Raw genomic sequence first — 72,089 nt, forward strand, 5'->3', positions numbered from 1 at the left:
ATAAACCTTTAATACTTTTCACTCATTGTCACAATCTTAACTTTAAGACTTGTTATTGGAACGAAGTATGATAGACTTCTTGTTTTAACCATTTCTTCAATCCTTGATTCCTCTTCTTAAACATATAATTGTACTAAGACTCACTTAGAGGATTAATTGAGATATGGTTCTTAATCATTAAGATCTATCAGAAAGCATAAAAGCTACTCTCCCGTCTTCTTAGAATGGAGAAACTCTTATCTTTCTGCCTACTTGATTCTTCTTATTCGTTCTACTATTGATCTAAACCCTTTAATCAATTCAGAATTACACTTAATCTTGTTAGTATAATCATATTTGCCAAACCTTTAGTAAATCATGACGAATATCTTTGTTACTCTTATGGTGGACTTGATCAACACACAACTTTGTGTACTCGATCTCCTAGTCCTTTACTTGACACTTTGTCAACGAATTTGTCTAATTTCCAAATATGAAATTTCTCATTCATCATGCAACCAAGTTGCGTGATTCCAAATTTCAGTCCAATTGAAATTTGGGCGATGAGAAACTCTCCCTATTTGGTAAATTCTCGACATTTCCATAAATAACATAACTAAGAATCATAGCCATTCGTTGTAGAAATATGCAAACATCAATTTTCATAACGATTTCATTGCAAGGAAGTAAACAAATAAATAAATAAGTCAAAATTTATTTTATTTATAAAAGAAGCGGAAAAACATTTGTCCTTACAATGCAAAATCTATTGAAAACTATGTAAAAGAAAATTTTCTAACAACTCTATCATAACTATCTAAGCTCAAAATCCAATCTTCAAGTGCATGCGATCAAGATCCATCTCTTGTGATTAGATTCATCTTGCTCTCTTATCAAGCTCCCTTTCTTTTCACCGATCCTTCAAAACATTCAAATGCAATCTTATCACATCATGTATTAAGAATCAATGAATATGAACTTAACGGAGTTAGATAGTGGATTTTACTTGAAGCGTAGTCATACTTTTGACTCTCCCATCTCTTAGATCTCATAGGTAAATAGGGAAACTTCGTCTCCAGTGCCCCTTCTCTTGGCAATAAAAGCAAATTGACTCTTTTGGAACAACACATGGAACTACTTTAGACATCGCCTTTCTCTTGTGATCAAACTTTTCGATCATTGCATGTCTTTCATTGCCATTGTCTATATCCATAGAGGTCTTGAAGGCAGATTTACCAATCAACTTTGCTTTTCTATTGCGCCAAACCATTGCTGATTCAGCAGCAATAAGCATATAGGTGAGATCAATAAGGGTCACGTCGTAGTTCATCATATAGTACTCTCTTACGAACTCACTATACGAGTTAGGAAGTGACTGAAGAACCCAATCAAGAGCCATCTCTTCACCGACAACGGATCCCATCATTCTTAACCTATCAATGTGTGACTTCATCCCTAAGACGTGTGCACACACCGACTTTCCTTCTTTATGTTTACTTGCCAAAAGGGCTTGAGTGATATTGAACCTTTCAATTTTACAATCTTGTGGGTTAGGGAGAATAATTGGAGGAGGAGGAGGAGGAAGTGAAGTATGATTTCTTGTTCCTCGATCGAATCGTGGAATATCATCTTTATGTGGAATGCTTGTTCCACGGGATTTGGGAAGACCATAGTTGTCAAAGTTTGACATCTACAAAATGGGAGAAAACGAAATTCAAGTTAGTTGATCGATTGAGTCCTTAGTAAATCACCCAAGTGAGATACTAAGCCTAGGACCCAACACAATACGCTACAACCTTGAAAAGGGATGTCGTAATCTAGTTGTAGAATATTTGAAGGTAAGTGAATGACGATTCACTAATTTCCACCATGAAAAATGAAAAAGAAATTTAAGTTTTAAATCAATGAAAACTCCTAAATCCTTTGAGATTCATTGAACATTTCAATGGCATGTTTAAATCTCGATATGCCCCTCTTGTTTGTGACTGGGATGCCGAGGATCACAAAGCGGGTGTGAATAACCATGCAAACTTACATGGTGCTCTCACATGTTACAGTCACCTATTTGATGTGCCGGTAAACCACACACGCTCCACCGAACTATGACAAACATTGAGTCACCCTTTGCTACCTTTGCTTAGAACCATTTAGTGTGCCGGTAAACCACACATGCTCTACTAACGTCTTCGCAAGGGCACAAAGTGTAATTTCATGGAATTGCATCAATTCACTTTTGCCTAAGTAACTAAGATTGGGAATTAGAAAAACATTTAGTTACTTTGTATTTCATTATACTTATAATGGAAGGTTTCGTCCTATCCTACCCGTTCGGCTAACGAACCTCCACTAGTCAAGAGTGCGGTGGGTAAGAGTGGATACCCATTCAATCGCCATTTTATAGGCAATTTCCTTAAACATCCCTTATAGACCAGCTTCGTGAATGAGGCCTACTAACGGTAAGACTGACTTTTACTCATACATATATATAATGTTAGACTTCTAATGTTATATATAGTATAGGGTGTATTTTACACCTTTTAAAATACTAGGTGGTCAAATTTAACAATTATACTTTCAATTCAATTAAATTGTAAACCTAAACTTTTATGGATTTATTAAACCTCTTTTAATTATACACCTTAATTAATTAATAAAACCATAAGGGTGTATTTGAACTTTTCAAAACATTAGGGTTTTAACTATTTAAATTTCAAAACTTCAAAAACTTTGAGTTCAAATTTAAACTATAAAACCTAAAGGGGAAAATATGAAACTTTTCATAACAACAAGGATCAAATAACAAATAATTTTAAATTAACAGTTAATCGCATAATTATCCATATTTGATTTATTTAATCATTTCTTGCAAATCAATTTGTCAATTTACTCAAAATAATTAATCAATTATCTTATAAGGAAACAATTATCTTATTAATTGATAAATATCTTCATTTAGATCAAAAATATAGTTAAATATATCATATAATTGGATTAATATTGATCTAACATGATAAGGTAACTATCCATATGCAAAAACAGCAAGAAATCCCGAGATAAGCACTATCTGACGAGTTGACTCGTCAAGTCAAGCCTGGACTCGTCGAGTCACCCTGGACTCGGCGAGTACAGCTATGGACTTGGCGAGTCCAACCTCTAGAACACCAAAAAACTAATTTTTCAGATATACAATGCATCAATACAATTGAAACCATCCTAGGCTCTGATACCACTGATGGGTTTTGGTCATAAGACATCCTATGTGCTCATACAAACCCTAAGACTTGGATCTAGGTTTCTCTATTGTACATGTTTTGAATCCAAGACTATAAACCCTAATTCTAGCATATGGAATCGATATTAACATATGAATGGGTTTAAGAACATACCTTGATTGTTATAGAGTAATAACAATCCTAATTCCTCCTTGAATTGACTTTGGAATGCTTAGAGTCACAAGTGTCACTCCTCTAATGGCTTACAAACACCAAGAGCAAATGGAGAAGGTATAAAGAGAGAGGAGAGAGGTTAGAATTCTTCCTTAGGACTTCTTGGGAAGGGATACACGAATTCATGAGCCAATGGGTGTTTATATAGGTGTAGAGATAGGGTTTCAGTCATTATCCTTATCTAGTTGCTTATCCACAAAGCAACCCATAAGATAATCCTTTGAATCCTTATCATAGTCGAATTCTAAGGCCTTATCACCTCAAAATTCGTTCACCATATATTTAAGATAATCCTTACCTTATTTTGTAACTATCACATAATTACAAATCAGCCCCTCTAGTTTAATTAATTACACTTGATCATAAAATTAATTCCTAATTAATTATTGACCAATATTAACTAAACAAATATGATTTCTCCTTTAATATATTATTCTTATAACATATTAATAAATCATAATAACCTCTCTCTCTTTATTTATTTCTCCAATCAAGTTGCTTTGGTGAAGGCAACCCAAAAGGACCATGCACCATCGGGTCAAGTACATACCAAAATAGTGATGGACTTAGACACTAATCCAACAAAAAGCTACCACCTTGAGCATTTCTTTTGATAGATCTCCTTCTAGGGGTTTTAGGGACTTTTTCCCCTTATCTTGTGGTTTTTGAGTTGCTGGAGCTTGTCATGGAATTGAGACTCTAGTTCTGGACATATTGAGGTTCCATGAGCCCAAAGTTCCAAGCTTTATCAACCTTGGGGCAAGTCTCCATGCATGAGGCCCTTTATGGAGCTTGTTTTGGCATTTTGAGCCCTATATGCCATGCATGAACATAAAGCTAGCAACTTTACATGATAAGTGAGCCTTAGAAGGTTAGATCCAGAGTATAAGACATCATTTCTGCCTAAAATCTTCTAAATGAGAATGGACTGAAGGGACTCGACGAGTCGATGAGCTGAATCGATTACTCGGTTAGGGTTTTCCCCGATGAGTCTGACATGTGGTAACTCAGTGAGTTGATGAGTCAAATCGACGAGTTAAGCTGGCCTTCATGATATTTCTGAGAAAACGTAGGAACTCGACGAGTCGCATAGATGCACTCGATGAGTTGAGTCAACATGGACTGTTGACTTGAGTGTTGACTTCTGTTGACTTTTAGGGTTGGTCAAGACATGGATTATGGAGACCATGGAATGGTAAAATGGTCTTTTACCCTTTCCCAAGAGTTAGAGAAAGGGTAGCATAAATTATTTGAGTTGAGGGTATAAGCTTTAATTAGAGATGATTATGATGTGTAGGCGAGGATTAGATCGTTCGAGGGGTACGAGGTTTTACTTGCTTACTTACAAGGTGAGTCTTCTCACCATACTTACCATGAGTGGTAACTTTGTGTGGCCGGAGGGTCTTGTATGCTATTATTGAGTATTGTGATATCCTGCAATACGTCTTTGTGATTTATGCTTTGTATTATGCTGAGCTTTGTTGATTTAGGATCGGAGGGTCCAAACCGAGTTGTGGGACCGGAGGGTCTCCACTGAGACACATTGACCGGAGGCTCTTTATCGAGATATAGCCATGAGAGGCTAATGAGATGTGTGTGGTATTTTGGGGAACTCACTAAGCTTCGTGCTTACCGTGTTATGTGATATGTGTTTCAGATACTTCTCAGGATCGCGGGAAGGCGCCGGCTTGATTGTACACACGAGATGGAGTGATGATTTTAAGGATCTTGGATTTTTTTTTTCAAAAAATTATGGATTTGTGTTTTTGATAATTTGACACTTTGGGGTGTTTTTGTGAAACGTGCTAATGAGAATTATGTGATTTTAAAATGAAAAATTTGTTTGAAAATTTACGGTGTTACAAGTTGGTATCAGAGCTTTGGTTTGAGGGATTTGGATGCACCTTCGGGTGTGTATGAACTCAAACCGAGGATTTGAGAAAAAAATTTCAAAGAGAAATGATTTTTTTAAAACGAGTAAGAGTTTTTTAAATAGAAAAAGGAGAAGGATCAGTGTATACAATCAGCCAGAGCCCGAACGGTGATTTCCCAAAATACCCTTATTTGTTTACATTATGAAATATTTATGAGATACTAGGGATGCATGCTAGAGGGTAGGTTAGGTATTTCATATTTTAAGGCTAGAGTTGCCTGATTTGTGATGCCTTAGCCTAGGATACGTTGCTAATTGTTATTTTCCCTGAGTATATGTTGAGTAGGAGTATCTTGCAGGAATCTCTTGGAAAGAGTTTGAGACGAGGGATAATCTAAGAGAGATAGCATGTGAGGAGCCTATGAGAGAGTAGTGTAATGACCTTATTTTCACGTCCAAAAATTTCGTTTTTAAAACATTACTTTAGAAAACGTTAATAATTAAAAATATTGTTTGTTCAAACTACAGCACAACATAAACCATGTTCAAAAGCCAAACCATACAACCAATCGAAATATCAGAGTATAAATCCCAGAGAAATCTAATAGATGCGGAAACCAGTGAGTATGCATGATGTGCCGCTACCGTGCCAGCTCCTTCTCCTTCGATGAAGAGGTACCTGAAACCAAAACTGTAAACTGTAAGCACAAAGCTTAGTGAGTTCCCCCATCGTACCACATACCATACAATACATAACATACATACTACCAGACTATTCTAGGGTGCCTGACTACCCGGTACGGCCATTCTAGGGTGCCGAGTACCCGTGTAGTCATTCTGGGGTGCCGTCCTACCCGTGTCAAGCCATTCTGGGGCGCTGACCTACCCATGTCGAGCTATTCTGGGGTGCTGACTACCCTTCGGTCCTAACAACCAAACCTTGGGGACTATTTAAACCCCCTAGTACTACCATCACATATATCATAACACAAACATAATATCAGACATATATGGGGTGTTTGACTACCCTCCGGTCCTGACAATCGAACTCTACCGCAATCACATACAACATATCATGCTAGCATATAACATATCAAGTAGTAGCAAACCTAGATGATATCACAAACACAATCATCCATCATACATATCCTACTGGTGGGCCGGCATTGTGGCCTTAGACCCACCGCTACTGGAAGGCAACTCACCTCGGAGTAGCTGCTGATCTATGTGGGAATAGTCTGTCTGCTGCTGCTGCTGCTCCGGAAATCCTCCGGCTGTAATTCCCACCAAACACTTAGTCAAATACTGCTAACTGTCCTTGGGTAAAATGACCATTTTACCCCTGATCATGCTCTAAGTCAAAGTCAGAGTCAACTTCCAGTCGACCCGACTCGCCGAGTTGGCTCGCCAACTCGTCGAGTCCATGTCCAAACGACTGACCTGGATTCTGTTTCTACTCGTCGAGTTAGGTGTTGACTCGACGAGTTCTCCTTCCAAACTGATGTTCAAGTCCTTCATCCTACTTGTCGATTTGTATGAACAACTCATCGAGTTCATCTTCATCCGATGAACAATTTATACTGTGACTCGCCGAGTCGTATGAACAACTCGCCGAGTTTGTTCTTGATCTAAGGAGATTGCCTTGAACTCGCCGAGTCTGGGCATCGACTCATCGAGTTCCGTTATGGGTGAGTTTTGGCTTCCAACTCACCGAGTCCATCCTGGACTCACTACACAACTCGACACAGCTAAAAGGGGACAATCTCGGAGACTCGCGACTAGACTCGCCGAGTTAGATGAGCGACTCGCTGGGTCTCTTTCATGCAAGAGCCATATACGCGATTTTGCTCAAATCTAGTCCATTCCATTCATAGATCTGGGTTCCTAGAGCATGAGTAACACGTAAAGTTTCCAAATTTACGTGTAGATATTCATCCATGAGGGTTTTGGGGTTTAAAATGCACCAAAAGAGTAGATCTAAGGTCTTCATGCAATATGGATCCATAAAGGTAGTAGATCTGAGCTCCTGGAGCTCAACCAAGCCTGGATCTAGAGGCCAATCAACTTATTATGAAATATGATGCACCTACAAGCTTGGGGAAGGGCTCAAGGAAGACTTTAATGGAGTTATAAGCATATAGACAGGGGGAAAATGAGTTTTACCTCAAGGAAATCACTGAGAGGACACTAAGATGCTTGGCTTCCTTCCCTTCCTCTTGATCTACTCCACTTCCTTCTCAAAATCTTCAAGAACACACACTAAAATGCCTCAAACTCACAAGAACAAGAGCTAGAACGTATGGAGAGCTTCTGGGGGGTGAATGGGGCGGAGTTGGGGCGCAAATGGGTGTTTAAATAGGGTGTAAACCCTTGGAAATTAGGGTTTGATGAAACAGCGCAGACTCGCTGATTCCATAATATGGACTCGTCGAGTCGCCATCTCATCCGCGCCCCAAAGTCTCATCTCTACTCGGTGAGTCGGGCCTCTAACTCGCCGAGTCCACGGCCAAAAACACAAGTACTTAGGCAAAACTCATGTACCAGGAACCAGGTGCTACAAATCTTCCCCACTTATTTTAGACTTCGTCCTCGAAGTCTACTGCTTGATCCTGAAACAGCTCGGGGTAATGCTCCATCATATCTTCTACCGGCTCCCAAGTCTACTATGAACCCTTGCGGTGCTGCCAATGCACCTTCACTAGTTCCACCCTCTTGTTCCTCAAATCCTTTGACTTCCGGTTGAGGATTGCGACTGGGCGCTCAATGTAATTCAGGGTGTCATCAACCTGAATATCCTCCAACGGCACCACTGCTGAATCATCCACTAAGCACTTCTGCAGCTAAGAGACATGGAAAGTGCTGTGGATCTGGCTGAGCTCGACCAACGGATCCAATCTATACGCCACCTTGCCCACCCGGGCTACAACACGGAACGGTCTGATAAATCTTGAGCCCAACTTGCCCCGCTTCCAGAATCGAATGACGCCCTTCCAAGGCGACACCTTCAGGAGAACCATATCCCAGACTTGGAAGTCCAAGTCGGATCGACGCTTGTCGGCGTAACTTTTCTGTCGACTCTGAGCAGTCTGCAGCCTGCTCCGAACCGCTGGATCCTCTCGGTCATCTCGAGCACCACCTCGGTGCTCCCCATGACCCTTTGGCCAACTTCACCCCAGCATATCGGGGTCCTGCACCTCCGTCCATACAACAACTCGAATGGGGGACGGTCAATACTCGCGTGGTAGCTGTTGTTGTATGAGAACTCAACCAAGGAAAGATAGGTATCCCAGCTACCACCGAAATCTAACACACATGCCTGCAACATATCCTCCAAAGTCTGGATGGTTCGCTCGCTCTGACCATCCTTCTGCGGGTGAAAGGCGGTGCTAAAATGCAAATGAGTGCCCAACTCGTCATGAAACTTCTTCCAAAATCTGGAAGTGAATCGTACATCTCGGTCTGATATCAATGACACTGGCACCCCGTGTCGCGCTACTATCTCCTTGATGTAGATATCGGCCAACTTTTCGGCCGAGATGCTCTCCTAGATCGAAATAAAATGGGCGCTCTTGGTCAATCGATCCACGATGACCCAAATCGAATCTACTCCGCGCGCAGTCCTGGGAAGCTTTGTGATAAAATCCATCGTGATGTCTTCCCATTTCCACAACGGGATGTCCAACGGCTGCATCTTCCCATGCGGTCTCTGACGTTCAGCCTCGGCTATCATAATCGAAGGAGGAAACCTGACCCACCACACGCTCGCTCTTCCGATGTTCCTCCATGATAGCCTCTTGTTGAGCCTCTCGAATCTGCTCCAACAGGGGAGTCACCACAGTCATCCTCAAGAAAATATCCCTGATCGGCGCCGCCTTGCGGCTAAGCACATCGGCCACCACGTTGGCCTTTCCCGGGTGGTAAAGGATCTCATAATCATAATCCTTCACCACGTCTAACCGCCGACGCTGCCTCATGTTCAGATTCGGCTGATCCATGAGGTACCTCAAAATCTTGTGGTCCGTGTAAACGGTACACCGAAACCCGTAGAGGTAATGCCGCCAAATCTTGAGAGCGAAAACCACCGCCCCCAACTCCAAATCATGCGTCGGGTAGTTCACCTCGTGAGGCGTGAGCTGCCTCGAAGCGTAGGCAATGACATGCCCCCTCTGCATCAGTACCACGCCCAACCCTGAAATAGACGCGTCACAATAAATCACAAAATCCTCTACGCCCTCTGGCAGGGCTAAGATCGGCGCCTCGCACAATCTCTGTCTCAGTGTCTCAAACGCTGCCTGCTGCTCGGGTCCCCACCGAAAGACTACGGCTTTCTTCGTCATCCGTGTTAGGGGTACGACTATCTTGGAGAAATCCTGAATGAACCTCCGATAATAGCCTGCCAATCCTAGGAAACTCCGAATCTCAGATGGAGACTTCGGAACCTCCCATCTCATCACGGCCTCGACCTTGGCCGGATCGACCAGAATCCCGTTCTAGTTGACAAGGTGTCCGAGAAATTGCACCTCGCGCAACCAAAACTCACACTTGGAGAACTTGGCATACAAGCTCTCCTTCCTCAGGGTCTCCAAAACCTCTCTCAGATGCTCCTCATGCTCCTCCTGCGTCTTGGAATAAACCAAGATGTCATCGATAAAGACTATCACAAATTGATCCAGCATCGGTCTGCATACGCGGTTCATGAGGTCCATGAACGCGGCAGGAGCATTGGTGAGCCCAAACAGCATCACCACAAACTCATAGTGGCCATAGCGCATCCAAAACGCGGTCTTCTGTGTATCCTCCTCCCTGACCCTCATCTGATGATAACCCGAGTGCAAATAAATCTTGGAGAACCAAGATGCTCCCTGAAGATGGTCAAAGAGATCATCAATACTCGGGAGTGGGTAACGGTTCTTCACCGTTACCTTGTTCAACTCTCGGTAATCTATACACATCTGGTGCGACCCGTCCTTCTTCTTCACAAACAGAATCGGGGCTCCCCAGGGTGAACTGCTTGGTCTAATGAATCCCTTGTCTAGTAGCTCCTGCAGTTGCGTAGACAACTCCTGTATCTCAGGAGGATCCAGCTGATATGGTGCATTGGCTATCGGAGCCACACCAGGAACGAGGTCAATCCTGAACTCCACCTGTCGCTCCGGAGGTATCCCAGGAAGCTCCTCTGGCAAAACATCTGTGAAATCTTGCACCACTAAAACCTCGCTCATTGTCGCCTTACCCGCCTCCCGGGTATCCATCACGTATGCAACATAACCTGCGCATCCCTGCTGAAGGTATCATCTAGCCCTCGTTGCTGAATACATTGAGGGTCCACACTGTGGCCTCTTGCCATGAATCACTAACTCTCCCCCACCTGAGGTCCGGACTCGCACTAGTTGCTGTGCGCAATCTATCACTGCCCCATTAGGGCTCAACCAATCCATGCCTATAATCACCTTGTTCCCACGCAACGGAATGGGAACCAAATCTACCAAGTAGCGCTCCTCGAATAAACACAAGACGCAATCCCGAAACACCATCGATGCTCGCACCGATCGATCATCAGCAATTTCTACCTCCAAAGGGCAATCCAACATGCCCAAAGACTCAGGAACTTCTTGCTAAGCGCAAAGGACACAAACGATCGGGATGCACCCGAGTCGAACAACACCTGAACTGGGATACCGTTCACATGGAACGATCCTAACACATATACATATACTGAGCACATATCAATATCATAACATCATATAAATAAACGAGAGGGAAAAAAAATCATACCCATCACCGCATCGGGTGCTGCGCGTGCCTCCTCGGTGGTCAGCTGAAATGCCCGACTCCTCACCACTGGAGCCTCTGCCTTGCCCTGCCGGCCATCTATGATCCGCAGGGTCACTGGAGCTGGCGCCTTCACCGGCGCTGAAGCTGTCAACTGGGGACAATTGGCCTTCTTGTGGCCTCTCTGGTTGCAATGGAAACACAACAAGTCTGATTTCTGAATAACTGCTGCCGGAGCAGTGCAATCCCTTCTATAGTGCCCAGTCTTGCCGCACTTGTAGCAGCCTGATGATCCCATTCTGCACGCCCCCTCGTGCGGCCTGCCGCATTTCCTGCAGCAGCTCGGTCCTAACTGGCCTTTCGGCCTACCATCTGATCCCTTAGGCTTCTTCCCCGAAGCCCCTCCTGTCTGTCCCTCCTCTGACTTCCGTTTCTGGATATGCTCCAAATCTATCTCCCTCTCCCTCGCCCTGGCAATCATGGAGTCCAGGGTGGGGCAGGCTGAAAAACTAACGTGCTCCCGGATATTATCCCGGAGCATGTCATGGTAGTGGGTCCTCCTCATGTCCTCATCGCCCGCATACTGGGGCACCAACAGTGCCCTCTCCCGGAACTTAGCGGTGATCTCCGCCACGGTCTCTGTCGTCTGTCTCATGTCCAAAAACTCCGTGGCCAGCTGCTGAAGCTCGACAGCCGGCGCAAACTCTGCCCTGAACCGGTCACAAAGTCCGACCAGGTCATAGCCTCGATAGTTGAGGCTCCCAAAGAGTCACCCTGTGACTCCCACCAATCTCGAGCTCGATCTCGTAAACACTCTGCTGCATACCTCACCTTCGACCCCTCGGGGCAGAAGCTAGTCAACTATGCAGACTCGATGTCTACAATTCATCACCTGGCAACAATGGGGTCCTTCACCCCGTGGAAATCCGGTACACCACTACCCCTGAAGTCCTTAAAGGACAGCGTGCGAGATCCCGACTGACCAGATGCCATGTCGCTCCTGAACACCCTGAGGCGATCCTCCATCAACTAGATGATCCCTTCCTTAATCGACCCGAAGATAATGGGGTTCGGCTCAAGGATGCCTCTGGTAAACTCAGACGTGATGAACTCACGTAGCCCCTCGTCTACTGGCTCGGAACCCGATCCCGAACCTGAACTACCCACTACTGGTCTCGATCGTAGTACCACCATTCTGCAATATAGAAATAATAACTGTTAGTGATACTACTACTTTGTGAGGGATCACATCTACCACAAGTTCCCCGGTCTCATCTTGGCCTCCCTTGGTTCGGGTACGGAGCCTTTGCTTCCAGTAGTACGGGCCCATACTACCTTCCACATCTATCCGTACCTTCTTCAAGGACTGCCTCGACTCCACCAGATCCCTTCTACTATGGTTGAACACTGCTATACTCATCCTAGGCTTTCCCTAGGGAAATCTCCGACTATACTCTATCTGGTCCTCAGCTGCTGCAGGCCTCTCGGTGATACCAATTAACTGTTACCTGTATACAATCACATGTGATGAGGCTCGGATAATCCTTCGAGTAAGGGACTCATCTCTACCATGGTTAGGACTCAATCAAGAGCTACGCAATAGAGTCAAATCTGACCCTCTAAGATTATTCAACCCTGATCACATGTGACTTTAACGTATTCACCTAACAGGTAACTTCCATCACTTCAAAGCCCACATAGCACAAAGCAAAAAACATTTGGACATAAGGCAAACAATCTCAAGCAACTCTATCCTCGAAGAGAGAACTGAACTATCTTACAATGCTAAACCCGTACTATTAGGAATAACCTAAACAGGCTACCCTACTGTTGTCCACTCAATTCTAGCATGCAACTCTTTCATATACTGAAGCACATAAAGCACGCACATAAGGCATCACTCCTATATCCTTAGTCCTATTCTAGCATGCTGTACTACAGAAACTGATAATCATAAATAAACTTGTACGGGTACATTGGGGAATACTTACTTGAGCTCGACCGGTCGCGCACATCACACACTTTGTTCTTTCTTAAAACCCCTTTACTTAGCCTTTTAGAAAACATTTTATCTTTCCAAAATATTTTAATCCCCTCGATGAAGAGGTACCTGAAACCAAAACTGTAAACTGTAAGAACAAAGCTTAGTGAGTTCCCCCATCGTACCACATACCATACAATACATAACATACACACTGCCAGGCTATTCTGGGGTACCTGACTACCCGGTACGGCCATTCTGGGGTGCCGACTACCCGTGCGGACATTCTGGGGTGCCGTCCTACCCGTGTCAAGCCATTCTGGGGCGCTGACCTACCCATGTCGAGCTATTTTGGGGTGCTGACTACCCTTCGGTCCTAACAACCGAACCTCGGGGACTATTTCACCCCCTACTACTACCATGACATATACCATAACACAAGCATAATATCAGACATATCTGGGGTGTCTGACTACCCTCCGGTCCTGACAACCGAACTCTACTACTATCACATACAACATATCATGCTAGCATATAACATATCAAGTAGTATCAAACCTAGATGATATCACAAAGACAATCATCTATCATACATATCCTACTGGTGGGCCGGCATTGTGGCCTTAGACCCACCGCTACTGGAAGGCAACTCACCTTAGAGTAGCTGTTGATCTGTGTGGGAATAGTCTGTCTGCTGTTGCTGCTACTCCGGAAATCTTCCGGCTGTAATTCCCATCAAACACTTAGTCAAAAACTGCTAACTATCCTTTGGGTAAAATGACCATTTTACCCCTGATCATGCCCTAAGTCAAAGTCAGAGTCAACTTCCAATTGACCCGACTCGACTAGTTGGCTCACCAAATCGCCGAGTCCATGTCCAAACGACTGACCTGGATTCTGTTTCTACTCGTCAAGTTAGGCGTTGACTCGACGAGTTCTCCTTCCAAACTTATGTTCAAGTTCTTCATCCTACTCGCCGAGTTGTATGAACAACTCGCCAAGTTCATCTTCATTCGATGAACAATTTATACTGTGACTCGCCGAGTCGTATGAACAACTTGCCGAGTCTGTTCTTGATCTAAGGAGATTGCCTTGAACTCGCCGAGTCTGGGATCAACTCGTCGAGTTCCGTTATGGGTGAGTTTTGGCTTCCAACTCACCGAGTCCACCCTGGATTCACTACACAACTCGACACAGCTAAAAGGGGACAATCTCGGAGACTCGCGACTAGACTCGCCGAGTCAGATGAGCGACTCGTCGGGTCTGTTTCATGCAAGAGCCATATAAGTGATTTTGCTCAAATCTAGTCCATTCCATTCATAGATCTGGGTTCCTAGAGCATGAATAACACGTAAAGTTTCCAACTTTACGTGTAGATATTCATCCATGAGGGTTTTAGGGTTCAAAATGCACCAAAAGAGTAGATCTAAGGTCTTCATGCAATATGGGTCCATAAAGGTAGTAGATCTGAGCTCCTGGAGCTCAACCAAGCCTAGATGTAGAGTCCAATCAACTTATTACGAAATATGATGCACCTACAAGCTTGGGGAAGGGCTCAAGGAAGACTGTAATGGAGTTATAAGCATATAGACAGGGGGGAAACGAGTTTTACCTCAAGGAAATCACTGAGAGGACACTAAGATGCTTGGCTTCCTTCCCTTCCTCTTGATCTACTCCACTTCCTTCTCAAAATCTTCAATAACACACACTAAAATGCCTCAAACTCACAAGAACAAGAGCTAGAACGTATGGAGAGCTTCTGGGGGGTGAATGGGGCGGAGTTGGGGCGCAAATGGGTGTTTAAATAGGGTGTAAACCCTTGGAAATTAGGTTTTGATGAAACAGCGCAGACTCGCTGAGTCCATAATATGGACTCGTCGAGTCGCCATCTCATCCGCACCCCAAAGTCTCATCTCTACTCGGCGAGTCGGGCCTCCAACTCGCCGAGTCCACGGCCAAAAACACAAGTACTTAGGCAAAACTCACGTACCAGGAACCAGGTGCTACAAGTAGTTTGATATTCGCGAGAGATAGAGTACTTGTGAATTAGGATCCTAGGAGGAGGACTTGGGGTGATTACAGGTTGGTGTGGAAGGTAGTATTGCGCCCGTACTACTGAAAGCATCGGATCTGTATGCAACCCAAGTAAGACTCCTTAGGATACTAAGGATCATATAGGGATGGGAAATCGAGTGTGAGTATGCTCGATTGAAAGACCCTCACTTTCGTATTCCCTATGGTTTACATCCATATATTACTACAAGTAGTTTTGGGCCCGTACTAAGGATCATATAGGGATGGGAAATTGAGTGTGAGTATGCTCGATTGAAAGACCCTCACGTACCAGGAACCAGGTGCTACAAGTAGTTTGATATTCGAGAGAGATAGAGTACTTGTGAATTAGGATCCTAGGAGGAGGGCTTGGGGTGATTACAGGTTGGTGTGGAAGGTAGTATTGGGCCCGTACTACTGAAAGCATCGGATCTGTATGCAACCCAAGTAAGACTCCTTAGGATACTAAGGATCATATAGGGATGGGAAATCGAGTGTGAGTATGCTCGATTGAAAGACCCTCACTTTCGTATTCCCTATGGTTTGCATCCATATATTACTATGAATCCAGTTCATATATTGAACTTCCAACAATTTAAGTCTAAATACCAATCTGTGGTATTTAGTTCACTTAAACCACTGCTCTGATACCATGATTGAAAGACCCTCACTTTCGTATTTCTGAAAGACCCAAACTTTCATACTTGACAATATAGTTACTTCAAACATGCTACTTGCATATTCATAAAAACAATATTTTACATTGATAAAGAGATTAAAAATGACTGGATACAAACTGATTATTACAAAGTGTTATATGTTACACAACTACCCAGGATACTATACATTTATATATACATGGTCCTTAAATTCAAAACTAATACTACAACTATTCTAAACCTTCCGACAGTATATGACTATACTGGTTATTTATCTCCTGCAAATTTGTTAAAAATTGAGAGGGTAAGCGATGACACTTAGTGAGTTCAATAATAGATACAATATAACGTTATTCCATATATATACTTCAATATGGAAGAAGCAAAGAGGAACAAGGAACAACAAGGGCATATGTGAATCACGTGTCAAACTTTTCATATCAATCATTGATTTGATTCAAAGATATACAATCAATGAGACATAATGATTTCCATACTTGATATACATCAACAAAGCTTCGGCCCAAATGGCACAGAAGACAAACAACTTTGGATTCACATTTTGGTAGATTTAAGGCTTTCAGCCCTGTCTAACCTTCTGCCAATACCATAGAATAGAAACCATTCTCTTACGGAGACATGTTCTACATGGTCAGAGGCTACATACCAGTACCAACTTGAATCTAAGTCTTTTCACTGATCACATGGTCAAAGGTATTTCTTTGCTATTAAAAATAGCGAATAAAAAATAACACGGGAAAATAACCCGGAATAATAACACTGAAAAGCACATAGCACATATAACACATAACATATAATTGTTCCTATATATTAAACTCACCTTGAAATAACCGGGGGTTAAAATAGTAATTTCAGCAACATTTCGGCTCCAAATATGACTTTATTCGTTGAAAACCTGTAACATCCTGAATTCCAGAAGTGTGATTAAGGGTTTAAGGTGTAATTTCGAAGAAGGGCTCGACGAGTAGGTACGCTTACTCGCCGAGTCGGAGTGGGTTTGGGTCGCGAATTAAGTGACCAACTCACCGTGTCGGAAGCTGGACTCGACGAGTTGGTGCTGGAATGAGAAAAACCCTAATCTTCGGGGTTTTCCCCCTATTTAAAGGACCTTATGTCCTTCAATCAGACCCCTAATTCCCCAGAGAGTTCCAGGAACCCTAATATCCGTGAGTGTGAGCTTGGAGAGTGTTTGGAGCTTTGGGAAGTGAACTTTGTGAAGGAGACTTATAGATTAAGAGGCTAGCATCAAGGATTTCGTGTGGATCTAGAATCCACTTCAGCTTGGGCACATTTTAGGAGGTAATAAGCTGTTACCTTAACCTTTTTCTTCTAGAAGCATTCATATGTGGAGGCTAGGGCTTTCCTTGGTTAAGGGATTTTGTTATGGAAGCTAGATCTGAAGCTGAAACTTGATATCTGAACCTCTTTTGAGTCCTAAGTCCATAAAGTCTCCAACTCTTTCAAGGATTAGACTCTCCTAAGGTGTAAAGCTCCATTAGAAACATAGATTGGTCATTTAGAGCCCTTAGAGCCTTGGATGCACGTAAAGTTTTCAACTTTACGCGATAAGCATGCCCTAGAAGCTTGCATCTACAATATGGAGCTGCTGCATGGCTTAGAAAGCCACTGTATGTATTAAGAACTGAAGCAACTTGGCGAGTCACATGGGTGGACTCGGCGAGTTGTATGAAGATAGGCAGGAACTCGACGAGTTGGAAGAACAACTCGGCGAGTCTGTTGAAGATTGCCTTACACTCGACGAGTCTGTTGAAGATTGCCTTACACTCGACGAGTCTGTTCTTGGACTTGGCGAGTCAGATCGTAGACTCCCAACCTCTTTTGGTTAAAGCCTTGGATTAGTGAGTAGGTTGGAAACTCAATGAGTTGCGCAAGATGGGACTCAGAGATCGTTGGACTCGGCGAGTCATGCGGCGAGTCGGCGAGTTAAATGTGTTATGAGAGTTTTCTAGGTAAGGAAACTCAGTGAGTCAATGGGGTAACTCGGCGAGTAGAGTCAACCAGGAAGGTTGACTTTGACTTTGACTTAGACCAAGAGTTGACCAGTTTGACTTCCAAGGGTACTTTGGTAATATTGGTATTTATGGAGTTGGTTCTTTGGTAGTGTTCTGTGGTGAAGATCGTGTCAGTGGACGGAGCAGCTTGGTCTTATCCTTTTCAGTCGACAGTTGTGAGGTGAGTTATCCTCACTATATCGACAAGGTCTACGGCACCAAGGCTGGCCCTTTATCGGATGAGAATCCGGGTATTGTTTGTTATGTTATCAATTTGCTAGATCTGCATCCTGGTATTTAGGATGGTATTATGTTAGTGGCTTGGCTAAGGTCGGTATCCCAGTATATAGGGTAATGTTATGCTAGTGACCGATTAGGTCGGAATCCTGGTTAGGATGTTCATATGCTATGTGATCTGTTAGACTGTCTATTTGGTTAAGGATTGTTATGTGATTAATTGTTTTATGTGCACATAGTTGTTGACTGGGATTGGGTTGAGGCGGGTCCTGCTTTGTGTTGTAGGCCAACATACCCAGGGGGACTGGATATCTCGAAGGCCCAACGAGCAGTCCGGATAGGCTGAAGGCACCAAGAGGGCGGACCAAATGTGCCGAGGCTCGGAGAGTGGACTAAGCCGACTAAAGGCCCGGTGCGGGCGGACCAGTCATACTGTAGACTCAAAGAGTGGACCAGGTGGATTGAAGGCCTGGTGCGGGCGGACCAATCGCACTGTAAACTCGATGTGTATGGCTAGACTCGGAGGGTGGACCAGGTAGACTGAAGGCCCGGTGCGGCGGACCAGTCACACAGTAGACCCGATGTGCATGGCTGTTCTGTATTGTGATGTGATATGTGTATGGCTATATGTGGTTGGTATTTTGGGGTAACTCACTAAGCTTTCTGGCTTACAATTCAGTGTTTTGTTTCAGGTACTTCAAAAGATCATGGCAAGGCGAAGGCGTGATCGTACCACTCCTTATCTTTTATGATTTATGTGATATGGTTCTAGGGGATACTCTGATGTTTAAACTATTTTGAAAACAATTGTATGTACTTAATGGCTTTTGAATGAATTAAAATGTTTTAATTTGGCTCAAATTTTATGGTTGTTACAAAACCGGGAGATTTATTGAAAATCGGGCTCTGAGAAGGTAGAGCTTCAAAACCGAAAAGATAAATTTTTCGGGCTTCTCGGGAACTTCGGGGTGTGTTTCGGGTGTTAAAAATAATATCGGGGCTTCGGGGAAAGTGGAAATAGCCAAAATATGGAATAAGGGGGTGAAAAAGTGGCAATTTCTCCAAATTACCCGAGAAGGCTCGCCAGCCTTGTATTTATAGGGCGAGAATGCGAGGGTTCAGCCGAGAAGGAGGAGTCAGCGAGGCAGGAGGTAGCCACGGAGCGAGGCCAGGTGGAGGTGTCAGGCTCGGACACGCAAAAGGGGGGGGGGGGGGAGGGGCAGCTGGCGCTTCAGACTCCGGGCCAAACACGCGTCGGACGCTCGGACGCACAACGCATGCATCGGACATGAGGATCGATGATGTTGTAGATGAGGCGGACACAGTTCAGACATGCACGGATCCGATGACATGGATGAAGCTGAGCGATGCGATTTTCTCGGATTTCTTAATTAATTTCGATTTTTGTGCCCCGAACTTCTAAAATCCATAACTTTCGCATACGGGCTCCGTTTTTTACGTTCTTTATATGCACACGTAGGTAAAATTATACTTTACAACTTTCCTTTAGAATTCATCGGCTAATTTAAATTTATTTTGAATATTATTATTTTTAACATACCGGGACTACTAAATCCGTAAAAAAATTTATAACTTCTTCATCAAACATCCATCTTCGTCAGACTTTTTACCGTTGTAATACTATTGATGAGATCTTCAATTCTCGTTTAGGTTGTGTCGGCTAAAAATCACTCGATATAAAATTCGAGTTTTTAGTTATCTACTGCTAAGCTGAAACTTAGAAAAATCATAACTTCCTCATACGAAGTCAGATTTTGGCGTTCTTTTTATCGAACTTCTCGGTTTAACGAATACTACGAATTTCATTTAGATCAATAAGGCTAAAAAGTAGTTTATAAAAAACTCACTTTTTACATCATTCGGCACCACACCAGTTCTGTCGTGGATCTTCTATTGGTCATAACTCCTTCGTTATAACTCGGATTTCGATTAGGTTTTCGCCTACAAGTTTCTAACGAGATTATTTACAACTTTCAATAATAAAATTTTACTTATTTAAAATTTTATATTTTGCTACATTTCACTATTTGACATTTGATTGGAATCTCATAAGACTTCCAATTCCTTCTGAATGATTCTAAGTAGAGGTTTACTTCAATTCTAGTAAAAACTATATGTTGGAACTCAAAATTCAAATTCACATTATATTTCATAATATTATTTACTTAAAACACGATTTCAAAACGTGTATGTTACATCGATCGAGTCTCTGATTATTTTTCGTGTTGTGTTTCAGAGACATTATGGTGGGTACATGCCAAAACCCCAGGAGCAGTGAGACCAGTGACATGGAGATCCGCATGATCATTCATGAGGAGATGGCCGCACATATCAGAGAGGCTATACTGAAGATGTTTGGGTCTATTAAGACCACGTTGATCAAGACATTCAATGAGCGCTATGCTGCTATTATTAAGGCTGATGTTGCTGCAGCCACCGCAGTTGTAGCTGCTGCTAGGCCACAGGGAGGTGACTCGTTGTTTCTATGGGAGTTCAGCAACACGAAGCCACCAGAGTTTGATGGAACTCAGGATCTGTTTACTACTATGAGATGGATCTCTAACATTGGGGGTGTGTTTACATGTGTTCATGCCCGGAGCACCTGAGCGTTCGGTTCGCACTGAACCATCTTTTCTTGGGAGCAAAGGACTGGTGGAAGTTCGTGACTACCAACTTTACTCTTACAGATCATGCTGCAGTGATATGCGAGAGGTTTACATGGTTGTCCCGACATGAGTATGTTCCCCAGGTGGAGAGGGAATGGTTAGCCCAAGAGTTTTTGTCTCTCAAGAAAAAGACAGAAACTATAACCAAGATCACGAGGATGTTCCATGAAAGGGTGTTGTTTTGCCCTGAGCACGTGTCTACTGAGCAGGCACATGTGAGCCAATATCTGAGCATACTCAGGAGGGATATATGGGAGTTCATGGCAAACTTTTCATACCAGACAACGGCTGAGCTTCAGACCAATGTCGGGCGGAGGGAGATTGAGCTAGATTTACAGGCTAGGGAGGGGGGAGAGTGTCAGGGGAGAGATCGGAGACTAGTGCAGTCGCAGCTTGCGACGAAGCGGGCTAAGCCTGCTGATGCGAGAGACAGAGGCTAGAAGGGCCGCACTTGTGGAAAGTGCGGCAAGATCCACGAGGGGTCTTATTGAGCTGGGATTTGCTACAAATGTGGCAAGGAGGGGCATATGGCGAAGGACGGGCCACTGAAAGGTCGAGTGTCCTAATCTTACTCAGAGATTAGTTCAGGCTTCCAATCTCACTGCCTTGAGTACTACTAATAGATGGCCGGTAAAGGCTGAGACCCCAAGAGTGTAACACTCTCAAATTCGGGCTAGTCAATTTACAGATAATGAGCATCAAAAATGACTTTTTGATAGAATATTATTTAGAATAAATAATGTTAACCAAGTTATAATATATGTCACAAAGGTACCGTACATATAAATAACGCCGAAATCCGAGTTACAACGAAGAGGTTATGACCTGTTGAAGTTTTACGGTAAAACCGACACGACACCGGGAATCGTAAAAAGTGATTTTTTGATAAAATACTTCCTAGCCTTAGCGATCTAAACAAAAGTCATAGTACATGTTAAACTGAGAGGGTGCATAAAAAGAACGTCCAAATCCAACTTCGTATGAGGAAGTTATGATTTTTTTTAAGATTTAGCATAAGAGTGCACAGCTCGGAAATTCGAATTTTAGATCAGTCGATTTTTAGCCAAAATAATATAAACGAGAAATGAAGATATCATTAATAGGAGTTAAACGATAAAAAGACAATTGAAAACAGAGCTTTTATGTGAAACATATGGACGAAGCTTAGTCCCTACTCTTCGAGCGTGACGAATTCGATACAGTTTTGTAAATCCGATATAGAATGAGAATTAACCAACGGGGTCTAAATGAAAGTTGTAGTACTCATAAATACTAATGCATGGATACAAATAACATCGATAGTAGAGCTCTTATCTTAAAGATATGGACGAAACTTAGTCTCTACTTTTCAAGTGCGGCGAATTCGAATATAGTTTTGTAAATCTGAGATAGAATGAGAATTAGCTGACGGGGTCTAAATGAAAGTTGTAGTAATCGTAAATACCAATGCGTGGATATAAATAAAATAGAAAACAAAGCTCGTACGCGGAAGATATGGACGAAGCTTAGAGGATACTCTACGATAAAATCCCTATAAATAAGAGATGAACTCTTAATAATTTCTTCACACCATAAAGGTTTTATTTCTCTCTCTAACGTCTCTATAGCCTCCCTGAACCCCTCCCAAGTCTAGGGAACCTCCCTAGCATGAGAAGGAAGCCCCGGAGCGCCTGACGACTCCGAGAAGAAAAGGTTTCAGCTCGGAAACGCTGCTCCAGCAAAGCCTAGATTTTTTAATAAAAACCCGTTGTAAGTGAGCTACGCCTACACTATTTCTAATATAGCTTTTATTTAAATATAGTAATGTTATTAGGGCCTTATAATAATTATTTGGGCTATTATTATGTGTTATATAAGTGTCATTATAATATCTTTTTAACCACTCGCGGCACGGGGAATCTGGTATAAAGGGCCGCATAGGGTTGTTGTATTTAAGAAGTGCTATATGCCAAAATGGTCATGCCCTCCGGTGTTTATTTCTGGTCCCTGTCTGTACATAGTATGTGAAGAGTATTGTTTAACGCTTATATAATAGTAATAATAGCTAGACTATTAATTAGTCTCGGTAAAACGTTAGACTAAACTCTAGTGGTAATGGTACTAGGTTTTGTCGAAGGAAATTATTTTAAAGTAAACGAAGTGTTGTCCTAGAACCGCATCACCACCTTATCAGGTGAGTGCATAGTTACTTTCATCTTACACATGGATATGAAGTATTTTATATAGACTACGTGCTATGTGTGCATATTATCTATATACTTGTTATCTATGCTGGATGAACGATTTTATACAAGTTTTATTTGATTTAAAACGTGCATGTATTTATATCTACATAATATGTTGGGTAAAACTTGGGTAGATGAAATATGAGTTAGACGATAAGTTGAGAGGTAATATAGACCATATGGTAAGGGTGAGAGGTGAACGATGTGAGAAGCCTTTTTCCAAATGTTGGCCCTTATCATCTAGCAGAGTATCGATGACAACCACGGACTATTCTAGACAGTCCAGTGGAACACTAGCAGGCTCGCAATCTGTAGGTGTTGTGAACGATGTGTTCACCGGTGTGCTATAAAACCCCATTGACATGTATCGTGAATGGATTCTCGGAAATGATATTATCAATAAAACCCTGGCAGATGCGCCTAAAGGACTCTACCGGCAGTAGCGCCTAAAGGACTCTACCGACAAAAGCGCCTAATAGAGAACCTCATAATCCCGACAGATGCGCCTAAAGGACGATACCAGCAGATGCACCCCATAAAGAATGTCACAATTTTGGCTGCTGCCCATAAGTTATAATATTAGTAGCTGTGCAGATAGATGTGTCATTAGCAATGATGGATTTTGTGCCTGTTTCTTAGGATAATCATTAGGAATGAATGAACAAGGAATAGCTGATTCTTTGGGTAGATCCTTAAGAGTAAATAAGATAACGGGGATGGGTAATTAGGTTGATTGATTGTTTGATGATTAAATATAATAATTATATTAATGTGGGTTGAAAACCCTATGTACTCACCAGGTTTTCCAACCTGACCCACTCAGTTTATTTATATCACAGGTGTTGATATGAAGTCACATTACACTGAGATATTAAGGAGATATAAATCACTAGTGATAATGAATGTAAGTTCAGTTTATGCTTATGTTTCTATATTGATGATGACATCCCAAATGTTTTAAAATGAATAAAAATACTTTCCTCGGAAATGATTGATAACGTATTTATCATGTTTTACTGGGAACAAATTCCGCAACAATTTTATTAAAAGTGGTACTCTGATTTTTATAAAGCATAAACAAAATCGGTCTTTTCTGGCCATGAAAATGGGGATGTCACAGAGAGTTAGTGGGAGAGCATTCCAGCTAATAGCGAAGGAGGTCGGCATAGCACCTGATGTTGTGGCTGGTACTTTTCTTGTGAGTTCTGTGTCTGCTTTGATCTTATTTGACTCGGGTGTGAGTCGATCCTTCATGTCCTTATCCTTTAGTCATCACGTTACTGTTAGAGGCAAGGCATATAGTCGGTGTCTAAGGGTTTCTATAGCCGATGAACATGCAGTTTTTACCACTGATGTGTTTCGGGGATGTGTATTAGATATTTTTGGTGTTGAATTCCCTATAGATCTGGTGGTGATAGCGATGGGTGATGTATGTGTCATAATCGACATAGATTGGTTGAGCCGGTTTGGAGTTGTGATTGACTGTGAGCGTCAGTTGGTGACCATACGAGACCCTAGTGGGGGAGTACTTATTGTGTATGACGAAGGGACCAGATCTAGATCAGCTTTTGGTTCTACGGCTAGGGTGACGTAGAGTCTACAACAGGGATGTGTGGGCTTTTTAGCGTATGTGATGGATATGCGAGTTTCCACTGAGAGGCCGAGTTCTATCTCTAAGGTTCCGATAGTGTGCGAGTTTCCTGACGTTTTCCTCGAGGAGTTGTCGGGTGTGCCTCCCAAGAGGAAGTTGGAGTTACAGATTGATTTAATTATGGGTGCGATGCCTATTGCCAAGGCACTTTATTTCCTTGCGCCGCCCGAGATGCAGGAGTTATCCTTGCAGCTCCAAGAGCTACTGGGGAAGGGTTTTTTCAGACCGAGTAGCTGACCGTGGGGAACGCCGATCCTTTTTGTCAAGAAAAAGGATGGTTCACACCGGATGTGCATCGATTAGCGGGGGTTGAACAAGTTGATGGTCAAGAACCGTTATCCACTGTTGAGGATTGATGATTTATTCGATCAGTTGCAGGGGGCGTCTTGGTTCTCCAAGATTAATTTGAGATCTGGGTACCATCAGATGAGAGTTTGCGAGGAGGATATCTAGAAGACGACCTTTAGAACTCGTTATAGGCACTACAAGTTCGTAGTGATGCCTTTCGAATTCACTAACGCACCGGCAATGTTCATGGATCTCATGAACCGGGTGTGCAGGCCCATGTTGGACAGGTCGGTGAACATGTTCATCGATGACATTTTGGTATACTCGAGGTCTAGAGAGCAACATGAGGAGAATATGCGGGAGATTCTTGGGGTGTTGAGGATGGAGAGGCTTTATGCCAAATTCTCAAAGTGTGATTTCTGGTTAAAGTAGGTCCAGTACTTAGGAAACCTCGTTAACTAGAATGGGATTTTGATCGACCCGGCCAAGATTGAGGCAGTTATGCAATGGGAGGTGTCGAGATCCCCATCCGAGATCAGAACTTTTCTTGGCTTGGCAGGCTACTACCGGAGATTTAGTAGAGATTTCTCCAAGATTGCCATACCTCTTACCAGATTGACTAGAAAGGGTATTACTTTTGCTTGGGGGCCTGAGCAGTAGGCCTCATTCGAGACACTTCACCGGAGACTGTGAAAATCTGTGATGTTAGCTCTTCTAGAGGGAGTGGAGGACTTCGTATTCTATTGTGATGCATCTATATTAGAGATGGATGCCATGCTAATGTAGATGGGACATGTCATAGCGTATGCATTGAGGCAGTTGAAGCCTCATGATACGAGGTATCCCACCCACTATTTAGAGTTGGGGGCGGTGGTGTTCACCCTCAAGATTTGGTGCCACTATCTTTATGGCGTCCAGTGTAGCATATACATGGACCATAAGAGTCTGAAGTACCTCATGGATCAGCCCAACCTGAATATTAGATAGAGGAGGTGGTTGGATGTACTGAAAGACTACGACTACGAGATTTTGTATCACCCAGTCAAGGCTAATGTGGTAACCGATACCTTGAGCCATAGAGAACCGAGTGCTCCAATCCGAGATGTGTGTATGAGGATGACGGTGATGAATCCAGTCTTAGATACCATTTGAGAGGCCCAGGTGGAGGCTGTGAGACCGGAGAACCACAAGAGGGAGCGAGTGATTAGACAGGTTTCCGAGTTTGAGACGGATGGTCAGGGGCTTATGACCTTCTGTGGATGGATGTGGGTACAATACACAGGTGGGGCTCAATGTATTTTGATGGAGGAGGCCCATAGGTCGAGACTTTCGATCCATCCGGGGGGCACTAAGATGTATTTGGATCTAAAGAGGGATTATTGGTGGCCCTGTATGAAGAGAGATGTGGAATGGTTAGTCGAGAGGTGCTTGACCTGTCGTCAGGTCAAGACGGAGCACCAACGTCCGCATGGATTGTTGCAGCCTTTATAGATTCCTTAGTGGAAATGGGAACATATTTCCATGGATTTTATCACCAATTTACTGAGGATTGCGTGTGGGGTTGATGTAATATGGGTGATTACAGATTGGTTGACAAAGAGTACTTACTTCCTTACGATCAGTGAGAGCTCTTCCGCTGAGAAATTGGTTGAGATCTACGTACGATAGGTGGTGGCATGAAATGGGGTGCCCACCTTGATAGTTTCATATCGAGATGTGCATTTTACTTCTAGGTTCTGGAAGAAATTTCATGAGGAGTTGGGTACCCAGCTTCATTTCAGGACAACCTACCACCCACCGAAGGACGGGGCAGAGCGAGCGGATGATTCAGACGCTCTAGGATATGCTACGTGCATGTGTTATGGACTTCGGTGGAAGTTGGGACACTTACTTGCCCTTGGCTGGATTTCCATACAACAACAACCATCATTCCAGTATCGGTATGCCTCCCTTCGATCTTTTATACGAGAGGAGATGCCAGACTCCCATTGTTGGGGAGAGGTAGGGAAGAGAGTGATGGGGAGCACTGAAATAGTGCTCAAGATGACTGAGCAGATTCAGCAGGTCAGGTAGAGGTTACTGACGGCCCGAAGTCATCAGAAGAGTTACGCAGATCATCGACGATCCGAGCAAGGAACAAGGAACAGGAAGTAAGTTCGTCTGTTCCTCCAGAAAATCCTATATTTTCTTAATGAGTAATATGACAATACCCATTCCTTCTATGATTACTTAGTTTATACTAATTATATATAAACTAATACCGAATGGAAAGTTGAATGTCTGAATCTACCCTAAGCCCACAACCAAACAAGGAACAGGAAGTGAGGCGGAAGTCACACATTCCACTGCCTACCGGATATTATTTACATATAACTCTGATATATAAACTAAGGAACTATAGAATTAACAACTAAGGTCCCTTTAAGTTATAGTAGTTTGAAAGTAAATGTTGAACCTTTGGCAAATATGTTCCTAGTTCCACTTACTCTTTTGTAAAACATTGCTTTCAATAATTAATCATACATGTTTTCAGCAAGTTAAATCGTGAAATGTTTATCTTTAAAATAACGATGTTTATCCTAGAAAATATTGTGTTTTCTATAAAACAGATTTGTAGTCTTACTCGTTCCAAGACCAAAAAGTACAAGTTTAAATACCATACTTAGTTTAATGAGAGCTAGTTTTATTTATAATTAAAACTAGCTGAAATTGTGTCTACCCTGAAAGCTCAATGCAACGATACTACCCTCCTATGATCACCTAGTACATACGAGTTGTATATAACCGATATCGAACGGATACTTGAATGTGTGAATCTGCCCTAAGCCCACAACCAAACAAGGAACAAGAAGTAAGGCGGAAGTCACACATTCCACTGCCTACCAGACTTCAATTTTATATAAACTTATTATATATACTTAGTAATCACATAGTTAATATCCCTTGAAACTGTTTAAGAAAAAGTATATTACTACGTAAATATATCGTTGTGTTCTCCTTGTAAGTTCTTATAACCATAATTATGGACGTTAAACCCTACGATGTACTTCGAACGTCATAAACGTTAATGACATTTGTTACCCAGAACGACTGTAGCTAATAATCAGGGCATGGGATTTTTAGTCCCGTATAGATCTATACACAAACTCACGCTCTCCCTCCAGGAGACTCTGGTTCATAAGGCTAGACTTCCCTTGGTACTTAGGTAAGTACTCGAAGACGTATCTCATAATTAGTTTCAAAGAATTTACAAGTAATAATGCGAAAACCTTTTTATAAATAACAGGTAATTTTGAAAAAAATGTTCCCTTTGTTCCATAAACTATACTTATTACAGTTTATAAGTTTATTTGCAAGTTTTAACCTGGACTTTGTATAATAGTTCATATGATCCATAAACTATATCTATAATAGTTTATGAGTTTATTTCCATGTTTTTATCCAATTTCAGGATTTGATACATATTAACGGTAAGAAGACATAATAAGTAAATTACATTTTTAAACACAAGATTTCTTGTGTTTTATTTGTAGTCCCCCCCCCCCCTCTAAAAACATTGAAAAATCTTGGAAAATATGGGGGGGGGGGGTATGAACTTACCTTATGTGCGGTTTTGACTAGATATCGAGATGAAAGTGGTGATCTTCGGGCTATAATATGGGAAAGATGTCATGATCCTAATGTTTTTAAACACACAATAGTGTGTGAATAAGATGATCTTTGAAATATAAGTGTCTCATAAACACTAAATAATATGTATAATACTTACTTAAGCTTGTATCTGTTTGAAAGAAGAACGATCTTCTGGAGTTTAATTGCACTAATATAAAGGAAACAGGTTTTGCTATTTGAGAGAGAATGGAAACGTTTTTTTTTTGTTCACTGGATGTTTAGAATGAAAGAATGATCTTTATATATATATGAAGTAACTTAAGTATGAGGTTGCAATGGTAATTGAATCCTATCCCATTGGTATGTTAAATTTGGATAAGATATGAGATATTTAAGGGGTTTACGCCCAAATAAATGAGCTTTGGTTTGTGTTCATGGTCATAACTTGGTCGTGAACTCTATGTTAAATAAATTCCTATGCTGTGAACATCATTGATTCTTAAACCCCAAAACCGTGAACACTCTTTATCCTTTATTCCAAATCTGAAAACTCATTTTTGAGTAAATTTTCAAATGGTGAATACTAAATGAATTAGTTCTAAACTGTGAACTCTTCTTTCTTTACTTTCTTTGGACAGTGAGCACGCATTTTAGAGTTAATGCTTGACCATGAACACATTTACTCCAATAATTGCTTTGGGTGAAAACTCATTTAATGGTTATATTTATGTTTTAAAACCTTAGTCTTTTAGCTTATGTTTATTTATAACACCCTAAATTAGCTTAGTTTTCAATCCATACTTCTTTGTTAACTCTTTAAACAAGCCCTAAGGCTATAGATGATAAAATGCAACAAGGATTGCAATGAAGTTTCACTTGTACTTGGCTAGGGTTTAGGCTTTGCTGGGTCTAAAATTTTTGAGTTGTGACATGAGGTCCCATGAGCCTAAAGATCCAAGCTTTACCAAGCTTGGGGCAAGTCTTCATGCATGAGTCCCTTTATGGAGCTTGTTTTGGCATTTTTATCCCTATATGCCATGTAGAAACATAAAGCTTGCATCTTTACGTGATAAGTGTTCCTTAGAATGTTAGATCCAGAGTATGAGACATCATTTCTTCCTGAAATCGTCTGAATGAGAAAATAGACTGAAGGGACTCGATGAGTCCATGAGCTGACTTGATGAGTCGGTTAGGGTTTTCCCCGTTGAGTCTGGACACGTGTTAAATCCGCAAGTTGACGAGTCAACTCGACGAGTTGAGCTAGAATTTCGCGATATTTATGAGAAAATGTTGGAACATGACGAGTCGCATAGATGCACTCGACGAGTTGAGTCAACATGGACTATTGACTCAAGTGTTGACTTCTGTTCACTTTTAGAGTTGGTCAAGACATGGATTATGGAGAGCATGGAACGGTAAAATGGTCTTTCACCCTTTCCCAAGAGTTAGAGAGAGTGGTTAGCCTAAATTATTTGAGTTGAGGGTATAAGTGTTAATTAGAGATGATTATGTTGTGTATGCGAGGATTAGATCATTAGAGGGGCATGAGGTTTTACTTGCTTACTTAAGAGGTGATTCTTCTCACTATACTTACCATGAGTGGTAACTTTGTGTGAACGGAGGGTCTTGTATGCTATTATTGAGTATTGTGATATCTTGCATTATGACTTTGTGATTTATGTTGTGTAATATGTTGAACTTTATTGAGTTAGGACCGGAGGGTCCAAACCGAGTTGTTGGACTGGAGGGTCTCCACTGAGACACAATGACCGGAGGGTCTTTATAAAGATATAGCCATGAGAGGCTAATGAGATGTGTGCAACATCCCAAAAATACAGGCCAAAAATTTTGTTTTAATTAAGTTATTGCATAACACCATTGGTATAAAACATTCTTATTAATATATCACGTCAAAGCCAAAGTGTCAATAATCAAAACATAGTATCATAAAACCGTATCATAGTGTAATCCCAAGGATCTCGTGTGCGGAAATCGTGGTGTGATGCGCTGCGATCGAGCCGACTCCCTTCCTTTGGAAACAAAGCACCTGAAACCAAAACTGAAAACCATAAGCACGAAGCTTAGTGAGTTCCCCCATCATAGAACATACCACATAATGCCTATCCCTCGGTATCTTTCAACCAGTATCTGTCTGGCATAACTGGGAGATGGACTCCCCTTCGGTATCTTTCAACCGGTACTCAGGAACTAACCTCCCCTTCGGTATCTTTCAACCGGTAACCGGGATCTAACCTCCCCTTCGGTATCTTTGAATCGGCATCTAGGAACTAACCTCCCCTTTGGTATCTTTCAACTGGTAATCGGGAGCTAACCTCCCCCTTCGATATCTTTCAACCGGTATCCGGGGACTATTTCACCCCCTATCACTATCAGATAATAACAAGTCATACACATATTGGTTCCATGATAACATAACATAAACATATTGAATCACATATTGGCATATCATAACCATACTGGTCACATAATATCATATCATAAACATACTGCTCACATAATGGCATATCATAACCATACAGATCACATAATAACATATCATAAACATACTGCTAGGCATGCATGGCTCCTATCCACCCCTTCGGTATCTTTCAACCGGTAACCGTCTTCGGTATCTTTTAACCGGTAACTGGGGACTATTGCACCCCTACTACTACTAACACATATCTCATAGCATCCCAACATAATAAGCTTATCAAATAATGGTAACAAGATAATTAATCACAAAGATAATCATCTCAAACATAATCATCTACTGGTGGACTGACATTGGTGCCTTAGACCCACCCCTACTGGAAGGTAACTCACCTCGCACTGCTTAAGTCTCGTAGACTCAACCCCCACATTGCTGAAGTCCCGCAGACTCAACCCCAGCTGTTGGAGGACAAATTCCCGATCTGTCAATATTGAAACATCACCTAATTAAGAATTGGGTCCACTACATAACCATAAGTACATGATTTGGGTAATTACTACATTACCCCTAGCTTGGCTTATTCAAGCCCAAGGCCCAATCCATAGGCCCAAAGACCATTAAGAATCAAAACGCAACATGTGGCCCAATTTTCCAAATTGGGCCCAGGCCTATACACGGTCTTATTTAAAGTCCCAACATCATATAATCATTAAGGCCCAAACTATGGCCCATCTATGGCCTAATTTTCTAAATTGGGCCCAACTTCTCATATGGGCTTTACCCTAAAGCCCAACTAATTACTCTAGTCCATTTGATTATTCTTGGATGGCCCATTAATAATCCAATCATCCAGACCCAATAGAAAGGCCTAACAATAAACCCAAATGAAATTAGGGTTTCTCATAAAATGATGATTAGGGTTAAGTTTCCTACTTAACCCATTAAGAACTTAATCCATTAAGTCCCACATGGCCTTAGGTTAATTTGCAATGATTAATAATTAATAATTTAAGTTCATTAAATTATTCTGGTGCGGTCCCACTAAGTCCCAAATTAGGGTGTAATGGCATTAGGGTTTTCCAAACTCTAATTAGGGTTTCCAACCCATCTTAGCCTAATATGCCCGATAGCTTGGTCCTTAAGCCCATTACGGTTTCCTAAGGTCAATTAGGGTCCAATAGATACATGTTTGGGCTTTAATGTCAATTAGGGCTTCATTAGACCCAATAGGGTTTCAATAAGCCCATTAAGGCTTTTTTGGACCAATTAGGGTTTTATTCCCTTGTCCAAACATCCAAACCAAAACACAACATCAACGAGGCACAGCGCCACCTGACACAGCGGCAGGAGGCGGTAGCCACCACCCTAAGGTTGTGGTTTTGAGTTCCATTTAATTATTTTAGCCACTATTACAATTTTACGATGCTTATCTTAAAATGAACACACACTAAACAAAATAAACACACACAACCACCCTATGGTGGCCGGTGGTGGTAGATGGTGGTAGCCTCCACCTCACGGTGGTGGTAGTGGCCTTTCCTCGATTTTTCCGGCCAAGCCAAACCCCACAACACCTTCTTTGCAGTAGCAATGTACACACTCACACGCACCAAAATACGCACACATAAACTCTAGACTACATACAACACTCCATCCACCCACCTGGTGGCTTAAGGCGGCAGAGATGCCAATGGCGGCGACAAGCAGCAACATCCAACGAAGGCGGTCCTCACAAGTCCATTTCCGGTGACAGCAAGGTAACACACACACACACACAAACGTCGCCTAAGATCCTGAAGCACGTCAACGGGAGTGACAACAGTAATGGCTAGCAGCGGCGGCCAATCGACAACAGGAGAACGAGGACGGGAAGAGAAAAACATGACGGGATGGTGGCAGTTAACCATCATTGGAAGCAACGCGATGGTCTAGCGTCTAGCTTCGACTCCTGGCTTCTTCATCCATCGGAAACGGTAGCAACAGCAGCAGAAAGATGCTTGTTCGCCAACCACGTCGCCGCTGGTAGCAGAATACATAGCAACGCTAAATGACATCCAACCTCGGCAAAGGCATTTCCTAGAATGGTGGCGTCTGGTTGTCTTGCACGATCGGAGACGAGAAGGAGGGTGGTACATGGAGATTGATGGACGGTAGTGGGAAGATTTGGAGATGGTGGCGCCGGTGAGGGAGGTATAAGGAGACGACTGTTAGGAGAGTTAGGGTTAGGGTTCTAGCATGTAACGGACATATATATACCACCCTATTCAAACTTCTTCACATGTTTACACAAACAGTCCCTCCTTCTTCCCTGTCTTTCAAAAGAAATCCAATAATTAATATTTAAACCCTCAACATTAAAATCCTTTACATCTTAGGTACAAAATTTACCAAACAGCCCCCAATACCTTAATTATGACATATTCAGCCCTTCCACCTCTTTTCCTTTCAAATTAAATCCAAATAATTACCACAGAGCCCCTATCTTCATAAATTTTTACAAACTGAGTCCGAAACTCACACTTTTAACCCCCAGCTTCTAAAATTATGACAATTAGCCTTTCGAGACCATCCTTTGATACATAATTATTTATTTTAGGGCTAATATTTATTCATTAATTTATTTATTTATCTAATATATAAATGGGGTGCAACAACTCTCCCCCACTTAAATTAGATTTCATCCTCGAAATCATTCCTTACCATTTCTTATGCACCAAATACTCAAGTAATATGGTCACCATCCCGGGCACAACCTAGCCTTCCCAGGGTAGTCGTGACCAATTTTCGCAAAGCTCTAAACATCTGCAGGTGAACGAACTCCTCGCAACAAGATCACGTATACCCCGTCTGAAATTTGTTTCCTTGAGATGGTCTGAATCCCTGAACGACCACTCATACTGAATTGTTATCGTTGAATCCCATTCGTTTATCCCTCAACTGATCGCTCAACTTCTGATAACTCAAGGTTCCCACTATAAAATAGGATTATAGACCTAGTTATATCTGCAGATCACTTATACCTGGCCAAGGCTCAAATACACCTGCTGTGAGTGACTTATCACTTCCGAAATCATCTAGCTATTCCATCCATACTTGCAATCCAAAACACAATTACTAATACTGCTCTAAACACAAAAACTGCCTGAAGCACTAAACTGCCTGAGGCAGTATGCTGCTACACAGCTGCTTCCCAAAATCTATCGAGACCTTCCTGAAGTATCGGGTTTCTGCCCGGCAGCAGAGTCAAAGGACTCCCACTTACTCATCTCACATGACTCCTGAACGAAATCCTTCTCTGGAACTAGTTGCCACTAGTTATCATGCCACTGTGGCTCTAACAACCTCCCAACCCAACCGATCGGGTCCATACATCAAATCCTGACATCACCAATTCTAAGGCTAATAGTGATTGTCACCTAACCGATGGTAGCGTTATATCACAAGCAATATTATACAGTCCATTGCTTCCCTGATCCCATAACTATAATGGCACTCCTACAATCGTATTGTTGGCTCAACCTGATCTAATCTTTCTGGCTAATCCTGAAATCCAATCTGTGGATTTCTACATCCTCACTGGTGTACCGAACTGGTGCATACTACTGTTCATTTTGCGTCCTAGAAACGTGTTCATGCTATCTGCCAACCAAGTGAAGGCTGCGGCTACACTCCCAAACTTACATCACTCAAGCACTATTTGCTATCCTTGTGAATGTTACGACTACACCTGCAGACTTACAACACACTAACACTATCTGATCACTAGTGAATGCTACGGCTACCCCCTCAGTCTTACAACACTTTCCATGCGAACTGACCGCTAGTGAATGCTACGGCTACCCTTGTAGTATTACAACACTTTTCCATACTATCGGAATGCTAGTGGATGCTACGGCTACCCCCGTACGATTACAACACTTTCCAAACCGGGTCGAACACGAAATCGACCTAACACACCACTGCACTTGAGCCCCAACTAGAACTCTAAGCTGGTTCTCGAAACCTGCTATCACGTGATCCCACTGTATCAGTACCGTACACATGCATGTGATCAAAGCGTCACAGTAAACCACGAAATCATCTACACCCTTTGGCAGGGTGAGTGTTGATGCCTAGCACAACCGCTGTTTAAGAGTCTCGAAGGTTGCCTACTGCTCAGGCCCCAATCAAAAGGCCACCGATTTCTTGGTCGGTTGGGTCAAAGGAACCGCAATCTCAGAGAAGTCCCGTATAAATCTTCAGTAATAACCCAGCTAGACCCAGGAAACTCCGAATCTCAGGTAGAGACCTCAGAATCTCCCACTGCATCACGGCCTCTATCTTGGCAGGATCAACTAGAATACCCTTCTGGTTGACAAGGTGTCCAAGAGATTACACCACGCGCAACCAGAACTCACATTTGGAGGACTTTATAAAAAGTCTCTCCCCCACTTAGATTCAATTAAGTCTTCACATCACATGAGAATTAATGGATTCCCGATCCTTCTCGCTTTCTAGTATCCCACTGATGACAACCTGTGCTTACCAATGCTAGCGACTAGTCACCGGTTAAACCTTAAGGTCGCCCATCCTCAGAAATCTTGATGAGTACTCTTGAAATTTGGTCTAGTCTGACATCTCATTCCATCTCCAATACGAAAATACCATTCTCTTGAACATCCAATGACCAACCACTTATATGTTTACCACCTGCAACTGACACTACCCTCTTCATGTTACCGGTACTGTCCTAGCATTAGTAGTGCCTTGAACTCCAAGGTTCATCCATAGAAAATTTTCGACCACATCAGAACAAGGATAGAACCCCTGAACACTGACTTAACTAGAGAACTAACACTATAACCCTGACTGAGGATCTTCCAAACAATACCCCTACATAGATCTCGACAAGGATCCGGAATGATAACGGTACACGCGGAATCACATTCCGCAAGGTATGTCCCTCTGTGGGTTCATCAAGGACCTTTTGGCATGCAGGATGGCATATATGATCCTTGATAACCCAGACACTAGCAGAAAACCAACCTGAGGTCTGACTTATCCAAACTCACTCAAAATTCCAAAGCGATACGTATTCCCAACATCCATCTAGCAATAGTAGAAGATGACATACCCGCAACATCTGGAGGGATACATATCACCTTTAGCTGACATGATCAACCCTACTACCTTGTAGCAGCCTAAACCCTTGGAGTAACAAACTCCCTTGTGCACTTTCCCAAACGTGCTACACTAACTCCGGCCTCACTGGCCTTTCACCCGATGATCAAAAGTCATGGATCTCTTCTTGGGACCCTCTACAATATGCACCTGGCACGAACCTCTCTTCCCAGGGTGCTCCAAATCGATCTCGCACCTGCAACTCTTGGAAATCATATCCTTCAGGATCTGACACCCTGTTATGATCACTAGCTCACTTGCCAATGGCTAAGCTGCAACAACTGAAACATCCTCTATCCCCAACCGGGTCACACATCCTTCCTCAAAACTTCTCAGATTCTCCAAGACTCTCACCGATTCGAGTATAGATCGTATGCTTTCAGTAGTACGGGGCTAATACTACCTTCCACACCTGTCCATAATTTCCTCAGCAATCCTCCCAAATCCTCCAAGTCACATCCTCAAACTGGTAAACCAAAATCTAACTGAGCCTCGCTACTAACCCACTGAAACATATCCTAGGATTTCCTAGGTTCCCATACTCACCCAGTCCTCAGCTGCTTAAAGATTCCCAGTAATGTCAACTAGCTATCTCATGGATATAGCTATCTCACATTACAAAGAGTCCCACAAAGCACAAAGCAAGCAGCATTCAGACAATGGAAAATCAAGCCATCATATTCCAATCAAACCATTCGATCCTCTACTCAGGGATCTATACATGCAATACAGAGGCTCATACAATCAGTCATAACCTAAACTGGCTATCCTATTACTGACTAATAAGTACTAGCATGAAAGTCTACAAGCACATACAATAGGCATATAAGGCATCCTTCCTAGATCCTCAGCCCCAATCTAGCATGCAGTTCTCATAATCATATCATATCATAACACACCATGTATGTGTATATTGAGGTAAACTTACTTGAGCTCGGCTGATTGCACACATCACACACCTTGTTCTTTTCAAAGTTCTTTTATCCTTCCAAATTCTTTTCAAACTCTTATTATAAAAATGATTTTCTTTTGAAAATTTTCATACCAAGTCCTTAGTTTGAGTTTAGACACACCCAAGAGTGTGCCCGAATCCCTCAAACCAAGGCTCTGATACCAACTTGTAATATCCCAAAAATACAGCCCAAAAATTTCGTTTTAATTAAGTTATTGCATAACACCATTAGTATAAAAAAAATTCATATTAATATCTCACGTCAAAGCCAAAGTGTCAATAATCAAAACATAGTATCATAAAACCGTATTAGAGTGTAATCCCAAGGATCTCGTGTGCGGAAATCGTGGTGTGATGCGCTGCGATCAAGCCGACTCCCTTCCTTTGAAAACAAACTACCTGAAACCAAAACTGAAAACCATAAGCACGAAGCTTAGTGAGTTCCCCCATCATACCACATACCATATAATGCCTATCCCTCAGTATCTTTCAACCGATATCTGTCTGGCATAACTGGGAGCTGGACTCCCCTTCGGTATCTTTCAACCGGTACTCAGGAACTAACCTCCCCTTCGGTATCTTTCAACCGGTAACCGGGAGCTAACCTCCCGTTCGGTATCTTTGAACTGACATCTGGGAACTAACCTCCCCTCTGGTATCTTTCAGTCGGTAATCGAGAGCTAACCTCCCCCTTCGATATCTTTCAACCGGTATCCGGGGACTATTTCACCCCCTATCATTATCACATAATAACAAGTCATACACATATTTGTTCCATGATAACATAACATAGACATACTGAATCACATATCGACATATCATAACCATACTGGTCACATAATATCATATCATAAACATACAGCTCACATAATGGCATATCATAACCATACAGGTCAAATAATAACATATCATAAACATACTGCTAGGCATGCATGGTCCTGTCCAGGGTTTCGATATCTTTCAACCGGTAACCGTCTTCGGTATCTTTTAACCGGTAACTGGGGACTATTGCACCCCTACTACTACTAACACATATCTCATAGCATCCCAATACAATAAGCATATCAATAATGGTAACCAGATAATTATCACAAAGATAATCATCTCAAACATAATCACCTACTGGTGGGCTAACATTGGTGCCTTAGACCCACCCCTACTGGAAGGTAACTCACCTTGCACTGCTTAAGTCCCGTAGACTCAACCCTCACACTGCTGAAGTCCTGCAGACTCAACCCCAGCTGCTGGAGGACAAATTCCCGATCTGTCAATATCGAAACATCACCTAATTAAGAATTGGGTCCACTACATAACCATAAGTACATGCTTTGGGTAATTACTACATTACCCCTAGCTTGGCTTATTCAAGCCCAAGGCCCAATCCATAGGCCCAAAGACCATTAAGAATCAAAACCCAACACATACACGGTCTTATTTAAAGGCCCAACATCATATAATCATTAAGACCCAAACTATAGGCCATTTATGGCCCAATTTTCTAAATTGGGCCCAACTTCTCATATGGACCTTACCCTAAAGCCCAACTAATTACGCTAGTCCATTTGATTATTCTTGGATGGCGCATTAATAATCCAATCATCCAGACCCAATAGAAAGGCCTAACAATAAACCCAAATGAAATTAGGGTTTCTCATAAAATGATGATTAGGGTTAAGTTTCCTACATAACCCATTAAGGACTTAATCCATTAAGTCCCACATGGCCTCAGGTTAATTTGTAATGATTAATAATTAATAATTTAAGTTCATTAAATTATTCCGGTGCGGTCCCGCTACGTTCCAAATTAGGATGTCATAGTATTAGGGTTTTCCAAACCCTAATTAGGGTTTCCAACCCATCTTAACCCAATAGACCCGATAGCTAGGTCCTTAAGCCCATTAGGGTTTCCTAAGGTCAATTAGGGTCCATTAGATACATGTTTAAGCTTTAAAGTCAATTAGGGATTCATTAGGCCCAATAGGGTTTCACTAAGCCAATTAAGGCTTTTTTGGGCCCATCAGGGTTTTAGTCCCTTGTCCAAAGAACCAAACCAAAACACAACATCAATGAGACACACTGCCACCCGACACGGTGGCCAGTAGCGGCTGGAGGCGGCAGCCACCACCCTAAGGTGGTGGTTTTAAGTTCCATTTCATTATTCTAGCCACTATTACGATTTTACAATGCTTATCTTAAAATGAACACACACTAAACAAAATAAACACACACAGCCACCTTATGGTGGCCGGTGGTGGTAGACGGTGGCAGCCACCACCTCATGGTGGTGGCAGTGGCCTTTCCTCGATTTTTCCGGCAAAGCCAAACCACACAACACCTTCTTGTAGCAGCAATACACACACTTACACACACCAAAATATGCACACATAAGCTCTAGACTGCATACAACACTCCAACCACCCACCTGGTGGCTCAAGGCCGCGGTAGGCAGCAACATCCAACAAAGGGCGGTCCTCACAAGTCCATTTTGGGTGACAGAAAGGTAACACATGCACACACACAAACGTCGCCTCAGATCCTGAAGCACGTCAACGGGAGTGACAATAGTCATGGCTAGCAGCGGCAGCCAATCGGCAACAGGAGAACGAGGAAGGGAAGAGAAAAACACGGTGGGATGGTGGCAGTTAACTGTCATTGGAAGCAACGGCGATGGTCTAGCGTCCAGCTTCGACTCCTAGCTTCTTCATCCGGAAACGGCAGTAGAAAGATGCTTGTTTGCCAACCACGTTGCCGCCGGTAGCAGAATAAATAGCAGCGCTGAATGATATCCAACCTCAGCAAAGGCATTACCTAGAATGGTGGCGTCTGGTTGTCTTGCATGATCGGAGACGAGAAGGAGGGTGGTGCATGGAGATTGATGGACGACAATAGGAAGATCCGGAGATGGTGGTACCGGTGAGGGAGGTATAAGGTGGCAGTTGTTGGGAGAGTTAGGGCTAGGGTTCTAGCTTGTAACGGACATATATATACCACCCCATTCAAACTTCTTAACATGTTTACACAAACAGACCCTCCTTCTTCCCTTTCATTCAAAAGAAATCCAATAATTACCATTTAAACCCTCAACATTAAAATCCTTTACATCTTAGGTACAAAATTTACCAAACAGCACCCAATTCTGAATAATTACCACGGAGCCCCTATCTTCATAATTTTTTACAAACTGAGTCCGAAACTCACACTTTTAACCCCCAACTTTTAAAATTATGAGAATTAGCCCTTCGAGACCATCCTTTGATATATAATTATTTATTTTAGGGCTAATATTCGTTCATTAATGTATTTATTTATCTAATATATAAATAGGGTGCTATAATGTGTGTGGTATTTTGGGGAAATCACTAAACTTCATTCTTACCGTGTTATGTGATATGTGTTTCAGGTAGTTCTCAAGATCGTGGGAAGGCGTCGACTTGATTGTACACTCGAGATGGAGTTATGTTTTAGAGGATTTGAGATTTTTATTCAAACAGTTATGGATTTGTGTGTTTGATAAGTTGACACTTTGGGGTTTTTGTGAAATGTGTTAGTGAGAATTATGTGATTTTGAAATGAAAATTTTGTTTGAAAATTTACGGTGTTACACTCTTTCAGGTATGTTTTGATTTGAAGGGTTATCTTTGACTATTATCTGCTAATTCCACGCTTTTTTTGGTTCTCCAATCGATAAGCTTAAATTGATTTCATCTTTTAGGTTTTAATCTGCTACTGGACTTTATTATTGATGGGATCTGCATTGTTTTTTCGCCCATTCAATAGTTGGTTCAGTTGTGCGAGAACCAGTTAATTTCAAGTCCTTGAAAGTCAACAAAAGTCAAACTTTTCAAATAATTGTAAAATTTTATTATACTACATTAATACATTAATATATAGTATTATTCCATAAAATAAATATCCGGTGTTAGAATCAAACTCATTTAAGCTATACCGAAAACCCCCTTAGGAAATCACCATGGAAATCTATCATGATCTTATCTACTCGGACCGAAAATGAGTTCTCGGCCTCAAACATCCTTTGGACCGCAAATGTGTGAGACCGGAATCTCTTCCTTGGGATGAGTTTCTCACCAAAAACATGAAATGTCTAAATATTTCAAGTTTAAACTGTCTCACATTTTACTTCATATATAAGATACCTTCGGAAATATCTTCATTCTTACATTCCTTAACTGAAAACACCATCTTTTTCTCTCAATCTACCAAACGAAATCAACATCTTTCATCTCAAGTATCAACTGGAAATCCTTTGAATCTTCATAGAGTATTCTCGATACCAAACGAAAGCACCATTCAACCTTCATATCATCAACTGAAAACACCTTAATCTCCTTATTTCTACCAAGAACACCAAGAACACCTAGAAATTATTCTAAGGCTTATTGTAAGTTTTCTTACAATGATTAAGTGTTGTCTAACACTTTAAATTAGTATTTAAATTATTCTTATATGATTTAAATACGATATCGTGTGTAAATATTGTTAGGATATAATTTATTATAATAGTTCTATCCTGGAGATTTACGCAACCATAACTCATCCAATCGAGAACTCACACAAAAGGTGAGTTCATACCGCTACGTTTTTCCTATTTTTCAATGTTTTAGGGGAAGGGGATACAAGTATAACACAAGGAAATCTTGTGTTGACATATAAATGATTTCTAAATATTTTCAACTTGTTTCAAGTTATTTAAACTATTTCAAATAATGTCAATCCCATTTAAACTGGTTAAAGCTCCTTGTAATCTAAAATTTTACCCAAATCATATTTATATGTATATAGTTATATAAATAGGATTTAAAGGGCTTAGGACTAATAATTTCACTTGATTTCCATTTACTTTTATGGATGTGGGTTTAGGGTAGAATTATTTGTCCGATTGTTGTTTCAATTTTAATTACATATTATATATATATATATATATATATATATATATATATATATATATATATATATATATATATATATTACTTCAATCAATTTAGTACCCTTTGTAACATGCCGAGAAAAGGGGTATTCTCATGATTATTTCATTTCAAACAGAACACACATATAAATTATAATAGGTATTATTTATGAAACACTTACACTATTTTACTCAGTCAACGATACAAAAATAAACTAAACACTCTAGTAAAATTATTTTACACTACAAGTATACTAGAAAATGAACCCACTTTCATTTAATTAATTACAAAAGGGCGTTTCATTATTCTAAACATAACCGTTGATATAGTTTTTGTGAGATAATGTTCACGTGCTTATATAAGTACAATTAAAGTCCTAATGGTTATACCTAAAATCTCCCAATAGAGACCAGACAAACGTGTATAGATCTATACGGGATTGACAATCCCACACCTAGACTGTTAGCTACTGTTAGGCCGACGGGCTTGGAGGTGACAAATGTCGTTACAGTTTTAGCGCTTGATAATTATCGTATCAGGCCATCTCGATCCTAGTATGGTTATAATGACTTGCAAAATGATATAAAAAATACGATTAGTGTACGAATACTATCACACCCCCAAACCGTAAAACAAACGGCGGAAACGTTCGGGGGTGCAGGACGTCATTCGTAGTATCACAACGATTACATCATAGTAATCAAAGTAAACACAACCATTACATTGTAATATGAGTATTTACATCTGTCTGAAACATAGTTTGTATACATCAAAAGTATAATAAGTAAAAGACGTAGTTCTATATAATCCGTCTTCTCAAAACTCTACGAGGCACCTGTCTATTGATTTCCTGAGAATACAAGAAATTTTGAAAATGTATCAGCATAAAACTGGTGAGTTCATAAGCATGTTTTGTAATGTAAACCTATGAAAAGATATGTAAAATGTATGTATGTTTTCCAAGAAAATATGATATTTTCTAACATATTTGTTTGATACAATAAGTGAAGTATGATTCGTTCTGAAAACCCTGGATACCACCAGTAAGTAATGTATGATCTGTTTTGAAAACCCTGGCAACCACCAGTAAGTAATGTACCAAGGTTTAGTCTGGGAAAATCCCTTATTTTCCCTTGTATGCTTGTATTGTTGCTGTAATGGTTCTGAAACTGTAAGGAATAAGTATCACACTTATGTTATTAAAGCAATTGTTCATGAGTAGTATATTATTACGTAAATATATCATTATTATTAGCGAGTTTTACGACCATACTAAACTTGATACGATGTGAATCTGTTGCCAATATCCTTTATGACTTTGTTACCCGTAGACCTGTCGGTCCTTGTGATAACCTGAAATTTCTATCTTGTATAGTTATTCAAATCAATCAAGTTCAATCTCGTTTCTGTCATCTTCTAGCACTATTTGGAGTTGATTTGAGTGTTCTAAGCCTTGTACCTTCGAAGTTAGGGTTTAGAAATGAGTTCCACAAGTTCACCACTTCACAAAATGGCCAAACACTCCAACATGAGGAGTGTATGGCCGTACACTTGGGTGTACGGCCATACACCCCCCTATGGCCATACACTCTGGTCTATAAAAGTGGGACTTAGCCTTCATTCCATCCTTTTCACCCTCCTAAGCCAAGAACTCGTTTGTCTCAACTATCATCCGATTTTTCATCAAGTTCTTCAAGATTGTAAGTGTTTCTTTCCATGAAATGTTGATTCCTTTCACGATCTTGTACGAATCATTTATTTCCTCCATGAAATCACTTCTTTTTGGTAGATCTTCAAGTGTTCTTCAGTTTCACCAAGAACATCAAGAACACCTACTAAGTTCTTGGACCCCAAACACCCCTAAAAGCTTCTAGATCGTAAGTACTACTCCTAATGCTTGTTACTTACTAGTTACACTCCATAGAAATCATCTAGAACATGATCATCAAGGAGTGTACGGTCGTACACACCCCATGTGGCCGTACACCCCTTTTTTAGTGCTTATTGGCCTCAAACTCACGTTCTATGCTAGCACATGATCAAGAACACTTAGAGGATGCAAGATATAGCCTCGAAACATGATTTTTGACCATTTATTCATGGAGTGTACGACTGTACAATCCCTGGCCATACACACCAATCCGTACACCCATGTGGTCGTACACATGGTGGCACTACACACACTTGTGTGGCCATACACCCATTATATGCAACCTTTGGCACTTCTAACACTTTATTATAGGTGTTTCCTAAGTCCTAATGTGCTTCCCATTACATGATTAGTTGTATAAACACTAATTATGTACATATATGTGTCGTTATGCTAAATAGGGTATGTGTTTGTGCTCAAGTCTTAACTTGACACTTAGCATCCTATACCACTCGTTCATTCAAACCACTCACAGCAGGTGAGTTCATGCCCCTTAATCTACCTTTTAAATGATTTTAAATGCTTTTATGGTGGGGGGGGGGGGGGGGGAATAAAAGTTGAACTTTGCAGTTAGTGAATCAATCACATGTGATTAATAACAATTAAACATATGGATTTCATACACTTCAAAATGTTTATTAAACAAATCTATTTCAAAACATGGTATAAAAATCTTTTACATGCTAAACTCCTTATCAAACTCTTGTTATCTGTTAAACCTTCCTTTAAACTCTTTTAGACTTATATAATGTTATAACCATGTCTATACAGATATAGTTATATAAATAAGGTTTGAAGGACTTAGGACTGATAACTCACTTTATTTCTTGTTCCTCGTTTGGCTGTGGACTTAGAGTACCCTGTTGTTTATCCGAGTGTCGTTTGATCCTTAATTATATATTATGTATATATGTATAAATATGAAAGCTTTAACCTCAGTTCAACACCTTTGGGTAGCAAAGGTGTATAAACATACTTAGTCATTCAAACAACATTACTAGTAAACTATAATAGGTAAAGTTTAGGAGATTCTATTCATTATTTATTATTTCTAGTACAATGAAACATACAGGAGCCAATTCATTCATGAGTCAATACATATATACTATTATGAGATACGGAAGAAACATACTATTATGAGATACAAAAGAAACATACTATGATGGGAAATTAAGAGAACATACTATACACTACACAAAGTGAACATACTATATACTATACAGATAGAGCATACTATACATATACTAGAATACTATAACGTAGTGTGAGATACTACTTCATGGCATATCAATCATCAGTTGTGTTGGGTTTTGTAACCAGAGTCTCCTGGACGAGAGCGTGAATTTGTGTATAGATCTATACTGGACTGACCATCCTACATCTTGTTGCTAGCTACAGTGGGACCTGCAGGTCTACAGGTGACGAATGTCATACCATTTTCGACGTCTTCGAGCATCGTGTTTTTACTTTTCGATCAAGAATGGTTACAATCATATCACATTTTACCTTAATTCACAATGTGTTTAAGGTAGTTAGTACAACAGTAGTTACTATATACAATACTACAGTACATAACTATTTTCCCACTACATTTACCTTGTGATATTCTTACATAACCAGTAATGTAAATTATATTTTTATAATAGTAGTCTTTCTTGGGGAAAAACAATCACTTCTACAACAAATAATAGACATCACATTTGGGCCTGGGTAACAAGCTACAATTTTAGTAGAAAATATAGGATTTTCTAAGAGATTTCACACGTATACAAACACATACAACTTTTACTACAAATATCTACAAACATTTACAAACAAACAATTTAGAAACATTTTCATTTATACGTATACATCAAATGACATTAAAGTACTTATGAACTCACCAGCTTTTATGTTGATAAACTCTTTCAAAATAACTTGTATTCTTAGGTCATCAGTAGACAAGTACCAATGACATGTTTTGAGGAGACGGAGCACTTCTAGACACGTCTATATTTTGATTATTCATTTTTGGTGTCTATTATATTGCACAAAACACAAATGTAATGAATTATACCATTAATGCAATGGATGATGTTGTTTCTTGTTTACTATTATGCGTTGTTGTGATACTATACATGATGTCCTCTGCCCCAGGACGATTCCGCCGTTCCGGTTTTGGGCTGTGACAGATTGGTATCAGAGCTCTGTTTATAGTGAATCGAGTGTATCAACCCATTAAAGATATACAAACTATGAATGCAACGGGATTAAAATACTTGGACCCAGAGTTATACTTTTAAATAATAAAATGTTTAACTAAGTATACATACCTGCATTTATACTAAAATCAGTGCCACTAGGACATACCAAAAGTATTACAATTGTTGAACATGACAAGTAGGCTTGGGGACGTATGGTTAGTTCTGGGAATGACATAGCCTGATCAACTATGTTGGTCTGAGAAGTGATTAGCATATGCCCAATAATGGTTGTGAGGTTGCAATAAGTTTAAAAACTTACCAACACTACTATAATGAAAACATACGAATAGAACATGAACCTAAAATACTATAGGAGTATTTTGTGTTACTATAATTACTTATTTGAGAACTAAAAAGGTATTTACTTGTAGGTCAATAGTAGCTAAGTGGATATGCTAAGGTTATATGTGACTAAGGTGTTAGAGACTTAGAATCTGTGATCTTTGCTTTACTTTCTATTCCTTGTCTGGTTGTGGATTTGGATTTAGGGTCACTTATTCGAAGGTCTATCCTGTTTTGATTTCATATAACTGGTATGCACTATGCAAGTATTGAAGTAACTAGTAAGGATCATCTTATAATTATCTTAAGTAGTACGTCTATTTATATAAGATTATTTTACCTTTTTTTTATCACATAGATATCATGGCTGGATTCCATCCTCCAGGCGACCCATACTTTCCAAACCAAGCAATGCTAGATGGCTCAATGCAGAGCTAGAGGATAATCTTCCAATCCATTTGGATGATGACTTCGCAGAAAACTTCTCCGAAGGTTCTGACTCCGAACCAGAAGTCAACAACCTACCTCAAGAGGCTCCAATCCCAAACCTCAACCCCCGACCAGTATTTCAAGGTCCCACACCCTTATGGGTGACAAACTTGAACCGATGGTTTCACAAATAGGGTCAACCTTTACCCTACAATGGAGACCGAAGCTTTTACAATCTCAGTGAGGGAGGCTCAGCTGACTGAGTCCTGCCCATCATGGTCCACAGGATTGCTTGGAATGATGAGCAAGGTGGGGAAGCCATCGACCGAGTTATGGAAGTTGACGCCAATTCGGGTGTTAACACGGTTTGGATTCGCCATCTCGAAGAAGCTATGGAAGGGACTAGGAGAGCCAATGAGGCTCTGCAGCAACAGCTAGCTGCATTCCGATATGAAGTCATAGAACTTCGAGTGCGTCAAAGAGCTCATGAGCGACATCTTCAAGATGTAGTGCGTCAATTGGCAGATCTGAGGGTTTACCCTAGGAATACCCATCGCCGGTAGAAGATGTTTGGCTCGTCTTTTTTTTTTTTTTTTTGGTTTAAGTAATAGCCTTTCTCAACTGTGCTCTATGAAGCACTTTTCATGTAAAATATTCCTGTCTTTCAAGTACTTTAACTAGACTTCTAAACTATCAAAATTTTCTCTCTATGGTTTGATGTAAGGCCTACTTCTAGGTCATTTTCCAGAACTCATTACATCATCAATACCAATATTATTGACAGACATCTAATCTCTTGGAAATATTTTTTTCAAATACTTTCATTCTTTTATCACTTGAACTCTAGAGAACTCGTACTCTTATCTAGTCGTTGAGCTATGGCGATTTTGTTCATGGGATTCATTCATTAACTTCACTATTGAATTCTTACTATTATGTTCATCTGTCAAACTTATAGTTGAAAGAAGCCTCCTCGCAAATCAACAAGGTGTAATCATCCGATCATTTCAACTCCACCACCACCTCCTCCACCAATCACTACGACAGCTCTAAATGCATCAGTAGCTGCGACTGTAGCAACAACCATGGCTCAATATCACTCTACCAGTACCAGCGGAGGTGGAACACCTGTTCATTCTACTCAAGGTGAGGTCCCCGTGCGCTCGAGAGAGTACTCCTACAAGGACTTCACTAATTGCAAGCCAAAGTCCTTTAAAGGGACTGGCGGAGTCATTGTCCTCTTGCAATTGTTCGAGAAGACAGAGTTGATCTTCGAGATCTGATCCTGCCCAAAAGTGAGAAAAGTCAAATTTGCTACTTGCACCTTGGAGGAAAAAGCCCTGACGTGGTGGAATAGCCATGTCAAGTCACTAACTCCAATAGTGGCAAATTCTATGGGCTGGGAATCTCTGAAAGAGCTCATGATTGAAGAATACTGCCCAAGGGGCGAGATCTAGAAACTAGAACAATAACTATGGAGCTAACCATGAAGGGCTTCGACATAGTTTGTTATACTGCTAGATTCAGCGAGCTGGTGGCCCTATGTCCCAACATGGTTCCCATTGAGGGAAAGAAAATAGAGAGGTACATCTAGGGGATGGTGCCTCTATTTTAGGGAAATGTCTTAGCTTCAAACCACACTACATTCGATAGTGCCAAGCGATTGGCACAGCGACTCATTGATTATGGAGTCCGCACCCCAACAACAACAACAACCCTGGCAATCTCAAAACCACCCAAGGCCGCTGAAAAAAAAAATAGAAAGTTTTGGGATAACAAGAAGAGCAAGGCAGCATAGAACTCTGCTAAAAAGCAGCAGATCGTGACTGTTCATGTTGCGATAGCACCTACTGCTATTGTGCCAATGAAGCCATATACTAGAAACTTGCCTAAGTGCAAAAAATGCAATTTCCATCATAATGGTCCCTTCCGTGAAATCCAGTGCGCTAACTACAATAGAAAAAAGCACACTCCCCATTTCTGCAATACTCCGGCAAGGCCGATCAATCAAGTCCCTAGCGCTAGTATAGGCCAAGCTTGCTACGGTTGTGGCGAGATGGGTCACTACAAAAGAAACTGCCCGAAGGCAGCGAACGTTGGCGGAGTGGGAAGAGTTTTGGCTATAGGCCACGAGGAAGCAGTAGCCAACCCTACTGTGGTTACTAGTACGTTTCTCCTTGATAACTCATTTTCATGCATACTGTTTGATAGTGGAGCTGAAAGGAGTTTCGTTAATCAGAAATTTGCTCACTTGCTTAAACAAAAACCACATGCACTTAAAGAGCCATTCGTAGTAGAAATGGCTAACGGAAAAACTGAGAGCACTATCAGTATATACAAAGGATGTACTCTAACTCTAGATAGCCATTCCTTCCCAATCGACTTCATGTCAGTATCCATTAAAAGTTTCAACGTCATAATCGGCATGGATTGGTTGCATTTTTATCATGCTGACATCATGTGTTACGAGAAGGCCGTTCATCTTAATCTACCATCTAATGAAACCCTCATTATATATGGAGAAACACCCGATACGAACCTTCGCATCATCTCGAGTATTCAAGCCCAGAAGTACTTGCGAAAGGAACGTCATGCATTCCTTGCTCATGTTTTTGATACGAGTAGAGAGGAAAACGACATAAAGAACATTCCAGAGGTACGCGACTTTCCAGACATCTTTCCAGAAGAACTCCCAGGGTTACCTCCACAACGCAAAGTCGAGTTCAGAATTGACTTAGTTCCAGGGGCTACCCCAGTAGCCAAAGCTCCCTATCGTCTAGCACCAGCTTAGATGCTGGAACTTTCCGGTCAACTTAACGAATTGGTTAGTAAGGGCTTCATTAGACCAAGCTTCTCGCCCTGGGGAGCACCGGTCTTATTCATAAAGAAGAAGGATGGATCATTCCGTATGTGCATCGACTACATGGAAGTGAACAAGCTAACCGTCAAGAATCGTTACCCTTTACCTCGCATAGACAATTTGTTCGACTAACTGCAAGGGGCGAATTACTTTTCAAAGATTGATCTGAGATCCGGGTATCACCAATTACGAGTGCTAGAGGAGGATGTTCCGAAAACAGCCTTCTAAACTCGTTATGGGCACTACGAGTTTGTAGTGATGCCATTCGGATTGACTAATGCACCCGCAGTATTCTTGGATTTAAAGAATAGAGTGTGTCATCCTAACTTTGATCCATTCATCATTGTATTCATTGATGACATACTTATCTACTCTCGTAGTAAGGAAGAGCATAGTAAGCATCTACGATAGATCCTAGAAACACTACGATCAGAGAAGCTCTACTCAAAGTTCTCTAAATGTGAATTTTAGATCCAAAGAGTCGAATTCTTAGGTCATGTGGTTAGCAAAGAAGGAATTCACGTGGACCCTTCCAAAATTAAAGCCATTGAGAACTGGTCAGCACCGAAGACGCCTACAGAAATTTGTCAATTTCTAGGCCTCGCTGGCTACTATCGCAGGTTCATACAGAACTTCTCTAAGATCACGAAACCGCTCACTACATTGACCCATAAAGGTGTGGCCTTTGACTGGGAAGAGAAACAAGAGAAGGCGTTCCAAACGCAAAATCAAGCCTTATGCACCGCACTGATACTATCCCTCCCATAAGGGATAGAAGACTTTGTGGTTTATTGCAATGCATCCAACCAAGGGCTCGATTGTGTCCTCATGCAACGAGGTAAGGTCATCGCCTATGCCTCAAGAGAGCCGAAGACGCAAGAAGTAAACTACACCACACACAATCTCGAACTAGGAGCAGTTATGTTTGCTCTGAAGATCTGGAGACACTACCTGTATGGTACGTAAAGTACTATCTTTACAGACCACAAAAGTCTACAACACATACTCAACTAGAAGGAGATCAATATGAGACAATGACAGTGGGTCGAACTACTCAATGACCACGAGTGCGAAATTCGTTATCATCATGGTAAAGCTAACATCGTAGCAAACGCCCTATGTCGGAAAGAATATGTTGGTCGAAGAGTCAAATCATTGACTATGACTATCCATTCGCATCTGTCCACAAAAATTAAGGAGGCTCAACTCGAAGCCTTGAAACCTGAAAATGTTGCGGATGAATCCCTGAGAGGGATGGATAAAAACTTGGAAGTCAAGAGTGGAGGAGCCTTATACCTCAAGGATCGGATCTGTACACCAAAGCACGATGGGTTCAGAGACTTGGTCATGACCGAAGCACACAACACTCGACATTCCGTCCACCCAGGTTTAGATAAGATGTATATGGATCTTAAAAAGTTATACTGGTGGCCTAACATGAAAGCAGAGATTGCTACCTTCATGAGTAAATTCCTCACTTGCGCCAAGGTTAAGGTCGAATACCAAAAACCCTCGGGTCTACTACAGCAACCACAGATACCAAAATGGAAGTGGGAGCGGATCACCATGGACTTCATAACGAAGTTTCCCAAGACAACCGGTGGTCTTGATACCATATGGGTGATCATTGATAGGTTAACAAAGTCCGCACACTTCCTGCCCATCAAAGAGACCGACAAGATGGAGAAGCTCACAAGAACATACATTAGGGAGATCATACGACTGCATGGTGTTCCTATATCCATTATATCTGATAGAGATAGTAGATTCACTTCAAGGTTCTGGAAGTTGGTACAAAGTTCCCTAGGAACGAGGCTGTACATGAGTACAACCTACCACCCACAGATCGACAGAAAAAGTGAGAGAACTATTCAAACCATGGAAGATATGTTGCGAGCCTGTGTGATCGACTTTGGAAAGGCATGGGATACTCATTTACCCCTTGTCGAATTTTCCTACAACAACAGTTATCACACGAGCATAAAGGCTGCTCCATTTCAAGCCCTTTATGGCCGAAAGTGCAGCTCTCCTCTGTGTTGGGATGAGGTGGGTCACTCAGTTAGCTAAAGGATGAGTTCCTAACAGCGCTCTCATAGGTCCGGAGATCATTCAGGAAACGATAGAGAAGATCGTTTAGATTCGTGAACGATTGAAAGCCTTTAGAGACTGATAGAAAAGCTACGCAGATAAGCGAAGGAAACCTTTGGAATTCTAGGTGGGAGACCGCGTCCTTTTGAAAGTCTCACCCTGGAAAGGCTTGATAAGCTTTGGAAAGCAAGGAAAGCTAAATCCAAGATACATAGGGCCTTTCGAGATCATCGCTAGAATAGGCCCTGTAGCTTACAAACTCAATCTACATCGCGAACTTAGTAATGTACATCCTACTTTCCACGTCTCGAACTTGAAAAAGTTTCTATCCGACGAGACTCTGGTAATCCCACTCGACGAGATCGAGATCAACGAGAGCCTCAACTTCGTGGAGGAACCAGTAGAGATCATGGACTGAGAGGTCAAGAAAACGAAGGAAAGTCTTATCCCTATAGTGAAGGTTCGCTTGAATGCCAAGCGAGGACCCAAATTCACTTAGGAGCACGAGGATCAAATGAAATTGAAATATCCTAAACTTTTCGCTTGGTTATTTGTAGCTACTTAATTGCTTAAACTCCAAATTTGAAACAAAATTCTCTCTAACGAGGGGATGATGTGAAACCCAAAATTTCTATCTTATACAGTTATTCAAGTCAGTCAAGTTCAATCTTGTTTCTATCATCTTCTAGCACTGTTTGGAGTCAATTTGAGTGTTCTAAGCCTTGTAACTCCAAAGTTAGGGTTAAAAAATGAGTTCCACAAGTTCACCACTTCACAAAATGTCCAAACACTCCAACATGAGGAGTGTACAGCCGTACACTTGGGTGTACGGCCGCATACCCCCTATGGACGTACACTCTGGTTTATAAAGGTGGGACTTAGCCTTCATTCAATCCTTTTCACCCTCCAAAGCCAAGAACTCGTTTCTCTCAACTATCATCCGATTTTTCATTAAGTTCATCAATATTGAAAGTGTTTCTTTCCATGAAATGTTGATTCCTTTCACTATCTTCTACGGATCATTTATTTCCTCCATGAAATCACTTCTTTTTGGTAGATCTTCAAGTGTTCTTCAGTTTCACCAAGAACACCAAGAACACCTACTAAGTTCTTGGACCCCAAACACCCCTAAAAGCTTCTATATCGTAAGTAATACTCCTAATGCTTGTTACTTACTAGTTATACTCCTTAGAAATCATCTAGAACATGATCATTAAGGATTGTATGGCAATACACACCCCATGTGGCCGTACACCCCTTTGTTTAGTGCTTATTAGCCTCAAACTCACGTTCTATGCTAGCACATGATGAAGAACACTTAGAGGATGCAAGATATAGCCTTGAAACACGATTTTTGACCATTTATTCATGGAGTGTATGGCTGTACACTCCCTGGCCGTACACCCATGTGGTCGTATACATGGTGGCCGTACACACACTTGTGTGGCCATACACCCATTATATGCCACCTTTGGCACTTCTAACACTTTATTATAGGTGTTTCCTAAGTCCTAATGTGATTCCTATTACATGATTAGTTGTATAAACACTAATTATGTACATATATGTGTCGTTATGCTAAATAGGGTCTGTGTTTGTGCTGAAGTCTTCACTTGACACTTAGCATCCTATACCACTCGTTCATTCAAACCACTCACAGCAGGTGAGTTCATACCCCTTAATCTACCTTTTAAATGATTTTATTGTGGGGGGGGGGGGGGATACAAGTTAAGCTTTGTAGTTAGTGAATCAATCACATGTGATTAATAACAATCAAACATATGGATTTCATACACTTCAAAATGTTTATTAAAAAAAATCTATTTCAAAACATGGTATCAAAATCTTTTACATGCTAAACTCCTTATTAAACTCTTGTTATCTGTTAAACCTCCCTTTAAAATCTTTTAAACTTATATAATGTTATAACCATGTCTATACAGATATAGTTATATAAATAAGGTTTGAAGGACTTAGGACTGATAACTCACTTTATTTCATGTTCCTCGTTTGGTTGTGGACTTACAGTACCATGTTGTTTGTTCAAGTGGCGTTTGATCCTTAATTATATATATATATATATATATATATATATATATATATATATATATATATATATATATGTGTGTGTGTGTGTGTGTGTGTATAGATATGAAAGCTTTTACCTCAGTTCCAACTCCTTTAGGTAGCAAAGGTGTATAAACATACTTAGTCATTCAAACAACATTACTAGTAAACTATAATATGTATAGTTTAGGAGATTCTATTCACTATTTCTAGTACAATGAAACATACAGGAGCCAGTTCATTCATGAGTCAATACATATATAGTATTATGAGAAACAGAAGAAACATACTATTATTAGATACAGAACAAACATACTATCTTGAGAAAGTAAGAGAACATACTATACACTACACAAAGAGAACATACTATATACTATACAAACAGAGCATACTATACATATACTAGAATACTATAACATAATGTGAGATACTACAAACATCTACAAACATTTACAAACAAAAAATTTAGAAACGTTTTTCATTTATACATATACATCAAATGACACTAAAGTACTTATGAACTAACCAACATTTATGCTGAGAAACTCTTTCAAAATAGATTGTATTCTCAGGTCATCACTAGACAGGTACCAATGGTAGGTTTTGAGGAGACGAAGCACTTCCAGACACATCTATATTTTGATTATGCATTTTTGGTGTCTATTATATTGCACAGAACACAAATGTATTTAATTATACTATTAATGCAATGGATGATGTTGTTTCTTGTTTACTATTATGCATTGTTGTGATACTATACATAACATCCTCCGCCCTGGAACGATTCCCCCGTTCTAGATTTGAGGTGTGACAATCCTACTGTAGCTAGCAATACGGTGCGTGGTAGTCAATCCCATATAGATCTATACACAAAAGTCACGTTCTCCCTCCAAGAGACTCTGGTTCATAAGGGTAGTCCTCCACTTAGTTAAGTTTGTAAGCGCCCAAGGACGTGTCTTCCAATTAGGTAAACGACTTTACAAGTAATTATATATGCAATGTAATGTTGTTTTGTACTGGAATTCGATGTATGTATTGTAGAGTAAAAATAATTATAATTAAATAATTATTAACTGTTGTACTCTAGTAATGTGTGTCAGAAACTAAATTTGTTTCAGTCGTGAAAGTAGTTTGTATCTGTAAAACTAGTAATGAAATTCCCCAAACTATACCTATTATAGTTTGGCTGTTAAGTTCATGAATCTGTTTTGAAAACTATGCAATTACATTTAGAAAACGTCCCTTATGCTCTGCATAATACGAAAGGGATAACGTATCTAAATGCTTTATGGAAACCGTTGAGTTGCACAAGTTTTGACTCAATGAAAACCTTTATGTTTAGCTTGTATTCTCCCCATGAAAATGTTTAAAAACCATAAAAGCGTAGGGGTATGAACTCACTGTTTGATGTGTGATTCGAATGTAAGATCGACAGGGATGTGAGAGTCAAAAGAAGTCTCGAACGCACACGGATCCTATTTTACATATAATAGCACATATATGTATTAGATTAGGGTATAACACTAACAGTTATGGAAGGAAGCCGCATTAGGGACTAGGAAACACTTGAAACTAAGCCATTGAATCACATATGATTGAAGAAGGGGATTTCATGGTCCATCAAGGGGTTTACGGTCATAGGTTTGCAACCCAATTGGGTTTGCGGCCCAAGAGTTTCCGGCCCAAGATTTTGCAGCCCAAGAGTGTACGGCCCATGGGTTTACGGCCCATGGGTGTACGGCCAAGGAGTTTGCGGTCGAACACTCTCAGTGAAAGGTGCAATTTGTGGTGCTTTAAGGTCCTTTCTAGCCCCTTGGAAGTGTTCTAGGTCCTATGTATAACTTTGATAGGAGTTTAAGGCCATACTTTGACCAAAATTTAGGGTTTGCGGCCAATGAGCGGTGTACGGCCGTACATGGGTTTACAGCCATAAACCCTTCATGTTCATGTCTTTTGGGTTGATTTTAAGGCGAAAAATAAGTATTTCTAGTAGATAACAAGCATAGGAAGCAGTTACTTACTATTAAGAAGCTTTGAAAGGGGTTTTTAGCCACCAAGAACTAGTGTGTGTTCTTAGTGTTCTTGGTGAGAGATGAAAATCTAGACAAAGGTGAGATTAATGAGATAGGAACATGGATTTACCACCAGATAGAGGAATGAAACTCAATTCATAGTGGAGAAACACTTACAATCTTGAAGATCTTGACGAAAATTCGATGGATGTAGAGAGAAAGTAGAGAGAGAAAGCCTTTGAAGATGGTAAGTTGTGCTCGTATCCTTCATGTTCACTCTGCTCATCTGTCTGAGGATGGTAAGTTGTGCTCATATCCAGCTTGGTTCCAAGAGCCTTCTGTAGTGACAACCAAAATCTCGAGGTGAATCTTCTGTCTCAATCAGAGATAATGGACACAGGCACACCGTGTAGGCGAACTATCTCTAGGATGTAGATTCGCATAAGTCTTTCCATTTTGAAAGTTTCTTTGATTGGCAGGAAGTGGGTGGATTTGGTTAATTGATCGACAATTACCCATATGGTATCATACCCACTCGGAGATTTAGGTAATTTAGTGATAAAATCCATAGTAATCCTCTCCCACTTCCACTTAGGTATTTCTGGCTGCAGCAGCAAACCTGAGGGATTTTGATACTCGAACTTCACATTGGTGCAAGTCAGACACATGCCCATGAAAGTAGCGATCTCGCTTTCATGTTTGGCCACTAATATAACTTCTTAAGATCCAAGTACATCTTATCCGAACCTGGATGAACGAAGTATCTGGCCTTACGAGATTCCTTCGTGACAACCTCCCTGTAACCACTGAACTTTGGGGTCCAAATCTGGTCCATGAAATAATAGACTCCATCTCCCTTGATTTCTAAGTTCTTTTCCATCCCTCTCAAGGCATGCAACTGCATGTTCTCGGGTTTCAAGGCCTCCAACTGATCCTCTTTGATTTGTGCGGATAAATGGGAATGGATAGTCATTGTAAGTACCTTAGCTCTATGACCTAAGTGCTCCTTTCGACTGAGGGCATCAGCTACGATATTGGCCTTTCCTGGATGATAGCGTATCTCACATTCATAATCCTGAGCAACTCCACCCATCGCTGTTGTCTTATGTTCAACTCTTTCTGATCGAAAATATGTTGCAAGCACTTATGGTTAGTGAAGATAGTGCACTTGGTTCCGTAGAGGTAATGTCTCCATATTTTTAATGCGAAGATCACTACTCCCAACTCCAAATCGTGAGTTGTATAGTTGACTTTGTGTGATTTCAGCTGCCTTGAGTCATAAGCAATAACCTTTCCTCGCTGCATGAGCACACAACCTAAGCCCTGATTGGATGCATCGCAGTATACAACAAAGTCCTCTGTCCATTCGGGCAGAGACAGTGACACAACTGGAAATTTTGTGTCATGTAATCTATACATTCAACCTAATGTGAATCAAAAACTTCAATCAAATACAATATACAAGCACTACAAGTAGTCATCAAACAATTGGAGACCCTAGAAGTTCTTGTTAAGTCCATTTTGGACTAGGACTTCCTATTTGGATCCAAATGGACCAATAAGCTTCCAATTGGACTATCATGGGCTTAGGACCCTAATTGGGCTCTAATTGGACCCACACTAATTTATTTCAACATTTTAGGTCATATTGGGCCTAGAATGAAATAAATCACAAGCTTTGATCCATAATTTAACCTAACCTAGCTTAATAAAGCATAAAAATCACAATTTTATTTTATAAGGCCAATAAATACCCTAAACTACCTCTAATGTTGGGCTTAGGGGCAAAAAGCCCAATTTTTCCTTCTTCCCTCCCCATTCTCGGCCCAAGCCCAAGGAAAAGGGAGAGTTGACCTTGGGTTGCCACCTCACCTTTATATGTTGGACTTCCATGCATATAACTCATGTTTCCAAGCAAACATCATATCAAGATCACTTCTTTTTCTCTCCTCTCTCCTTGTTTCGGCCGAGAGCAACACCACACACACACAAAACACTCACAAACTCTCTCTAAAATTCACTCAAGGCTTCTTCTTCTTCTTCATCCAAAGACTCAAAATTTAGGTAGCATTCAAGGAAGTTCTTCCACAAAAATCATCATCTAAGGTAAGGATTTGCTTGGATCTATGACTTATATTCTTTGTTTATCAAAAACCTCTTCCTAATCCATGCAAAAATCATGATCTTGCACTCTAGAAACCCCATAATCTCGAAAAGTTCATCAAGGAGTGCAAAGGCCAAAAATCACTTCATTTCTTCCAACCTTTCATCAAGAACCGAAACTACCCCCTAAGGTGAGCTTCATACCCCCTATTTTCTGTTTTTATGAGTTTTGTGGGGGGGGGGGGGGGGAATACAAGTGAAAGTGTAGATCTATATGTGTTTTGTATGCCTTGTATGATTTCCATGCTTATATGTATGCTTTTATGTGTTTTTATGTTGGATCTAGCCTTAAAACCCATCAAAACCGAGATATATCTTGTGTTAAATGATTTTAGCTTCAAATATATTTCTAAACACAAAGTGTTTCAAGAAAAATGGCTAAGTGGTTTAGTAATAATTTTCTTTGGGTTAAAAACACAAATTTTGGGCTTAAGATGTGAAAAATGCAAAAATAAGGGCCCAAATTGACATTTCACAGATTCTGATGGATGAAGTGTGCCAAAACAGTTTCAATAAATAAATTTCTGGAAATATACTCATTTAGGGGATTAAAAACATAAATTCCAAGCTTAATGGGCTAAAAATGAAAATTTCGGCCCAATAAGGCCCATTATGCGAATTTTTCTGTTTTGGAGGGCCAAAACTGTAACTTTCTGTAAAACAGTGGACTATAAGTGTTCCAAATCCTTTTCAAAGGTTTAAAATGCTTTTTAAATTTAAAAAGGACCAAAGTTGCAAAAATTTTCCAATTTGGGCCAAAATTGTCAAAGTTGCGAAAAGAAGGGATTAAAACCGAGAAAACTGCATTTTCAAGGACTTAAACTGTTTTCTACGAAAAATTTGCTGAAAAATATTAATTTCAATAATTTTTGGTGTTAAAATGTCAAGAAAAATAGTTTAAGGACCAAACCGGGAAGTATTTAATAAAAAGGGTTGAAAATGTAAATTTTACAAATAATGAGGGGCTGAAAACAGGAATATTTCAAGACTAGTTCAATGTACACAATTTGATCAAATAATTGCACCGCGACTATCGACGAAATACAATACATTACAATACCCAAAAGTCGTTATTAAACGAATTGGCTCGGTCTCGAGCCAATAGAAATCTACAACTACTAACACTACGACCCTACGATTCATACAAGTAACGTTTGGTAATACATATACATGCGAGTGTGCACAGACGTCTACGCACCATCTTTGGGCCCCACAAGTGTAAAATCTTGTTCGTTGAGCCTAGCTAGCCCAATGACCTGATCTTAAGGCCCGAAGACATTTTTTTTACGGTGTGTTGGGTTTTACCGATCCGACACAACGTAAATGGACTTTCAATGGCTTGTATACCACCGGTCCCCAAGGGTCCTTTGGTATTGTTAGTAAAGTCTACATTTCATTCGAGGCGGGTCGGGGACCCCTCGTACATTTTATCCCCAACCGGCTAATGGAGTTACCGGGGTCTTCGTGATCTCTTTCTCTTCGGATGTGGGACTACACCTAGTCAGGGCGATTGGATAACGCGATTAGTACTGACGACGCCTTCGGAGTCGTTAGTATAACTATAAACTGGGCGTTTGTGTAACGCGGGTTTGTAGTAAATAATCCTGCTCGAAAACCTTCCAACGTCGCCTGGGACTGACACTATACGCTATGCAATGGTTTCAATGTAACATCACGTAATTCAAGGAACTAGGAGAACATCGGGTTTTCCTAGGGTTTTCAATACGAACTGATTTGAAATGCATACATTTTCAATGAACATTTTTTTTTACAAGTATAGAAACGAACAAGCATACCTATGGATCTTCACAAACGTTTTCGAAAACTTATCTTTTCAGAAAATATCGGATTTTCTGGTGGTTCTTCAAACAATACAAACATTCGATTTCAAACACTACTTATGAACTCACCAACATTTCATATGTTGACGTTTTTCAAAATACTTGTATTCTCAGGGAGCCAGTGAATCAAGGGAAATCATATCCAGTGACGGTTGCGGTTTATTTTTGTATGAATTGAACAAATTAATTTTTGGGGAATGTAATGTTTAAACAATGTATGATATGTAAACACTACTGGTTGTACTATGTTGATGAATGGTGACGAATGTTGTTATGTTTCATATATATTCAATGTTATGGTATTCAATTGAGTCACGACAGCCCCCGGACGTTTCCGCCGTCTGGTTCGGGGGTGTGACAGGTTGGTATCAGAGCTTTGTTTATAGTGAACTAGCATGTCGAGCCATACATTGATATGCAACTATAAACCAAAAAGAGGGACTAACATAACTCTGAACAACACAAGTAAATAAAACACACTTGCTTGCACTAGGGATAAGAACCTAACGCTGAATCAAACACAATAATGCTGGTATCTTGGTTAATTCGGGACTGTTCTTAGGGATACCAAGGAGTGAATGTAGCCTGATCAACTACATTCTCTCCAAGGTAAAACTAACACACGTCTTGATGAGATCGGGATAGCCAGGGAACCAAAAACTATACCCTTATCACCCAAAAAGAGAATGTTTGCTTAGTCTGTACAATAGTCATAGCATCCTAGGATAATGTTAGCATATGTACGTACTCGCGCAGACAGCATGGCTGCTTTTCATCACCCGGGAGACCCCTACTTCCCTAATCAGGGAAACAACGGGTGGCTAGAGGAGGAGGAGGAGCCTGAGGAAGAGCCTGAAGAAGAACCTGAGGAGGACCCCGAAGAGGAATCTGACGGGGAACCGGAGGCGGAAGTCGAGGGCGAGCCTGCCGAACCCGAAGAAGACGAAGAACATTTCGAAGAGGAGCTCGATGACAGCGAAGGGGGTGATTCGGACGCAGAGTCTGAAGTCATCGACCCCCCTTACCCGATCAGGGTGCCTGCTTATCGTGTGGGACCCACTGGACCTACCCCTCCTTGGGGCATTGATCTTTGGAGATGGAGCAGACATCAGGGACAGCGACCCCCGTTTGGCATGTCACGTGAGTTCTTTGACTTGAGGGACGGAGGACCAGCCGACCGAGCTCTACCAGTCATGGTGAGACGACTACGGGACACCGGGGACCTTGCTCAGGGCACTGCTGATCAAGTACGCCAGTTGTGGACTAGGGTCGAGCGTGCGGAACAGGAGACGCGTGACGTCCCCCGGGAGTTTCACATGAGGCAGGTAAGGTGGGAATCTCGACTTCAGGATGCAGAACGCCTAGTGGCTCGTCTTCAGGGAGCATCCACATCTTCGGCACCACCTCCTGATGCAGCTCAACGCGGTTAGGAATAGATTTATCATAGTAGGTTATTAGGAACTATGTTATGTACTCCGGCTCTATGTTTAAGTGACTACACTACTCATGGAGCCGTTATGCTGTCGGATTAGTGTTACTTATGTATGCTCCTACGAGCAAATTTTCTTGTACTAAATGCGGATAATATTAATAAACTTTTGTGTGTTTTGCTATGATATTCTCAGTTGTTATGTGTTGAGACGTTATGATTGTATGCTTGATGATAGTAACGTTTAGGTTCGTACCATACACCTAGTTAGTAGAGTCGCCACCTCACAGAAACCACGTACACTCAACATCTTTCCGTTTCATGACAGAAAGATGCCTCGCCCAGCTACTCGCGGAAATCCCGAACCAACCCCGCCGGAAGTTGACTCCACTACTTTCCAGGCAGCCGTGTCTGCTGCAGTCACAGCGGCTATGGCACAACTTCACCGAGGGAACAACGGAGGAGGTAACGGGCAAGGATCCGGAAGTTCGAACAACGGGACGAACCAAGGACTCACTAAAACGTGCACCTACAAGGATTTTGCGAACGCTAAACCCCGAACTTTCAACGGTACCGGAGGAGTGATCGCCCTGAAGCGATGGATTGAGAAGGTAGAGTCGGTATTCGAGATATGTGAGTGCCCCGAGCAGATGAAAGTGAAGTTCGCGGCCTGCACTTTTGTGGACCAAGCACTCACTTGGTGGAATGGTCATGTAGAAGCTATGACACTTCCTGTCGCCAACTCTATTCCCTGGGCAGAAATGAAAGAGATGTTGACGGCTGAGTACTGCCCCCGAGGCGAAATACAGAAGATGGAGCAGGAACTATGGAATCTCACGGTGCAGAATGGGAACATCGATGCTTACACATCGAGATTCAGCGAACTATCTCTGTTGTGCCCGGGTATGATCTCATCAGAGGAAAAGAAGATTGAACGATTCATTTGGGGACTGACATCCCCCATTCAAGGGAATGTGATAGCTGCGAACCCTGAAACTTTTGACAGTGCGAAGAGATTGGCAAAGAGGCTATACGATCATAACCACAAAAAGGGTGAGAAACCGGTAGAGACTGAGAAGAAGAAGTAGAGTGATGGTAAGAAAGGATGGAACAACAAGAGGAAGGGGCGTCAGGGTCCCGAGACCTCTAAAAAGCAGCAAACGGTGGCAGTTCACGCTGTCACTGCGCCGGTACCAGTCACATCACATGCTCCAGCCTCAGCTGCTTCAAATACCTCAAAACCCTATTCCGGTAATCATCCCAAATGCAACAAGTGCGGTTTCCATCACCAAGGAGAATGTAGGGAGTTCCATTGCACCAGTTGCAACCGAAGGGGACACACTGCAAGGTTCTGCAGGACTTATCCTTCTCAGAACCAGAGTCAGGGAAACAACCAGAACAACAACAACAACCACCGCAATACCAACAACACCAATGCCGGCGGCAACAACGCAGGGCCTAGCCACACCTGTTTCGGGTGTGGAAGGACGGGACATTTCCGTCGAGACTGCCCTAACAACAACAACAACTCAGGAAACAGAGGAGCAGGAAGAATGCTGACTATGGGTCAGAGTGATGCAGTTCAGGACCCCGCAGTTGTGACCGGTACGTTCCTCCTAAACCACGCTTATGCATGCATCTTATTTGATACCGGAGCGGAGCGAAGTTTCGTAAGCGAGAAGTTTAAACATTTATTAAAACAACAACCCCAGAAGCTAAATGAAACCTATACGGTGGAAATGGCCAATGGGAAAACCGAATCCACTAGGGAGATCTACATCGGATGTACCCTAACCCTTAACCAACACGTCTTACGAATAGATCTGATGCCAGTGTCAATTAGGAGTTTCGATGTGATTATCGGCATGGATTGGTTAAGCCCCCACCATGCTGAGATTATGTGCCACGAGAAGGCCGTTCGCCTTCGTCTCCCGAATCACGAAACCCTAGTAATTTACGGAGACAAACCTAGCACGAGTCTTCGTCTTATCTCATGCATCAAAGCACAAAAACATCTGCGAAAGAACAACTTAGCGTTCTTGGCCCACATAGTGGACAAGGCTAAAGAAGAAATTAACATCCAAGACATTCCGGTAGCGTGTGAATTCCCGGACGTGTTTCCTGAAGATCTTCCAGGAGTACCCCCAGAGAGACAGGTTGAGTTCCGAATCGACCTCGTCCCAGGAGCAACTCCCCTCGCTAAATCACCATATCGATTGGCACCTGCTGAAATGCAGGAATTGTCCAGCCAACTCAGTGAGCTTCTGGACAAGGGATTTATCCGACCTAGCTACTCGCCGTGGGGAGCTCCGGTGCTCTTTGTCAAAAAGAAGGACGGATCTTTCAGAATGTGCATCGATTACAGAGAGTTGAATAAACTCACTGTTAAAAACCGCTACCCACTCCCACGAATCGATGATCTATTCGACCAGCTCCAAGGAGCTAGCTATTTTTCTAAAATAGATCTACGGTCCGGATACCATCAACTCAAGGTCCGAGAAGAAGATATTCCTAAAACCGCTTTCCGAACCCGCTATGGACATTATGAATTCGTCGTAATGCCCTTCGGTCTAACAAATGCACCCGCCGCATTTATGGACCTAATGAACCGAATCTGTCGACCGTTCTTGGACAACTTCGTCATTGTGTTTATCGATGACATCCTCGTCTATTCTCGAAGCAAAGAGGAGCATGGCCAACATCTCCGACAAGTCCTAGAGACGCTGCGATCGGAAAGGCTTTACGCCAAACTCTCTAAGTGTGAGTTTTGGCTACGGAGCGTGAATTTTCTCGGTCACGTAGTTAGCCAAGATGGAATTCATGTGGATCCCTCTAAGGTCAAAGCTGTGGAAGGATGGGCAACTCCGACTACGCCCACAGAAATTCGTCAGTTCTTAGGCCTAGCAGGCTACTATAGGAGATTCATCCAAAACTTCTCTAAAATCGCCAATCCACTTACCTTGCTTACGCAAAAGAGTGTGCCATTCAAGTGGACAGACCGACAAGAGATTGCGTTTCGAGCCTTGAAGCAAGCTCTTTGTAGCGCTCCTGTACTATCTCTACCCGAAGGAACGGAAGATTTTGTAGTTTACTGTGACGCGTCAAATCAAGGTTTAGGTTGCGTTCTCATGCAACGTGGAAGAGTGATAGCATATGCGTCCCGTCAACTAAAGACGCACGAAGTAAATTACACAACCCATGACCTAGAACTGGGAGCCGTGGTCTTCGCCCTAAAAATTTGGAGGCACTACCTGTACGGTACAAAGTGCACCATCTTCACAGACCACAAGAGCCTCCAGCACATCTTGAATCAGAAGGAGCTGAACATGAGACAACGAAGATGGGTGGAGTTGTTAAACGACTACGAATGCGAGATCAAGTACCATCCAGGCAAGGCCAACGTGGTAGCTGACGCATTAAGTCGGAAGGAGTACACAAATCGCCGTACGAAAACGCACTCGATAACCATTCAGTCTCATCTGACCGCTCAAATTGCATCAGTCCAGGCAGAGGCTATGAAAACGGAAAATAGAACTAGCGAGGCATTACGCGGAATGGAGAAGAACCTGGAAGTCAAAGAGAATGGGGTATACTACTTCATGAACCGTATTTGGGTTCCAAAGATCGGAGGATTCAGGGAGATCGTTATGAAGGAAGCCCACAAGACACGATACTCCATTCATCCTGGTTCGGACAAGATGTATTTGGACATTAAGCAGCACTATTGGTGGCCTAACATGAAGGCGGAAATCGCAACTTATGTTAGTAAGTGCCTTACGTGTGCCAAAGTAAAAGTGGAATACCAGAAACCTTCCGGATTGTTACAGCAACCGGCAATCCCTGAGTGGAAATGGGAGGGGATTTCTATGGACTTCGTGACCAAGCTGCCCAAGACGTCGGACGGTTTGGACACCATATGGGTAATCATCGATCGACTGACGAAATCTGCCCATTTCCTGCCCATCAAAGAGTCCTACAAGATGGAGAGGCTGACGCGTTTGTACCTACGAGAGATTGTAAGACTTCATGGAGTGCCGAAATCTATCATCTCGGATAGGGACAGTAGGTTCACGTCACGCTTTTGGCAGTCGCTCCAAAAGGCCATGGGAACTCATCTTGATATGAGCACCGCGTATCACCCACAAACGGACGGTCAAAGCGAACGAACCATTCAGACGCTTGAAGACATGCTTCGTGCATGTGTGATAGACTTCGGAAAGTCTTGGGATACCCACCTACCGTTGATCGAGTTTTCATATAACAATAGTTATCATTCGAGCATTAAGGTGGCCCCTTTCGAAGCACTGTACGGGCGTAAATGTAGATCACCGTTATGTTGGGCTGAAGTAGGTGACACCCAGCTAGCAAGAACACATACGCCAAACAAGGCATTAACGGGACCGGAAATCATTCGCGAGACCACAGAAAAGATGGTCCAGATCAAAGCTCGATTACAGGCATCGCGTGACCGGCAAAAGAGCTACGCTGATAAACGGCGAAAGCCCTTAGAATTCCAGGTCGGTGATCGAGTATTGTTGAAGGTCTCACCCTGGAAAGGGGTTATACGTTTCGGAAAACGGGGAAAGCTGAACCCGCGATACATTGGACCTTTCGAAATCGTCGCCCGAATAGGTCCAGTAGCATACAGACTACAACTACCTGCAGAGCTAAACGGTGTACACCCCGTGTTCCATGTTTCTAATCTGAAAAAGTGCCTGTCAGATGAAACCCTAGTCATTCCTCTTGACGAAATCGAAATCAATGAGAATCTCCTGTTCGTCGAAGAGCCAATCGAAATCATGGACAGGGAGGTGAAGCGTACTAAGCAGAGTCGCATCCCGATCGTGAAGGTACGGTGGAACGCAAAGCGTGGGCCAGAATTCACGTGGGAACGCGAAGATCAAATGAAGCAGAAGTACCCTCACCTATTCTAGCATTCTCAAATCTAGCTTTCAAACAGAATTTCGGGACGAAATTCCCTCTAACGGGGGGATGATGTCACAACTGGAAATTTTGTGTCATGTAATCTATACATTCAACCTAATGTGAATCAAAAACTTCAATCAAATACAATATACAAGCACTACAAGTAGTCATCAAACAATTGGAGACCCTAGAAGTTCTTGTTAAGTCCATTTTGGACTAGGACTTCCTATTTGGATCCAAATGGACCAATAAGCTTCCAATTGGACTATCATGGGCTTAGGACCCTAATTAGGCTCTAATTGGACCCACACTAATTTATTTCAACATTTTAGGTCATATTGGGCCTAGAATGAAATAAATCACAAGCTTTGATCCATAATTTAACCTAACCTAGCTTAATAAAGCATAAAAATCACAATTTTATTTTATAAGGCCAATAAATACCCTAAACTACCTCTAATGTTGGGCTTAGGGGCAAAAAGCCCAATTTTTCCTTCTTCCCTCCCCATTCTCGGCCCAAGCCCAAGGAAAAGGGAGAGTTGACCTTGGGTTGCCACCTCACCTTTATATGTTGGACTTCCATGCATATAACTCATGTTTCCAAGCAAACATCATATCAAGATCACTTCTTTTTCTCTCCTCTCTCCTTGTTTCGGCCGAGAGCAACACCACACACACACACAAAACACTCACAAACTCTCTCTAAAATTCACTCAAGGCTTCTTCTTCTTCTTCATCCAAAGACTCGAAATTTAGGTAGCATTCAAGGAAGTTCTTCCACAAAAATCATCATCTAAGGTAAGGATTTGCTTGGATCTATGACTTATATTCTTTGTTTATCAAAAACCTCTTCCTAATCCATGCAAAAATCATGATCTTGCACTCTAGAAACCCCATAATCTCGAAAAGTTCATCAAGGAGTGCAAAGGCCAAAAATCACTTCATTTCTTCCAACCTTTCATCAAGAACCGAAACTACCCCCTAAGGTGAGCTTCATACCCCCTATTTTCTGTTTTTATGAGTTTTGTGGGGGGGGAATACAAGTGAAAGTGTAGATCTATATGTGTTTTGTATGCCTTGTATGATTTCCATGCTTATATGTATGCTTTTATGTGTTTTTATGTTGGATCTAGCCTTAAAACCCATCAAAACCGAGATATATCTTGTGTTAAATGATTTTAGCTTCAAATATATTTCTAAACACAAAGTGTTTCAAGAAAAATGGCTAAGTGGTTTAGTAATAATTTTCTTTGGGTTAAAAACACAAATTTTGGGCTTAAGATGTGAAAAATGCAAAAATAAGGGCCCAAATTGACATTTCACAGATTCTGATGGATGAAGTGTGCCAAAACAGTTTCAATAAATAAATTTCTGGAAATATACTCATTTAGGGGATTAAAAACATAAATTCCAAGCTTAATGGGCTAAAAATGAAAATTTCGGCCCAATAAGGCCCATTATGCGAATTTTTCTGTTTTGGAGGGCCAAAACTGTAACTTTCTGTAAAACAGTGGACTATAAGTGTTCCAAATCCTTTTCAAAGGTTTAAAATGCTTTTTAAATTTAAAAAGGACCAAAGTTGCAAAAATTTTCCAATTTGGGCCAAAATTGTCAAAGTTGCGAAAAGAAGGGATTAAAACCGAGAAAACTGCATTTTCAAGGACTTAAACTGTTTTCTACGAAAAATTTGCTGAAAAATATTAATTTCAATAATTTTTGGTGTTAAAATGTCAAGAAAAATAGTTTAAGGACCAAACCGGGAAGTATTTAATAAAAAGGGTTGAAAATGTAAATTTTACAAATAATGAGGGGCTGAAAACAGGAATATTTCAAGACTAGTTCAATGTACACAATTTGATCAAATAATTGCACCACGAGTATCGACGAAATACAATACATTACAATACCCAAAAGTCGTTATTAAACGAATTGGCTCGGTCTCGAGCCAATAGAAATCTACAACTACTAACACTACGACCCTACGATTCATACAAGTAACGTTTGGTAATACATATACATGCGAGTGTGCACAGACGTCTACGCACCATCTTTGGGCCCCACAAGTGTAAAATCTTGTTCGTTGAGCCTAGCTAGCCCAATGACCTGATCTTAAGGCCCGAAGACATTTTTTTTACGGTGTGTTGGGTTTTACCGATCCGACACAACGTAAATGGACTTTCAATGGCTTGTATACCACCGGTCCCCAAGGGTCCTTTGGTATTGCTAGTAAAGTCTACATTTCATGCGAGGCGGGTCGGGGACCCCTCGTACATTTTATCCCCAACCGGCTAATGGAGTTACCGGGGTCTTCGTGATCTCTTTCTCTTCGGATGTGGGACTACACCTAGTCAGGGCGATTGGATAACGCGATTAGTACTGACGACGCCTTCGGAGTCGTTAGTATAACTATAAACTGGGCGTTTGTGTAACGCGGGTTTGTAGTAAATAATCCTGCTCAAAAACCTTCCAACGTCGCCTGGGACTGACACTATACGCTATGCAATGGTTTCAATGTAACATCACGTAATTCAAGGAACTAGGAGAACATCGGGTTTTCCTAGGGTTTTCAATACGAACTGATTTGAAATGCATACATTTTCAATGAACATTTTTTTTTACAAGTATAGAAACGAACAAGCATACCTATGGATCTTCACAAACGTTTTCGAAAACTTATCTTTTCAGAAAATATCGGATTTTCTGGTGGTTCTTCAAACAATACAAACATTCGATTTCAAACACTACTTATGAACTCACCAACATTTCATATGTTGACGTTTTTCAAAATACTTGTATTCTCAGGGAGCCAGTGAATCAAGGGAAATCATATCCAGTGACGGTTGCGGTTTATTTTTGTATGAATTGAACAAATTAATTTTTGGGGAATGTAATGTTTAAACAATGTATGATATGTAAACACTACTGGTTGTACTATGTTGATGAATGGTGACGAATGTTGTTATGTTTCATATATATTCAATGTTATGGTATTCAATTGAGTCACGACAGCCCCCGGACGTTTCCGCCGTCTGGTTTGGGGGTGTGACAGACAGGATAGGTGCGCTGCATAAGGCCTGCTTCAATGTTCGGAACGCAGTGTCTTGCTTTTCATTTCAACAAAAGGGTACATCTTTCTGAGTCAGAGTGGTTAAGGGTTTGGCAGTCTTGGAGAAATTCTAGATAAACCCGTGATAATAGCCAGCGAGGCCCAAGAATTGACAGATTTCTGTGGGCGTCTTCGGTGCAGACAATTCTCAATCGCTTTGATTTTGGAAGGGTCCACGTGTATGCCTTCCTCGATTACAACGTGACCGAGGAAAGTTACTTTTCGAATCCAGAATTTATGCTTAGAGAACTTCGCATATAGCTTCTGAGTTCTTAGTGTTTCCAGTACTAACCTCAAGTGCTGCCTATGATCTTCCTCACTTCGAGAGTAGACAAGTATATCATCAATGAACAGAATTACAAAGTTGTCTAGGAAAGGGCAGAACACCCGATTCATCAAATCCATGAATACTGCTAGCGCGTTGGTTAGACCAAAGGGCATTACAACGAACTCGTAGTGTCCATAACGAGTTCGGAATGCTGTCTTGGGAACATCATTCTCATGGACTCGCAACTGATGGTACACTGATCTTAGGTCTATTTTTGAAAAGTAGCTAGCACAATGGAGCTGATAAAAAAGGTCGTCGATTCTGGGAAGAAAGATAACGATTTTTTACGGTAAGCTTGTTCAGTTCACGATAATCAATGCACATCTGAAAAGATCTATCCTTCTTTTTCAGAAATAAACCTAGGGCTCCCCAGGGTGAGGAACTCGGCCTAATGAATCCTTTGTTGAGTAGCTCATTGAGCTGGCTGCAACTCTTGCATTTCTGCTGGCGCTAGACTATATGGGGATTTAGCTACGGGGGTAGCTTCAGGGATTAGATCGATACGAAACTCAACTTGGCGCTCGAGAGGAATTCCCGGAAGCTCTTCGGGAAAAACATCAAGAAAATTGCAGACTTCGGGATCTTCTCGAGGTCTTTAACTTCCTGTTTCTCATTAACCACATGGGCTAGGAATGCATGGCACTCCTTTCGCATAAATTTTTGAGCTTTGATGCACAAAATGATACGAAGGTTTGAGCTGAGTTTATCGCCATAAATCATGAGGGGTTCCCCAGAGGGAAGATTGACACAAATTGCTTTTTCATAGCAAAGGATATCAGCATGATTGGGACTCAACCAATCCATGCCGATGAGGACATCGAAGCCTTTTATAGAAACATGCATAAGGTCGATGGGAAAGGAATGGTCGTTTAAGGTAAGGGTACAGCCGATGAATATGTCGTTAGTGCTCTCTTTCTTTCCATTAGCCATCTCGACGGTGAACGTTTCAGTTATAGGTTGGGGTTTATGTTTGAGAAGATGTTTGAATGCATGGCTGATAAAAGTTATCTCCGAACCAAAATAGAAAAGAATGCATGCATAAGAGTTGTCAAGGAGGAACATCCCCGGAACAATGGTGGGATCTGCAACTGCCTCCTCCTGGCCCATTACTAACACTCTCCCAGTGTTGCCAATGGTTGTTGCCTTGGGTCAATTTCTCTTGTAATGACCGACGTCCCCACAACCATAACATGCTTGACCAACACCTTCTCCAGAAGCCCGATTGGTTGGTTGAACTGTTGTCTTGAACTTTGTGTTGTGTGCCCCTTCTTTCCATAGCTGTTGCATAGCATTTCACACATGGGTTGGGGTTATGATGATAATTATACTTATCGCACCGAGGAAGGGTACTAGTGTACCTACTAGTAGGAGCTTGAGTTGTAGGAGCAGTGGCGGGAGTAGTAGCAGCGTGGACTGCCACCATTCGCTATTTCTTGGAGGGCTCCTGCAAAGTTTGGCCCTTCTGCTTGGCATCTTGTTTTAAAAATAATAAGGAAGAAGAGGATGATAAGTCCCCTGGATTTGAATCAAGAGATATGAAGCAAGATATATCTCAGCTTGATAGATAGAGTGTTCTACTAAGCGATAAACAAGGAAAAGTTACTAATGCAAGTAAACTATCGCTAAAGGAATGACTAGAAACACTGGAAAATGAATCTTCGCAATGTATTTGACTCTAGCTAAAATACTCCTATAGTATTTTAAGTTTCATGTTTTGTTATATTGATATCTTGTTCTAGGTATACTTGGTAAGTTTTAGGCCTACTACAACATCATAGTCACTCCGAAGCACATGTTGGTCATGTCTTGAATAAATATAGTTAATCAGCTTATATTGACACTAGACATGATTACATAACTGCCCAGGTTTAACAGCAGTGTCTAACATCCAAATACTTTTGTTTTGTTTTACTTATGATATTGTTTCTGGTACGTATGTATATTTGTATACTTCTCGAAAAATACTTATATTTTGAAAGTATACTTTTAGTTTAGAGCGCTTCAGCCCCTTTGTGTTTATATTTGTATACCATGTAAGGTTTGGTATACTTAGTTCACTATAAAAATAGCTCTGATACCAATCTGCCACACCCCTAAACCGTAAAACAAATGGCGTAAACGTTCGGGGGTGGAGGACGTCATTCGTAGTATCACAACAATTGCATCATAGTAATCAAAGTAAACACAACCATTACATTGTAATATGAATATTTACATCTATCTAAAACATAGTTTGCATACATAAAAAGTATAATAAGTAAATGACGTAGTTATATATAATCCGTCTTCTCAAAACTCCAAGAGGTACCTATCTATTGATTTCCTTAGAATACAAGAAATTTTGAAAACGTATCAGCATAAAACTGGTGAGTTCATCAGCATGTTTTGTAATGTAAACCTATGAAAAGATCTGTAAAAT

Source organism: Lactuca saligna, chromosome 8 (genome assembly GCF_052625555.1).
Source record: "Lactuca saligna cultivar CGN05327 chromosome 8, ASM5262555v1, whole genome shotgun sequence".
NCBI classification, from domain to species: domain Eukaryota; kingdom Viridiplantae; phylum Streptophyta; class Magnoliopsida; order Asterales; family Asteraceae; genus Lactuca; species Lactuca saligna.